Raw genomic sequence first — 60948 nt, 5'->3', positions numbered from 1 at the left:
TTTTTTCTTCTTCTATTATTTTTCCTTTTTGTTGATTCTTTTCTAGCTCTTGTGATTTTTAAGAAGTCTTAATTGAAAGCTTCTGGTTTATTCAGTATGATGCTCACTGCCTGCACAGCCACGATGATCTGAACTACGATTCTGGCCATTTTCCTGCACTCTCCTCACTACCCCAAACCAAGCCAAACCCAAACCAAAAACACACACTGAAGACGACTCTTAGCCCGGCTCTGGTGACATGGCCTCTTTTTCCACCTCTCCATTCCCTGCCTACACTTATCGAAGTGCTTTTTTAGTTGCAGAAAAACAAGCCATTTCACAGTCTATGCATTTTCTCTGGTTTCCTTGGCCTGAAATGCTATCCCCCAGCAGGGTGTGGCACCCAAGAAATGTTTATGCAATTAGAATGAATCCATGTTTGGTCACCAATGACCCAGTGATCTCCACCACATACCTTGGACCCAGAATCTCTAAACTGTACCTCAAAATCGCCATGCTTGTAACTGCCGCCAAGACACACGTCCCGTTTGCAGGGTTCGAAGTGTACTAAGTCACCGTTACTCATTTAACGTGGGTTATGGCTCCAGGCTGGGGCTAACCCTGATCAGCGAGAGAAGAAAGAGAAATCTAATTTTCAGGAAACAAATACTCCGGGTCCGCTCTGGTTTAGAGCTGAACCGTGGGCAGCACGCGAGGCCGTCCAGCCTGGCTAGAGCTCAGGCCCACCTGGACCCCTACCTGCCTCTACTCTCTACGTTTTCAGGTGGACACCATCCAGGTGGGTGTCACATCCGTGCCGCGTGTTCTGGCAAAGCCCTCAGAACCCTGAGCCCAGGTCCAGCCCAGCAGCCGCAGCAGCGCGGCGGGATGGGGTGGGTGTCACCGCAAGGCGGCTACCCTCGGCCCAGCGGCGTGTGGGCGGCGGCACCTGGGAGGGGAAGCCCCGAGTGCCCGAGGCCTGGTACCCCGGAAACCCTGGGGAAGGAGGGGCCCGGAGGAGATCAGTTTCTCCAGAGTTGTGCAACTGCCCGGGCAGGGAGTCGAACATTTCCGCCCACGTCCCCCGCGCAGCCGGCCGGCGCCCACCCGGCGGAGTCCGAACCAAAAGCGAAAGGAGTCGCGTCCCGGCCCGGCGTCCGCAGGGAGGTCGCCGCGCGCTTCCAGTTCGGCGGGGCCTCCACTTTGTGACTTCACTCGTTTCGCAACAAGCCCGGGCCGCTCGCGCCCCACCCACCCCGGCCCGCCGCTTCGCCGCCCGCAGCCTCCTCGCTCTCCACGCTTCCCTCCGTCCCCGCCGGGCCTGCCTCCGCCGTCGCGGAGCCGCCGTCCCGCCGCCCGTGGCTGAGCGCGCGGCGGCCGCCCGGAGCGCTGGCACGTGGGGCCGCCGCCCCCGGAGCAGCCCGCCCCGTCCAGCGGAGCGCGCACTGCCGGCGGCGCGATGCCCTTCTTCCTGAAGGGAATGGCCTTCGTCCCCTTCCTCCTGGTGACCTGGTCGTCCAGCGCCTTCATCATCTCCTACGTGGTCGCTGTGCTCTCCGGGCACGTCAACCCCTTCCTCCCCTACATCAGGTGAGATGGGCAGGGCGGGTGGCGGGCCGGTCGCGCAGGGCGTCACGGAGCGCGCTGCTGATGCCCAGGGCAGGGAGCCGGACCCAGCGGGCTCTTGCCGACCGACCGAGTGCGGCCTGATTACGAGGGGACGCTGCGTCCTGGCAGGTGTGTGTGCAGCGAGTGTGCAGCTGAGCAGTCCCTGAACACTGGACAGAGTGGCATCAGGAGGGGTTTGGGACAGGCAGAACTATACAGAACTTTCGGACTGCGTATGGGACAGAATCGCTGGAAGATGCTTCTTTGGCGATGATGGATGCCATTCACCGAGAATGCAAGTTGGGGATCCAGGTGTGAGCTCAAACGGCACACGTTTCGCTTCTGCTTCCCAGCATCCTGGTGAAGTGGATGTCTGGTTCGGTTTTTTTTCATGAAAAGAAACTAAGTTTCAGCAGATGTTGAAATATCATCAGTGTGACACTGATGTCACAGCTAGGAAATAGTGGAAGCAGAGTTCACACCCAGGTTCGTTCCAAGCCAGAAGCAACACTGTAGGTCTTTCGGATTCAGGCTTAAGCTCTTCTGGATGGAGCTGCCCCCAACCCCTCTGGGTTCTGTTGCCCCCAAAGTCAGAGCTCTCAAGTTGTCAACGGCTTGTGACATCTCTTGTGTTGTCATTATGCCACTTCATTTTTCATGAGTTTTGGTCCCCACCTATTTAGGGTCACTTTATTACCCGGGCACATGTCCTGATTCTCTCCGTGTGGCTCCCAACTCTGTGCCTTGTCCGTGGCAGTGTTTATTAGAACAATTCATTTTTAGCCAAGTGGTGTGACTCCTCTAGGTCTATATTGGCTGGTGGGATAATAAAGTGGGTGACAGCGAAGTTTGTAGAGATAATACCGATTTTAGGGCCTCTCTCTCCTGCAGCCCTTCTGTCTTGTGTGCAATATTCTATAATGTTTTCTTTGTGGGCGAGGAAAGAGAAATGAAGATAAGGCAAGAGGATTCTAGAGTTTAGAGATGCAAGGAAGGGAGCATTCCGGAGACAGGGCAAATCTGCAGTCGTGGTGGTGGTTTTGCCCACACAGAAGGAGGTGTTCCATGCATCAAGCAAACTTCCTCATGTGGCCTTGTGCCCCTGCCGAAACCTGAGGGGCTTGGGGTTTCGTGGCTCATCTTGGTCCCATGTGCCACTGTCTCGCTCCTCTTGATTCCAAAGCAGGGTAGATGATCTCAGACTTGTGTTAAAAGCTTCTCTCATTGCAATGTGTGTTTTTGTTTTTAAATTTTTGGTAATAATTTAATTGAGCCCAATTGAAGACATATGCTAGGGAACAATATCTCAGATGCTCCTCTCCCTGCATTACTTTTCATTGAGAAAAGAGTAAGTGTGTTTATCCCGGATCTGAAGGTCAGGGGAAGATAATATTTGATATGCGTTGGTCAGGCAGCCAGAAGCAGGGTTTGGGTCTTTGTAGAGGTGTCTGATATAGTTGTGATTAATACCACCATAAGGTGAACTTGAAATGGAAGACGTTCAGAAATGGGGAAATGAGCTGACAGATGAACCACTTGTGAGATGCTCCAATCACAGACCTGCCAGGGAAGAGGCTTTAAATTTTAACAAGGAAAAGAAGCCTGTAGGAAAAGCAGAATTATGGGAGAAAAAGGCATGAGGTTGTTCCCTTGTTGCCAGGAGTCATCAGCCTACACACCAACACTAAACAGGTACATTGTTTTCCCACATGTGCCTGGGGCTTTTAAGCTGTTTTTGCTCTCTGCCTGCAACAGCAGCTGGAGCAGGACTTGCTCTGCCCCTCCTAGAAAATCAAGTCATTGAGGGAAGCGCAAGATGTAGAGAAGAGCTAGGCGTCAAGCCCTGATGGTAGTGCCAGATTTATCAGTTTTGCCCAGAAATGTTCAGCTTTGTCTTCTATAACTCATCTCTGCTGTCAGTACCTCTTACTCTTCCTTACCCCCACTCCCTCCACTTCTTCCAACCACGTTAGCTTCCTTCCTGTCTTGAATGTGTCAGAACTCCTCTGTATCCAGTCTTATTGTTCACCATAACACCTATCACCCTCTAACAAACTATGTGATTTACTTACTTATGTTGATTACCTGTCTTCTCTCTGGAGTTTAAGATTCATAAAGGCTCTCGGTATTTGTTGAGTTGATATCTCTCGGGAACTCACAATGGGTGTTGTTATTCTTCCTCCTAGGCCAGGATAGATAGCTTTAGGGAAGGCTTGATCAGGTCTTTGGTGGTTGGGATGTACAGATACTCCTTGACTTTGAGGTTACATCCTGATAAACCCAACTTAAGTTGAAAATACCAACTTATCCCTGGTCCATTTGGCTCAGCAGTTAGAGCATCGACCCGCGGACCAAAGAGTCCTGGGTTCAATTCCAGCAAAGGGCATGTACCTCGGCTGTGGTTCTTCCCCGGCCCCAGTGGGGGTTGTGCAGGTGGCAACCAGTCGATGTGGCTCTATCACATTGATATTTCTCTCTCTCGCTCTTCTTCCTGCTGTATCTGAAGATAAATGTAAAAATATCCTCGGGTGAGGAAAAAAATAAAGAAAATATCGACTTAAAGAACGTTCAAATCTGTAGAGAATTTTTTTCTTTTTAAAATATTTTATTATTGTTTCTCTTGTTTTGTAGAGAATTTTTGAACAAGTTTATTTGAGCCAAACTGATGATGTGTTCTGGGAGCAAGATCACACTGCTCCTGAGAAGAATAGTTTGGCAGGTTTTTTTTTATGCATTTGAAATTAAGGAGAGAACATGAAGGTGGGAGGAAGTAACTCTGGGATTGGATTACAGGACAGTTAGCAAGCTTATGTGCTCTCTGGAGGGTTGATACCCCCTTCATGGAATGTTGCTTCTGGTATTGCAAAGGTGTGTTAATCTAGATGCACAAAAACAATGAACTGGTTTAAAAGAAGTTCTATGCCTGGCGCATGACTGCCCACCATGACATGCCCATTTAGGAATTTATAATCAGGTCACCCTGTGAGGTTATTTGGTTATTTTCCATACCCCCCCCCTTTTTTTATTTAGTACACCTAACCTACTGAACACAATAACTTAGCCTAGCTTACCTTAAACATGCTCAGAACACATACATTAGCCTATAGTTGGGCAAAATCACATAACAAAAAGCCTATTTGATGATAAAGTGTTGAATATCTCATGTAATCTATTGAAGACTATACTGAAAGTGAAAAACAGAATGGTTGTATTGGTACTCACCATTGAGCATTAACACAGCTGAAAGTACACTGGGAAGAATGTTGAAGCATTGGATGTTTGAAGCATTGAACTAAAACAAAGAATGCTGGCAACACAGTGCACTGCAGAGCGTTGGTTGGTAACCCTGGTGACGGCCTGCCTGCCTGGGAGCCGGGGCCCATTGCCGCTGTCCAGCATCACCAGAGCATTGTACCCAATATTGCTCGCCTGGGAAAAGATCAAATTTCAAAATCTGAAATATAGTTTCCTTTGAATGCCTATTGCATTTGCACCATGGTAAAGTAAAAAATCACAAGTAGAACCATCATAAGTCAGGACCATCTATATTTAAGATGAGTCTCTTTTTACGTGATGACATTGTTCAGCCCACTAAATGTTCTGATGTTTGTTTGCTTTTTAAACAATGTTGACTACTTTGAGTAAGAAAGAGCCATTGCATTTTAATTAAAAGCCAGAGCCCTGGGAGGACCACTATCCAGTATGACATCCAGACTAAGTTTCCTTATCAGATACTGTCTTATACATTGTTACTCTTCAGTTGGATAAATGGGCAAATAGCTCTTAGACATATAGAAAGATGCTCAACCTCATGAATCAAATAAAAATTCAAATTAAAACTCACCGGCACAATTTTTTATCTGCTACATTGGCAGAAACCCAAATGTTTGACACACTCTCTTGGTGAGACTTTGGGGAAACAGGTTCTCATATGTTGCTGGTGGGAATGTAAATTGATTTGCTCTCTAGAAAGGGACTTTGGTATTATCTATCAAAATGACAAAAATATATATCTGTGCGGTTACAGCATTGCTTTCAATAACAAAAATTTGGAAACCATATAAATATCCATGAGTAGAGGACTGGCTAAAGAAATATACTTTATCCAAAGAAGATCTCTAACTCTATGCATAGAGTACTCTTTAAATTAATACACTGATATGGAAAAATCTCTGATACATTGTTACGTAGAAAAAGCGAGATGCAGAACAGAATATACTACCAATTAGTGGAGGAAGTGGGGCTTGAGGGGCAAAGGTGAGGGTAGTATACATTTGTATTTGCTTACATAGAGAAACTAGTGAAAGTGGTTTATCTGTGTGTGATGGACAAAGTAGGTCATGGTCAAGGGGACCTTAGCAGATGAGAAATAAGGTGGAAATAAGACCTTTTTTACTTTAAAAAAATTAATCTTTTTACTTTGAGATAATTGTTGATTTACATGCAGTTATAAAAAATAATACAGAAAGATCCCATGTATCATTTATCCAGTTGATCTCAAAGGTAACGTCTTGCAAACGTGGAACACCTTTTTGTATGTAGTTATTTTTTAGCCAAATGGATGGGTTTCCTGTCAGAAAATTAAATTAGAAACATGGGATTCAAACAGCTGTTAAATTTAACAAGTTGGAATAACACAGTGTAATGTTTCTGGATTATGAGAATATTAACACAAGGATATCAAAACCAAGGACATTGCCCGGCCCGTGTGGCTCAGTGGTTGAACATTGACCCATACACCAAGAGGTCCCTGGTTCGATTCCCAGTCAGGGCACATGCCCAGGTTGTGGGCCCGATCCCCAGTAGGGGGCCTGCTCTTTTGTCAATGTTTCTCTCTCTCTCTCTCAAATCAATAAAGAAAAAAAATTATACAAAAAATAAAGGACAAACAAAAGTCAACATGGAAGGATTAGTTTAGATTTTTCAATGTTACAGCCACATTCTTGAGCACCATCATGGTTAATTTGTCATAGTTTCTTATATTTCCTCTGTGATCAAATCCCTCAGGCCATCTGGGATTACTGGTAATTTATGAACTCCTCTTGGGTGATAAGCTCTCTTTAAAGTTTTGTCAATTCTGCATCCTGGTTGCATCCTTTATTAGGCAGTCCCACTTTTTGTCAAGTGTTGTTTGCTGTATCGAGTGTGGTCTTTGTTCACTCCTGTCGTTCTTCCTCGTGACCACAAACCCTGCTCAGTGATTGGTAGCAGAGAACTGGTCACCTAAAATTAAGCCACGTAAAAGAGAGAACCGAAGCATTGGACAGTTTGGCTCAGCGGTTAGAGTGTTGGCCCGAGGACCAAAGGGTCTTGGGTTCAATTCCTGGTCAAGGGCACATACCTGGATTTGATCCGGGTGGTGCAGGGTGTTTCTCTGTCTCCCACTCCCTCCTTCCCTCCCTTCCACTCTATCTAAAAATCAATAGAAAAATATCCTTGGGTGAGGATTAACAAAAAATAAAAATAAAAAAATAAAATAAAAGGGGGACCAAAATGACATAGTAAACAAAGTAAAAGAGGTTGAGTCTTTCATTTAGTTAACAATCACAAAATTTAGGTTATAATCACAATGTGCTAATTCTTATAATGTACAAAATTCAGTATAATGAATACTTCTTAGAGTGGACACAACAAAATGAAAAGACAAAATTCTTAAAATGAACAAAACTCTTAAAATGATTCAGGTACTGATTTTTTAAAGGGAGGAGTACATACTTTTCCAGTACTGCTTTATGATTGCATGATCCAAAGTCCTCAATTTTCCCATTTGTCTTCCGAAGGGGGATAGGAAGAGGGTCACTTTTGCAGAAATGTTTTGACTTCAGTTTTCCCACTGACCATTCTTAATCTGTGTGTAAGGATGTTGATCTTGTTTATTATCTGTCTTTCACACAAAAGTTCCATGAGGGTAGACATTTAGGGTCTGCAGCCCCAGCATTTGTGACAGTGCCAGTCATATAGAAAGTGCTTATTAAATACTGACTGAACACTGACTATGATCACTTACAACATAAGAGCTTGTTTCATTAACCTTGTCAAGTTCTCTTCGACTGCTAACTAATGCTGTGAGCATTCACTGCCTGTTGTTAACTTTGGTTGTGACTCCAGCTCTCCTCCAACCCCATTTCTACCGACTTCATGAATTCTCCCTATGTTACAAGGTTAACAACTTCACTTTGTAATCAACTTGACTGTTTACTTACCAACTCCTCCCAGATGGTAAGCCAGTCTCTTTTATATCCTCTACTTTGGTTGTGTCTCATGTTTCCAGAATGTTCTGAGTCCCTCTACTTTTAACGTTTTGCCAGTTCTGCATCCTGGTTGGTTTCGAGTAGCCTAGTCTCACTTTTTTGTTAAGTGCTGTTAGCTGGATCCAGTGTGTCTTTGGTCACTCCCACTGTTCCTCATGACCACAAGCCCTGCTCAGTGACTGGTGGCAGAAAACTGGTCGCCTAGTAAATATTTACCATGTTGAATATTTACAACATTTGGCAATCATACTGAGAGGGAATACAATGTGTTGGATAAAGGAACAACTTCAGAGCAGACGACTTTGTTTAGAACACAAGTCTACCATGTGCCCCAGCTAAGGGACTTTGGACAAGTTACTTGACTTCTCTCTGCTTCCCTATGGGCTAATAATAGCACTTCCCTTATAAATTAACATGTGAATCTACTTAGAACTCATTAACACCCTGGCCCAAGGGCATAATAAATTCTCTGTAAACAATTGCTATCAGAGCCCTGGCCAGTTTGGCTCAGCGGTTGGAGTGTCGGCCTGCAGACCAGAGAGTCCTGGGTTCGGTCCCGTTCGGGGCACGTACCAAAAGAAAAAAAAATGCTATTAGTATCATCAAAGGGACAAGTCCACGTTGGTTTGGGTAGATGTTAGTGTTAAGTAGGAAAAGACATTTGGTTGAGGGCTTAGTAAATACTAAGTAAGTGATTGGTGTATTTGTGCATATCACAGAAACTTTCTTAACCAACCTCAGCTTAATGAATTTGCTGGTTTAACTGATAACCTCATTCTCTGAAAAATACACGGACTAAAGCCAGCGGACCCTGAAACCCTCCCAGCAATGGGCACTCTGAGCTGCTTGCTCACTTCTGTCACGTTTCTTTGCACCCTTATCAAATGCCGGCTGAAGTGTGATTCCAGTTATATTTTTGTTGTTGTTGTTAATCCTCACTTAAGGATATTTTTCCATTGATTTTTAGAGAAAGTGGAAGGTAGGGAGAGAGAGAGAGAGAGAGAGAGCGAGAGAGAGAGAGACATTGATGTGAGAGAGACAAGTCGACTGGTGGCCTCCCGCATGACCCTGACGGGGGCAGGGGATCAAACCTGCAACCCAGGCACGTGCCCTTGACTGAAATCAAACCTGATACCCTTTGGTCTGTGAGGCCAACGTTTTAATTGCTGAGCCAAATGGCAGGGCTGTATTTTTTTTTTTATCGTAATAGTGTGCTTTAACTCAATATACATAAACTGTTGGTCTGTAAATGCAAAAAGAGAATTGCAGTTTCTAAGAAAACTTGGCTGAGTGTTTTGCAGAAATTCAGGAGACAAGAAAAATTACAGTGTGTTTATAATAAATATAAATATTTACAAAAAACTAAAAAATCTAGAAAGAATCTGCACTCAAATTGCATCAAACATGTATAAGCTTTTCTCCACTTCAGAGAAACCAAAATGAAATGAGATGGTTCAGAGTAGGTGTGGTGTATGTATCAGAAAGACACACATTGGATTCGTACTTATGCAACAGCTTTGGCCCATGTCAACAAGTAGGCAGGGGAACGTATGTTCCTCTGTTTGTGGTGTGTACATGTCCGCATAATTTTTGATGACTTCCTGCTTAAACTACACTCTTGATTACCAACTACATGGAATTTCAGGCAAGGGTGACCTTTGTTTTCCTGTTCAACCATAACAGCGGGGTCTGGAATACGAATTGGAGAATGAGGTCTGTGTGCACAGCTGCACATTCTCACACGATGTAATGACACGCCGGTCCTTGCGGTGCGGCGATTATTACCTTGTGGTGTTTCCAGGCCACAGTGTCGTAAGGACGAAAAGGTAGGCATAGCCTGTCACACACTTAGCTAAGAAAAGCATCATGATTATATTTTATTTATTTATTTATTTATTTATTTATTTATTTATTTATTTATTTTCAAATGAAAGGAAAGTTTATTTGAAAAAATAGACAGACTCCCTGCAGTGGGGAGGGGACCCAAGGGGGTTGCACAAAGTATCATTCTTTTAAATGACAATTTATAGTTATTGTAGTTATTGTTTTTTTTTATTTGAAGAACTTCACAGATTTTTTTTTTTTTTTTTTTTTGCTTTATTGCTCTTAGAGAGGAAGGGAGAGGGAGAGATGGAAACATTGATGAGTAAGAACATTGATTGGACACCTTCTGCATGTCCCCCACTGAGTATCAGGCCCACAACCTGGGCATGTGCCCTGATCAGGAATCGAACCAGCAACCTCCTGGTGCATGGGTCGATGCTCAACCACTAAGCCACACTGGCCGGGCCTATAGTTTAATATTTTCTTGACAAAAACATGACCCAAATTAATTAATTGCAAGAAAAGCATAATGACAAGATTGGCCCTGGCCGGTTTGCCCAGTGGTTAGAGTGTCGGCCCGTGGACCAGAGAGACCTGGGTTCGGTTCCCGCTAAGGGCACGTACCTCGGTTGCAGTTTGTCCCCGGCCCCAGTTGGGGCTGTGTGGGTGGCAACCACTCGTTGTGTCTGTCTCACATGGATGTTTCTTCTCTCTCCCCTCTCTCCCTCCCACTCTATCTGAAGATAAAAATGCAAACATGTCCTCGGGTGAGGATTAAAAAAAAAAAAAGACAATATTGAAGAGCCCAAATTTTTACAGCTTGAAAATTAATTGAAGTGGTGGATACAGTGATTGGCTTCGGAGCCAACAGTAAATATGTAAATAAGTAATTTCTCCTCTGTTCAAGTTTAATTTTCCATTGGCACCTGATTACATTACAATCCTCCCCCCGACTAAATTAAATAAAATTGTGAACATCTGTCTGTCTTTTGTTCTGCCTACTTTCTGTTACGGGAACTATCACTTCCCTGCTCTCAGCCCTCAACAGCTGCCCACCCTGCTTAGAATAATGTTCAGGGTCCTTACCACAACCACGACCACGACCCATGGGGCCGTCTGTGACCCCCGTTTGCTCACATGTCCTTGCTTACTTCCCTCTAATCACAACCACCTCCTCGCAGTTCCTCTAACATGTTGCCACCTGGAGGCCTTTCACTTTGCTGTTCTCTCTGCTGGTAAGTCTCCTGGCCCAATATTCTCCTTCATTCAGATTCTGTTCAAGTACCCTTCCCAGAACACCCCGTCTCAGTAGGCAACTCACCTGTCACCCTCTGTCTTCTTCCCCAGCTTTGCTGTTCTTCGCAGCATTCCGCACTGACACTATTTTCATTGCCACCCCCCCCCCCCAATATAAGTTCCATAAACAGCAGCCTTTCTGTTTTATTTACTACTTAATTCTTCATGCCTACAAAATTGCCTGTTAGGTAGAAAGCAATCAGCAACTATGTGTTGGATCAATGAATCCTTGAATTTTTTGTTAGATGTTAAGCTTCTTGAAGACAGTACATTATCTTTTCATCTTTGTAGCCCCATCAACTGGCACCGTTCCCAACACTTAGGCAGCGCTTAACAGTTTTTAGAAAATGTAAGAGTGAGCCAAGGGGAACTCAGGTGGACGGAGGGAAAAGTCTGTGTGGGCGGTGTGAGGGAAGAGCTAATTGTTTGCATTTATGAGGAGGAAATCCTTTTTACAGTTAAAAATAGCTGATATCACACTGATTCCTTTATACAATAGATTTAATTATGGTGAAGATACAGGAAATAATGGTCTCCTTTTCTCGTGGTGGATTGAGTGTTTTTAGGTTCTAAGTCCTGATTAATTTTCTAAGCAGTGGGCCTAGGATTTTAGGTCAACCAAAAACAACCTCAGTCTGGGCGTGCAGATGATTTTGCATCTTGTCATTTCAGTCCTCACTAATAAACCATGACTCCAGGCTTTGGAGTAATGGAATCACACATGCCCAGTGATTAAAAGAACAGCATTTGACCAAGCGTATATTGTCATACATGTCTTCTTTGTTTTGTTTTCATTTCTTTGAGCATCAAGTGATTATGCACTGGCTTAACATCATAAATTACTTTGGAGAAGGACGTGAGACAAATAACTCGAAATTTTTCATGATGAACTTAACTTGTAGACATGTAAATAAAGGAAAGATAGAAGAAAACTGATTTCCTAGGCACAATCTACCCTAGAAACTACCGTGTACACTTGATACCCTCAACAGCTGCTAAACCACATGCAATGAACCATTAATTCCTACCCCCGTTGTAATTTTCAGGAAGTGCCTCATTTGCAAGGTGACAAGCGAGGAGGTTGACTAGACTGGGGCAGGGCTGGAACCACATTGTCTAAGCCGTGTGGCACAGAGTCAGTGGTGGGAGTCGGGAGGGGTGAGAGACGACTTCTGCTGGGTCGGGAGGCAGCTGATTTTGTCTCTCATTCATTCTCCATTTTCTTTCTTCTTCTTCTTTTTTTAAATCTTCACCCAAGGATATCTTTTCATTGACTTTAGAGAGAGAAAAAGGGAGAGGGAGAGAGAGAGAAACATTGATGTGAGAGAGAAACATTCATCAGTTGCCTCCCGCATGTGCCCCGACCAGGCATCAAACCTTGCAACCTGTGCATGTACCCTAAGCAGGAATCAAACATGAGATCCTTCCATGCACAGAACGACACTCCAACTGAGTCACACTAGCTAGGGCACTCATTTTCCAGTTTCTTGAATCAGGTACCAAAGTACAGCTATGCCAACTACAGATTGCTATCTCTGCCTTTGCACAATGAAGTCATTTAATTTGAGCTTAAAAAGATAAAGCAAAGAGAGGCTGCCCACAAGGTCTCTTGGTGCCTTCTTGGCGTTATATTCATCTGGATTCTGACATCAGGCAGAAGATTGATGCATTATTTATTTATCATGTAACATATTAGCACCGTTTTATTTGTTGTTTGGAAGGTGTTTTTTGTTTGTTTGTTTGTTTTTTTAAATATTCTCCAGCAAAATTTCACCAAATGTTAGGAGGTACCATTTTATCACTTTAATGGAAATAAATCACAGACTAACCATGCTTACCTGGCAGCATGGGTATTTGTGTCACAGATGGTGTCTAACACATAGTGTGTATCCCATTATTATTTTGATGAATGGATGCATTTTTCAGTTATATGTGGAGTCAGAAAAAATGTTTTAAAAAGATGGTTGCATTTAATCAAACAAATGATCATGCATGCATTCATATTTTCCCCAATTTTTGTAGTAGTAACACTGCCCATGTTGTAGTGTCCAGTGTAAAAGTGTAGGCCCATTGGTACTCATGCATTGGTGGTGGGTTTTGTAGACTCAGGAATTCTGAAAGAAAATCCGATTGACTCTGGCGGTGAAGATTTATTCAGGACATTTACAATTACATGGTGACATTTGAGAAGCTGTGAGGTCTTGCCTACCTTGCCTACTTGGCACCTCCCGGATACCACAAAGACATGATGATCCCTGTTATTAGACTGGGGCCCAGCCCAGAGCAGGCCTGCCTCAGGCCCGCTGGTAGTGTGTGGGTTCTTGACTTTGTGCAGGAGAGATTTCACAACGTGAGTGCTGGTGATTGTGAGAGTATGTCTATTAACGCCGAGGACAGTGAAACCAAGGAAGGGCTTAAGGTAGAAGAAGCAACAGTGGAGGCTAGGCAGGACTGCGTTGGCTCACTGGCAAGTTAGGGAAAAAGGGGCCTTGAAGACAGGTTCAGGGGGTCAGCCCAGGATGAGCCCCCACTGCCCACTGCTTTTCTGCTTGCAAGTCTTACGGGGACCCTTACAGATTAGAAAGAAAGTAGAGATACAAGGCGTGGGGGGAGTACTATAGCAAGAGCATCAGACCGTGCTGTGAGTCTTTTGTCTTGAGGCTTTTTATCTCTTTGTCCAGCCAGAACCTTAGGGGAGATCTTAGGGGAGGGTCTTAACAGAATGTTCATTAGCTTTTCTTTTCTTTTTTTTCTTTTTTTGGTATGCGCCCCTAGTGGGAATCGAACCCAGGACTCTCTGGTCCGCAGGCCGACGCTCCAACCGCTGAGCCAAACTGGTCAGGGCTCATTAGCTTTTCAAGTGTGTCCTTCAGTATGTTGATTCATCGAATTGTGCATATAGAGGGGTCAGGGGTTATTTTCAAAGAACGTCATCAAGAACATCACTGAAGAGGGACTGAGATCCAGGCCATTCTGTCCCGGGACAGTCGGGAATGTGTAAACCATTGGCTCCTAAGTGTCCTTGGCTAAGGAAGATAAAACTTTGTGATTCATTCGCTGACTGTAAATTGCTCAAATCATTTGGCCTTGTTTAATTATTTTGCCTTGGTTTTCCTTATTCCACTTGTCAAGGAATTTCCCAGCTTCTCACGATCCTGCTTCCCCTTCTTGTTATCATCATGGTTCATTCGCCGACCCCAGCTGGTGTGTGCTCCTAAGAGCAACTGTGGGCATGTCTTCCCAGCTCTGTGTTCAGCGACCTATGCTTTGGTAGCTTGAATTTCGAAGTGTTGGGAGCGTTTATCCCATGGAGATGGGCCTGTGCCACAAGTCAGGCTCCCTCTGGAGATGGTTGTCAAGCATTTACCAACCCATCAGTGTTTGCTCTTCACCCCACTGGCAGTGGTTCTTATTGCTTGGAGCACAACGAAGGCAGGAAAGTCGGGGAGTCAGACATCTGGACAGGAATGTAGACTTTGCTATGTGATAGCTCTGTGACCTCGGACAAGGTATGCAAGTTCTCTACCCAGTTTTCTCCTTAGTAAATGGGGTTGACGTAGGACCCACCTCAGGGTTGTGAGGATGACGTGAAATGATGTACGGTAAGCACCTAGCGGTGTCTGTACATAGTAAATGTTCGAGAAGTGCTATCTATTAGGTCGTTTTTTTTTTTTGCAAGTTCAAATAGTCATTTATTCAAAAAATACATATGGAATGATTATTTGCAAAGTGCTTTTGATTCCGTATGGTTTCATATATACAAATAAACAAGAATAAAATACCACCCTGAAATTCGGAGCTTCCAGATTTCATGTTTGATGTCATATGGACATAGGTCTTGCCTTGGTTTGCTGTGAATGGGCAGGTAGTTCCTGAGCCCAGTCCTCTCATTTCCTGTTGGAGCACTTTGTCCCCCAGCTCCCTGTCCCCCTAACTGTCTTCCTCACTCTGCCATTTCCCCCTTTCTCCACAAACCAGCGAACAGTCTTTCTGGCACGTGGCAGATTATTCTAGACCTGTGGTAATAAGTCCTCACGTGTGGCTCATCTGGTAGCTGCTTTTTTATACCCCGAGGCCAAGAACAGAAGGCTTGATTTCCCTGTGCAGATGAATTCTCTAGCAAAAATTCTGCCCAAAGATAGGAGCTGTCGCTGGTTCCCGTCCCCCCCCCCCCCCCCCCCCCCCCCCCGCCCACTAAGCACCCTGTGGTGCTCAGAACAGTGTCTGCCTCGGGCAGCCTTCTCCACCTCAACATTCCTTTAGTGAGAAACATGGTTATGATGTAGGAAAAATGGTAATGTTACATTCTAAATGCCTCAGATTCTTACAGGTATAAGTGAAATTAAAATAATTGGGAATGGAGGCATCTGGTGTAAAGGGGAATGTGTGTGTGTGTGTGTGTGTGTGTGTACACACATCCAGCATTGTACAACAGTTTATTTGATTATTCCTGTTTCCCTCCCAGAACAGAGGCCTGGAGAGGGCGAGGAAGGGTCAAGGGCTGCTCTGGGGCTGTCTGCCCTGTACCCAGAGCTTCCTGAAGCTTCCTGGCTCTCCCAGCCTGGATGGGGATTGGGAGTGACCATGTCAGTGACTTGGGACAGGCCTGTCCCTTCTATGTCTCCATCCGTTCCTCTGTGTAATGGTACCAGGCCCAGGCAGAGGCACTGACCCCAGCAGCCTCCTGGGCCAGCAAGGTTCCCGGCAGGGCTGGATGCAGGGTGACAGGAAACCATCCTCCCCAAGGTGCCCAGAGGGGCCAAGCGGCCAAGGCTGAGGGTGGGGAGTCCAGAGCAGTCTCCGCCTCCTGTGTGCCCCACGGTCTGGCCAGTGAGGAGGGGTGGGGCGGCGCTGCGCCTGCGCAGCTCATTGATGCAGCCGCAAAGGCCGGCATGTAGGGGCCTGAGTGGGTCCTCGGTCTGGAGGCTTGGGGCGGGGTGCAGTTCAACCCCGGGTTGGGGGGGGGGCATCCAGCGATGGGGTGGGGGCCCAGGAGGAGTCAGGGCCCTGGGGCTGGGGTGGGGTGGTCAGGGCAGACGGTCCTCAGCAGCAGAAGCAGCCCCTGGCCAGCAGAGTCAGCGACAGGCCTGCGGATGACGCGGGGTACAAGGCGTCGGTGCGGCCGTCAGGGGGCGTCAGGCTGCACGTGGAGGGCGTAGGGCTCCAGGCCGGCGGCCAAGGCTGCGCCGTGAGCCGCGAAGTTCTGCTCCTGTAACACCGCTGCGTCCTCGCCGCCTGGGTCTCAGACAAGAGGGTGGGGCCGCCTGTTGTTGGTACCTGGGACCCCTGCTCTGGGTGTCGCTAACACTGGACCAGGGACCCCGCTGATTGCAACATCGGGGCCCTTGCCGTAAAGGAGGGAGGCGTAGGCCTTGCTGTCTGCCGCCTTGCCAGGGGCCACTCGAAAACGAAGCTGCCACGCAGTGGGTAGCCACCAAAAGTGAAGACGTGAGAGTGGTCATTGGTGACAAAGGTCAGTGTGTCCTCCTCACTTGTGACCTGGCAGGCCCTGTCAATGGTCATCGAAACTGACAGTCTCGGTCAGCGCCAGGTCAGCCCTGCTCTTGTGATGGCCGTGGTCGGTGCGGCCCCCATCCGTGAACAGGGAGAAGCCACACGGGTCTTGCCCAGCAGGTGCAAGGCCGCCTGTGTCATCTCCGTCAGCATCGGGTCCTGCTCGGGGTCTCGGTGGGCCTCATACTTCATGCCTGGCTCAAAGAGGCCCATGAGTTGTGTTAAGGGGTGGGGTGGGGGTCCTGCGACACCTGAACGAGTGCCCTCGGTTCCACACATACCGGGCACTCGGGCGCTTGGCCTGCACTCCTGACCCAAGTTCCACCTGTCCATCCTGACTCAGCTCTGTCTGGCATCACCAGGGTACTCGGTCTGGGGTCCCCTTGGGAAACTTGCCGCCTCCACCCAGGATCACGTGAGTGTCCACGTGGGAGATGAGCCACATGGCGATGTCCTGCAGCGCGCTCAGCGCCTGGACAAGCGTGTCAGCATCCCTGTACCTTTCGCACGTGTGTGTGGGTGCCGGTGGCGGGCATGCTGCACCCTCGTTGTGGTCACCACCCCCACTGACTTCCCTGCTTCCTTGGCTCCGTTCATACAGAGGTGACCTCTTTGCCGTGTGTAGCGTTGCACCGGTTAAACCGGCCGTCACACTCACACCAGTGGTCTGGTGGTTGGTCTTGACCCCACACAGGTAGGCTGCGGTGTCCTGTGCTGACTGGCACATGTTTGTCCATGTTGTATGTCTTGGCTATAGCCAAGTATGGGAATTGGTCCATGGTAGGGGTAGGTGGGGGGGTGGGATCAGGTCCCAGCTTGCCATTCATTGGTCCCTTTAGGATCTGAGCTGCTGTCACCGTGGACACCCCCATCTCGCCCTCTAAGAAGATAATGAGGATCTTGGCAGTCATTTGGGTGGGCTGCAGCTTTTGGCGATGCCCAGGGCCTGGGCTGTCTGGTGGTGCCGAAGGCTGGGTCTTCCTCGTCAGCTGGGAGGATGCCCGGAGAAAGCTAGAACCTCAGCCCAGCAGCAGCATGCGGGCTCCCCCCACGCCTGTAGGACGGTGGAAGGTGGTGGAGCCGGGGCTCCAGAGGGGCTGGGACCCCGGAGGCTGGGAGCTGGGCGAGGCTGCGACACAGAGTCGCAGCTGCAGCTCGAGCTGCACTCTTCAAACACTGAGTGTTTGCGAAGGCTTCTGCTTTCCGCGCACACGGCTCCTTGTGGAATTCTTCAAACACTTTGAAGTGCGCCTTTCCAGTGTGATCGCTCTTTCGATACTTAAATTTCAGAGCTGTTTTAAAACGTGGGTGCACTCAAGATGGGGACGGGTTGTTTCACAGTGGCAGCTCTTTTGCCGTCAGTTTTCACCTGTTGCTTTATGTGGGCAGCTCGAACATGTAAAGATTTAAACCTTGGCCTTGATCGACAGAAAACGGAACCTGTCACCCACGTTTTTCTTCCTTCTCAGGAGTGCATCTCTTAAACTCTAAGGGTCCCCAGAAGGACTTGCTACGAGGGGAGCAATAGGTGGCAGCAGCTGGTGCTGGGCTAACCCCCTGAACCTGTCCCCAAGGCTCCCTTTTCTCTAACTTCTCAGTGAGCGGGCAAACAAAACTGTTGAACACCAATTTCCAGCTCAATTAATTACTGAATTGGTAGACAGCACCTGAAAAATGTTTATAGAAATAAATTTTTTTGTTAAAATAATTTATCACAATTAATATATACCCTCAATACGCAATTGTTTCTATAAAAATGTTCTGATAGGTATCAATAATATTGCTCAGCTTTTCATCATTATATTTTCAGCACTGTAAACTTGTGCATCAAATTGTTAAACAAATTTAATGTGTTTATGTGTATTTAATATCTCAATGGTAGGTTTTTCAAATGTGATTTTACACTATCCCTCTCCCTCCCCAAACAGTTACATTAAATTTTTTACCAAGAATGGACACATATCTATCAAGTTCACGGAACTCAATTATTTCGGAAATACCATCAACATTCACTTTAAGCATTTCCTACCTTTATTAGAATTTAAAAAAAGGTAGAAAAAAATGAATTTTAGATTTCTTGCACAGCCAAAGCTAAAACAAAATCAGGCCAAATCTTTGCAATTCAAAGTGACTAAACACCCACAAGAAACACATTGTAAAACCTGCCAATGACATGCCTGCCCAGAGGTCTGAGCTGAATTCCGTTTCAATAATTTGGATTTTTCTTCTCTTTGTCAGTGATACGGGAACCACACCTCCAGAGAGTGGTATTTTTGGATTTATGATAAACTTCTCTGCATTTCTTGGTAAGTACACAGAATTTATTATAAATAAATGAAAAATTCACAATTTCATGTGAAGGGAAATATTTGTGTTATTTACAGAGTGTGTATAATTTTTTATTATTTTTAAACAAGCCATATATATATATATATATATATATATATATAAATATATATTTTACAACAGTTTTAGGCTCACAGCAAAATTAACCACAGGTGGAGATAGCCACACAGCCCCTGCCCCCGGCCCCCAGTCACCCTCAGTATCAGCACCCCCACCAGAGTGGTACATTTGTTGATGAACCTCCATTGACACATCATTATCACCCACAGTCCGTAGTTTACATCAGGTTCATCCTTGATATGTGTCCTTTTTTTAAAGTACAACCTATGCAACTAGAATTTTGCTCTACTTTGAGAAACTAATATGACTTGAAATCCAGTTATTTATTCGTAGAACTCTTCTTCAATTTACCTGGCAATTTCCCACAAGATTATGAAATGGATTGTAAATATAATTTAATTTTTGAAATTGTGATTCATATATAATACCTTGTGTAAGCCAAGGACACCTAATGTATAAGCTAATGTTTCTCAGAGTATGTTCTAAAGGCAACTTATATGGAAATCATCTGGGGTGCTGGTTAAGATCGGGTTCCAGGGCCACACCCCAGATCTTCTCAGTCAGAACCTCTGTAGTGGGCTCAAGGACATGTGCTGCGAACCAGCAGCCCGGGGGACTTGACACTCACTAAAGCTTGAGAACCACTGACTACGGTGTTGTCTCACCTGTTAGAGACGGGGGAGGGGAAGCAGGGAAGTTTGTCTCCAACTCGGGCATGCCTTTTCAATTCCTCACGTACCCCCGAGATGCAATTGACGGGTATAACCCTCTCATGAGCCAAGTGATGTAATAACGGAAAAGCTGCACCTGCTATGGAGTGAGCGGGTCTATAGATGTAACATAGAAGGCTCTTTCTCTGTCCTTTCATAAACCCCTACCCCATGGAACAATCATGTTTGCGAGGGGCCTGTCATGCACCCAGCATTCTGTCTTTCTCTACTGCTGCAGGTGGGAGGGGACAGAGGTGCTGGAAACTCTCTTAGTGACTTGGCACCTTTAGAACTGATTCATCCTTGGTAGACAGGAAGTTTTACCCCGTCACCCATGTGTGGTCTCCTCCTACCAAGGTTTTGAAGGCGAGCAAGGGGAGGTAGACACAGTCCATTCAATTCAACTGCTCTCTTACACTGTCCCTGCCCAGAGTCCACGTTAAACATATCTGTGTGTGTGTGTGTGTGTGCATGAGTTTCTCTATAAGATAAATTCGCTGAGTTAAATGGAATAAAGATCTAAAATTTTAATAGCTATCTATTTTTTTTTCCAAACTACAAAAGAAAGTTTATTTAGAAAGTCACAGAGGTAGAAGTGAGTGGTAGAAGACATAGGCTTAGGAAACAAGTCACAGAGGCAAAAGATGGGGCCCTTGGCGCTTAGTAGAAAGAAGGGTGAGGTAATGCCCGTGGGGAGGAGGAAGGGCTGGGGAAGGCGCAGGCGTGCTCCAGTAATACTGCTTCTAGGAATTGCCTTTCAGAAACACTAAAAGTGTGCCAAAGACTTACGGACACAAGGGTGTTTATTGAGCATTGCTTGGAATAGGAAATACATAGAAATAATGTAGAAATCTATTATTAAGAGAATGATGAGCCCTGGTTGGTTTGGCTCAGTAGTTAGAGCATCGGCCCATGGACCACTGAGTCACGGGTTTGATTCCAGTCAAGGGCACGTACCTTGGTTGTGGTCCGTCCCCGGCCCTGGTCAGGTTGTGTGGGAGGCAGCCAGGCGATGTGGCTCTATCACATCGATGCTTCTCTATGTCTCTCTCTCTCCCTCCCTCCCACTCTCTCCCACTCTGTCTGATGATAAATAGAAAAGTATCCTCGGGTGAGGAATTAAAAAGAAAAAGAGAATAATGAAGTAAATGTGGCATCTCACTATATACCATGATGGGACTCCTAAAAAGGATGAGATAGACCTATGTGTACAGACATGGCAAGATCTCCATGGTACATATTCAAGTGAAAAAAAGCAAGTCCCAGAACAGGTGTATGATAGCATTTATGTGAAGAGGATAACAACCAAGAAGGGGTGTGTGTGTGTGTGTGTGTCTGTCCATCACACTGGGGAGAGAGCAAGATGGAGTGAGGAAGGACGGGTGGGTGAATGGGGACACTACTGCAGTTAGGAAAGTGAAAATACGAACTTTAAAAAAAGCTGTTTCTGTGTTTTTTATTCTAAATGGTCAAATAATACAAATTCACCCTGTACCTTTCGTTTTCAGGTGCAGCCACAATGTACACAAGATACAAAATAGTGGAAAAGCAGAACCAAACCAGCTATTTCGGCACTCCTGTTTTAAACTTGGTGTCCCTGGTTCTGGGGTTGGTGGGGTGTATCGGAATGGGCATCGTCGCCAATTTTCAGGTATGACCCGAAGTTTGCTGGTGAGGGGGTGATGGAGTATGCGTGACTGCACGGGAGAAGCAGGAACTCGAGAGCGACACTTGTGCCCGTATAGCTGTCACATAGTTGATGAGTTTCTACAAATTGGGATAATTTGCTTTTTAGAAACGAAAACCATTTGCAAGTCAGTCCTGTCTGCACTTGGGAGTGGTGGGTGCCTGACGCTGAGAAAGGGTGCGCTTTGAACAACGTCGTGGGCTTGGGTTGCCACGTCCTTACTGATGTGGTTATGTCGGAAGGACTCCTTCAGCCATTGCCATGATTTCACTAGGACAGTGAAAATATCTGTGTGTGTGTGTGCGCTGATCTTATGGTTCGAACATCTGGTGTTCAATTCAAACAACGGTGTTTGATGTCTTCCTATTTCACGGAATAGGATATAAGTACAGGGAAGTGGAGTAATTTGCTTAGGGTTCCTTAGCTAATCAGTTGCCAAGCCAAAACGGGGCCCTGCTGGAGCCAACTGCCTTTCATGACGACTGCTGTGGAGTCTGCTCGGTACAGTCTTTTTTTTTTTGGTGGTACATGCCCCTAGCGGGAACCGAACCCAGGACTCTCTGGTCCACAGGCCAACGCTCAACCGCTGAGCCAAACTGGCCAGGGCGGTAGAGTCTTACTGTGTCACGTGTTTGAACAAAACCCTGCTTGTTTTATTCTAATTTGTGGATTCCTGTTTATTCCCGAGTTCTCTTTCAAAGAAGCATGGGACCTACTTGTGTATGACATTTAATATTTTAAAAACATTTGTTGTGTTTAAATTAGAACTAACTGTTATAGTACTCCCCTCCTCGGGTGAGTGCAAGGACAGTGCCCAGAAACCAGCGGTCTGTGCGTGGTCACCATGGTCGTCGTGGGTTCATGACGTAGGCCAATGCTAGGGCGGTCATGCTTTCTCCATCCCTGTCTTCTTCTGTGACAGCAGAAAGGAATTACTCCAAGACGACTCTTTGTTTGACCCTTTAACTTTTCTCCCACCAGAGCAGGTTGATCTTGTGTGACGCTTGTTTTCCAAAAAGGTGGCAGCCTTCGCTGCTAGCAGGAGGCTGGCGTACACGTCCACACAGCGAAGCAGCAGCCTAGCATTGGTCTGCAAGGATAAGAAATAACCTCAGGCCTCCACCCACACCATCTGCTCTCCACCCATTCGATCATGCCCGCTCCTTCACGAAGGTGGACCTTTGTCACAGAGTCTTCTGTCTGACCTCTGGCCTGCCCCACCTGGGCTTCATGGAGTCACCTTTCCTGCACTGCACACGGGGATGCCATCTGCCAGTGGAGGGGGAGGGGACGGTCTATAGAGTGCTCTGGGAAAGTCAGTGCTGTGTCGGGGTGATGGGAAGGCACCTTCCTTGGGTCACACGGTATCCTCAGGACAGCCCACAGGGCCGGGATTCTCAGGTCTCAGGGCCAGCGAGGTTCCGTGTTGGGATGCTATAAATCCACAACTGTTAGTGTCCTTGTTTACGTGGGAAGCTAGGAGAGTGAGAGCCCAATAGGTAGCCTCCCTGGAGCAGGTGCACAGGGCTTCATGGAAGGCATTCTGTGAACTGGCTATGCTTCTCCGTTTCATTTTCCTATCCAACCCCCCCTTTTCTTAAAGACAAAGATAGTTTAATGTTGAATTGGCCAATATGGAGACAAGGAGCTTGTGCTCTAACCAGCTGACTCCCCGATGCTGTATCGGTTACAGATCATATAGGGCAAAATCACGAGACACCATGGGTTAGGGGTTCGGGTGGTGCTGGGAGCTGATTGGTCGGAGGTGAGGAAAGGGTAGTGAATCATTTCTTCAGGTCTTGAGGACAATTCTGAAGTCTGTTTGGGGTCCCTCTGTCTGGTGTCATGGGAAAGTAGCCAGGGGGTCATTCCACCTTAGGGCTCAGGAGCTGATACCTAACCTAAATCAAGGTGGTATCTTTAGCCTGCCAGAGGTTTGGACCCTGTGACCACTAGCCAGGTCTGGGCCACTGCCTTCTGCTGTCTTGGGGGTTGCTGATTACTGGGGAAAGGCTAGGTCTCTGTGGTACAGAGCAGCGATTTTCAACCTTTTCCATCCCATGGCACACATAGACTAATTACCAAAATTCTGCGGCACACCAAAAAATACATTTTTTATTGATCTAACAACAAAAATAGGCAGTGTTTTGATTCATTCCCACCAGATGGCTATCATTGTATTTAGCTGTTGTCATTTTTTTATTTGACAATCCAAGGGAAAGAAGGTCAGTTCCCCTGAAAATAGTCAGGTACTGCATGTTTTAAAAATTCTTATGACACACTAGTTGAAAACAACTGAAGGAGAGAGAGAGAGAGAGAGAGAGAGAGAAAGAGAGAGAGAGAGAGAGAGAGAGAGAGAGGAGAGAGAGAGGAGGGGAGAGGGAGAGCTCACTTTCCTACTCCATTGTCCCTGTATAGCGAAATCGGACACACCGTGTTGCAATGCAGGGTTGCACATGACATTTGCCACATGGTAGAGACTTGTGACCGTTCCTTATGTCTTTTTTGTTTGTTTCTTTTCTTTATTGACTTTAGAGAGAGAGGCACAGAGAAGGTGAGAGAGATAGAAACATCGACTGGCCGCCTCCTGCACGCCCCCCGCTGGGGATCGGGCCCACAACCTGGGCATGTGCCCTGACCGGGAATCGAACTGGTGACCTCCTGGTGCATGGGTCAGTGCTCAACCACTGAGCCACCCCGGCTGGGCTTTCCTTATGCTTTATGACTGGACTCATTTTGTTTTTCATGACATGTACTGAAACTCTATGTAATATCTTTATGAAAACATCCAGTGTTTTAATTCCCATAACTCCAACAACAGCCCCAGCAGATAGGTAGCAGACTTTTCCTCATTCTCAGTGAAGCAGCGGAGGCCCAGAGGGCTTAACACTTACCCAAGATCGTCTGAGCAGTAAAGGCATCGAAGTTTGGAACTGCGGGAGAGAGTAACCGCGGTGCCACAATGAGGAAATCTCTGGGAGAAAAAACGCGTGTCACCATTCAGAGGGTTCTGGCATCAGGAAGCACAGTGGGAAAAATAAGGGAGGAACTGGAATGACATCATTTGTCTAGTCAAGTGTGGATAGGAATTGTTTAGTATGCACTGATATTCTAATCACTTTCTTCTCCAAATCACTCAACGTGGTAAGTGATACACCTGTCAGTGTCTGAGCCACCAAGGGAGACTTTCGGAAGAACCCTTGCGTGGCTGGATCGCTGAGCTCCTGGGTCTCCTGAAGCCTTCCATGACGTGAGTGCATTTTCACAAGCACCAGCGACGGAATCGGTATCTCTCCCGAGAGCAGTGTTTGCCTTGTCCTTGTTCCGACGAACACATCTTCACAGCTTCCTGTAATTCATTTCAGAGCGAACTGACTCGAGCTGTTACCTCGAGAAGAATGAGAGATGCAAGGGGGAGAGAGAGCGTTGGGTCGGTGGTTTTTCCTGAGCAGGAAGTAAATTGTGTTAACAGAGGCTCACGGATATAGCTCCCTTTCCTGAGCTGGTGGGTGGGAGCGCTACTTTGGGGTTTGTCCTCAACCAGTTTCTGCCTCTGCTGTGCTTTTCCTCGAGAAGTTTCCTTTGGAAAAGTCAAGTTAGCCAAGGTTTAACAATCTCAATATTCTAGTGTTCTCTCTTTTTACTGTCTTTTCAGTTAACAAGAGAGTTTTGAAAAAGAGATCTAAAAAAGGTGCCAGTTTTGCTTCTGTTTGTTTTGATCCTCACCAGAGGATCCCTTTACATTAATCTTCAGATAGAGCTGGAGGGAGAGAGGGAGGAAGAGAGAGAGAGAGAGAGAGAGAGAGAGAGAGAGAGAGAGAGAGAGAGAGAGAAGAGAAGAGAAACATCGATGTGAGAGAGACACATCAATTGGTTGCCACCTGCACAACCCCAACCGGAGCCGGGGACAAACTGCAACCGAGGTACGTGCCCTGTGATTCTTTGGTCCACAGGCGACGCTCTTACCACTGAGCCAAACCAGCCAGGGCAAGATGCCAGGTTTTCATCCTATCCTCTGTCCAAGATTCATGTCTGATCTAAGAATCTTTTTTTTTCTTCAAAAAGGCATCTTCGCTGAGAGTACACATTCCCAGGACATATACAGTTCCCACTCCAGGGTTAATGTGGGGTTTATGCAGTTTGCAGATTCAGTTCCTAAAAGATATGTTGATTTGGGCAGGGTGGAGGAATCAAATCCCTTGACAGTGCTGGTGGGAAGGAAAAAGTATGTAAATTCAGAATGTTGACTTAGCATGAAAAAAAAAAAGTGGAGGTTGGAAAAAACCAGGATTCTCAGAAGATTATTCCTGGAAATGACTCAGTAGTAGATGCCTTGCTTTTTGTTTATTTTTCTTTGACCACATGTGCCTAATGTTCTAGTGCAGTGGTTCTCAACCTTCCTAATGCCGTGACCCTTCAATATAGTTCCTCGTGTTGTGCTGACTCCCAACCATAAAATTATTTTCGTTGCTACTTCATAACTGTAATTTTGCTACTGTTATGAATCGCCATCAGAAATATGTGTTTTCTGATGGTCTTACGTGACCCATAGGTTGAGAACCACTGTTCTAGGGTGAAAAGGTTTTGTTTTTCTTAATTGTTTTAAAAGGATTTGTTTTCCTTAAATTTTTTAAAACTTTTTTTTGGTTTAATAAAAGTTTTATTAAGGTATCATTGATATATAACATTGTATTAGTCCAAGGTGTATAACATAATGATTTGATATATGTATATATTGTGAAATGATCAACACAATAAGTTTAGTTAACATTCATCACCTCTCATAGTTACTTTTTTCTTGAAATGAACACTTTTAAGATTTAGTCTCTCTCTCAAAAAAAAATGTTACTTAGCAACTTTTGAAAATACACTTTTATTCAATATAGTCGCCATGCTGCATACTGTATATTACTGAATAGTTTTTATCTTTCAGCAGGAACTTCTTACCTTTAGACACCTTCACCCATTTCTTCCCTCCTCCACTCCCCACCCCTGTGACCACCAGTCTGTTTTCTGTATATGTGAGTTTAGTTTGTTGTTTGTTTTTAAAGATTTTTATATAAGCGAGGTCGTCCAGTATTTGTCTTTCTTTTTCTGGCTTATTTCAATTACCATAATGCCTTCAGAACCATCCATGTTGTCATAAATGGCGAGATTTCTTTTATTTATTTTTTTTTCTTTTTCTTTTTTTAATTTTATTTTTGTTACAGATGTTTCTCCTTTTTTACCCCATTGACACCCTCCTCCCGAGATTTCTTTTAAATGTTTCTTTAAAAAAAATTTTTTTTCTTTATTGATATTAGAGAGAGAGAGAAAGGGAGAGGGAGAGAGAGATAGAAACATCGATGAGAGAGAACATCAATTGGCCACCTCCTGCATGCCCGCCACTGGGGATCAGGCCCACAACCTGGGCATGTGCCCTGACTGGGAATCAAACTGGCAACCTCTTAGTGAATAGGTTGAAGCTCAACCACTAAGCCACATCAGCCAGGTGGCAAGATTTAAAAAAAAAAAAACCCACAAAACTTATCTTTATTGTTGAAAGTATTATAGATGCCCTTCCTCCCTACTTTCCCCTCCATTGACCCCCTCCTCCCTGCTCCAACCCTTCTCCTGCCTTCCCCACACTAAGATTTTTTCTTTTTTATGGCTGAATAATATTCCATTGTGTGTGTGTGTGTGTGTGTGTGTGTGTGTGTCTGTATAATGGACACTTAGGTTATTTCCACGTCTTGTCTATTATAAATAATGCTGCAATGAACATGAGGGTATAGATATCTTTTTGAGATGATGATTTCATTTCCTTTGGATTATAATTATTTTTTAAATTATGGTAAAATACCAGTAACATCTAATTTACCATCTTAACCATTTTTAAAAATTGATTTTAGAGAGAGTAAGAGAAAGGTAGAGAAAGAACATCGATGTGAGAAAGATCAGTTGCCTCTCATACACACCCTGACTGGGGATGGAACCCACAACCTAGGTATGTGCCCTGACTGGGAATCAAACCCACCACCTTTCGGTGTATGGGACAATGCTCCAACCAACTGAGCCACGCCAGCCAAAATATAGCATCTTAACCATTTTTAAGTGTACAGTTCAATGGTTATTTTTTTTAAATTCTTTAAGTACTTAAAGGTATATATACATTTTTTTTTATTAATTCTCACCCGAGGATATTATTCTATTTATCTTCAGACAGAGAGGGAGGGAGGGAGGGAGAGAGAGAGAGAAAGAGAGAGAGAAACATGGATGTGAGAAGTACACATTGATTGGTTGTCTCCCACACGACCACGACCCCAGCCAGGGCCAGGAACAAACCACAACCAAGGTACATGCCCTTGACTAGAATCAAACTCATGACTCTTTAGTCCTCAAGCCGATACTCTAAGTGCCAAGCCAAATAGGCCAGGGCTATTTGTACATTTTAAAAGGAGTAGAATGTATTTTATTTTTCACATATAACTTTCCTAAATCTATATGCCCATTCTCAATATCCTAACTATACAGAATCTGTACCTACTAAATGGAAAATTGATATGTCATGTTATGATTGTTAACACAGTTTTATTTGAATATAACACAAATCAAGTGGTTATATTCCTAGGTTTGCTACCTGGCAATAAAAATTTTTAAAGATCCCCCTTTCCCATTTGGAGAATAAAGATTTTTTAAAAAAGAGTTTGAATGAAAATTGATTCAAATTACCCTGTGCCCAACTGGAAGTAATGTAAAGAATAAAGATTTAATATGTTTTTTGGTGAGCAGTCTGGATGGAGAACACAGTGGGTGTACGGAAACCTGGGTGGTCAAAAAAAACAAACAATCTGGAGAACAGGTGTGGACAGTGAGTTAAGCCAAAATCAGGCTTTCTCGGACAATACTTGAACTTGTTCTTTTGTAAAATTAAAAATTTTAAGTTCACGTGGAGACTCACTCATTCAATCATTGTTATACCAGAAGGTAGGTGCCCATTGAACATTTGAAAGGAGCCTAAAGTGAGCTCCCTGATGGGTCTGTTAGGACCACATCTGGGGCTTTCTGCCTAGACTGGCTTCTTGTTGAGCTGGCTAGGGGCCAGGGACTTGATTTGAAGTTGTCTTCGCATTGCAAGAGTAGTGTTTTACTTAGATTTGTGTGTTCATTTGGGGTAGTTTGGGAGGGACAAATAGAGATTATTGGGGTGCAGGGAGCCTAAAAACCCCAAGCCACCCTTGGCACCTTCGTGTACTTTTGAATGCAATTGATCCACAAAGCTTCAATGCAGACCTGCAAGGCAGAAATTATTATGCCCATTTTACGGATCAGAAATTGAGGTTTTAAACGAAGGTCGCAAAGCTCAGTGGTGGAGTCAAGATTTTTTTATCCAGGTCAGCCAGACTCCACATCCCACTCGCCACCTCTAAGGTGGACATCACTCTGTCCTTATCCCCGGTGCCCCAGTTTGAGGTGAACATTTACTTCCTTGTGGGGAAAGACTTGACTCTTGGTGATCTTGTGCAAGCCGCCGCATTGCCCACAGGCCAGGGCGTGCACATCTGTGATGGCTTCGCACAGCCCAGAGGGAGCGAGTGCGGGGGTGTGTGGGGTGAGCAGGCTCACGTGGGGTAATGCATACCTGTGACTTTCTCTCTAGGAGCTGGCTGTCCCCGTGGTCCACGATGGCGGCGCGCTTCTGGCTTTTGTCTGCGGGGTGGCATACACGTTCCTGCAGTCCATCATCTCTTACAAATCGTGCCCCCAGTGGAACAGCCTCCCCACGTGCCGCACGCGGATAACCATCTCTCTCATTTCCTGCGCCGCTGTCGTGCCCAGTATCCTTTTTACATTTGTCGGTGTCCTTGCAAGCTGAACACCTTCCCCTACCCGCCCCCCAGCAAAAAAAAGAAAAAAAAGAAAAAGAAACAAAGGTTAACAGCCAGGTTTCCATAACTTCAGAAGAACCTTTGGGAGAAAAGTGTAAATCATTAAGAATGTCTCAACATGGCCAGGTTACATCAAAAGAATGTTCAGGGGGATAGAAGGTATAAAAGGAAGGATGGAAAAATGTCAGAAAACTTCAGTCTCTATTTACTTTCTTTCCACCAGGGGCGGTTTGACCAGCCACGTGAAAGTATTTATTTTTCTTTGGAGTGCTTGGCTAAAGACACCAAATATTGATATTGTACTTAAAGTAATAGCCCTGTGAAGTCCTAAAAGGTCAGAATGTCCTTCCTGCCTGTCGTGAATAGATGGTTTGATTTTCTCATTCATATTAGGAGTTTTTTAAAAGCTCTGTATTATTTATTTCCAAGTCAGGTAAAATATATGTAGCCTTTTCTTTTTATTTCTGATTTTATTTTCAAAATTGTATTTCATTTTTTAATTTAACAACGGGAAAGAAAAATATGAATTTATCAGGCTTGTATGTCCTGATTTAGAGGAAATAAAAATTTCTCTCTCTCTCAGCATTAAACAAAGAACATAAAAAAAAGCTATGGTCTTCAAGGGGTGGAAAATTCCCCATCTTTCCAAACACCATCTGCACTCCTATCAGAGAAAACTGCAGAGTCATTAAAAATGGTGATTACAACCTGGCTAGTTTGGCTCAGCAGTTAGAGCATCGGCCTGCAGACCAAAGAGTCCCAGGTTCAATTCCAGCCAAGGGCACGTACCTCCACGTCCCTCGGTTGCAGTTCATCACCGGCCCTGGTTGGGGTTGTGGGGGAGGCAACCAATCTATGTGTCTCTATCACACAGATGTTTCTCTCTCTTCCTATCTCTAAAAAAAAAAAGAAAGAAAGAATATCCTCAGGTGAAGATGAACAAAAAAGTAATAAAGTTCACTAATCTTTAAAAAAAAGTAGTGATTACTATTATGTTATAAGAAAATAGGAACTATTCTATTAGGCATTTTGTTAGTCTGGGTTGGACTGCGGTATCAAGCGGGCAAGCCTGAGTGATAACATACCACGTGCTTCTAATATTAAGCTTTGTGTTGCTCTTTTCAAACAAGCTGTACACAATGCAAACTTTGCGCATGTTCTTGGGTTTTGTTTTTATCCTAGGCAAGGAAATTTTTAATTACAAAATTTGTAAGCACAGAGGAAACCAATGCTAGTGTTAAGAAATTCAGTGACAAAGTATATACCCTAAGATAGTTCCTTCTCAGTTCTCTTGTGTTCCTGGACTGAAGACATTCATCCTTTCTCTTCAGATGTGTTTCCTTCAGACCTTTAGCTTGTCTAGTTGTGAAATGCAGAGCAGAAGTGTTTGTAGCCTTAAATGCAGAGTTTCTTGGTGTAGAAACCCTTCTCTTCCAACTCTGGAGACAGATCTCTAAATACTAAAATCAGACAGAGTTTTGACACAATAAGCACTTTAGACCTCAGAATTTCGCATACTGTGAGTTCCCATTTCTTGACGGTTCACTGCCCCATGCACACAGAAAACAGGGTATGTCCCTGTATCACATTAACTCGAACAAATTCATCCATGTGCAAAGTCTTGGGCCTTAAACATTAGTGTGGTATTTATATTTACTTACACGTAGTTCAAAACATAGTTGAAATGCCTTTGTTTCTCCTTACTGTCATATTTCTGTGAAACGGCCTCATTTATTTATTTAATTATTTTTAAAATATGTTTTTATCGATTTTTTCAGAGAAAGAGATAGAAACATTGATGAGAGAGAGAAACATCGATCGGCGGCCTCCTGCACGCCCCCCACTGGGGATCAAGCCTGAAACCCCAGCATGCGCCCTGACCTGGAATTGAATGGGGACCTCTCAGTCCATGGGATGACGCTCAGTCCACTGAGCCACACCAGATGGGCAAAATGGCCTCATTTAACTAGTGAAGAAATGGAGGCACTTTAGGATTAGGCTTCTAAGCCCTTCCTGGTGAACTGTCTTGCAGCAGCTTCTACAGTGTTGCCTTCACAAAATAACTGGCAGCACAAAGTCCAGGTTCCTTTGCGTGAGACACGTGCTCTGAGATTCCCCAGACGTGGCTGTTTCCTGTCCTCTGCTTTTGCCCGCTGTCCTTCTCCTGACTGAACACCACCCCCTCCACCTTGTCTTTCCAGCCAATATGGTAGTCACGGGCCACATGTGGCTGTTATGCACTTGAAACGTGGTTAGTCTGCACTGAGATGGGCCGTGGTGTAAAATACACACCAGATTTCAAAGACCTAAAAAAAAATGTAAATTATCTCATTAATAATTCTTTATATTATTACATGTAGAAATAATAATATTTTTTATCTATTGTGTTAAAGGAACTATATTATTATTATTATTTTTTCTTTATTGATTATACAGAGAGGAAGGGAGAGGGGGAGAGAGAGAAACATTGATGAGAGAGAACATCAATTGGCTGCCTCCTGCATGCCCCCCACTGGGGATAGGGCCCACAACCTGGGCATGCGCCCTGACCAGGAATCGAACTGGCAACCTCTTGGTGCATGGGTTGAGCCACACTGGCAGGACAAGGAGCTATATTATTAAACTTGATTTCATTTGTTCTTTTTCAGTTTTCTTAAAATGTGGCTGTTTGCAGCAAAACAGCACTAGTTGTTACTGGTGATTGGACCTTGATTCAGCCACCTCAGTACTTGAGTTGTGGCTAATAATGAATTCAGAGCCAAGACTCAAATACAAGAAAAATTTATTTAGAAAGTCACAGAGGTAGAAGTGAGCCATGAAAGAAGTGAGCCAGCTGGTCTGCATGGGCTCAGGGAACAAATTACAGAGGCAAGGGGAGGACCCTTGGAGCTTAGGAGGAAGAAAGGCAAGGAGAACGCACCTGGGGAAGGAGCGGGGAAAGGTCGGGATGGTCCCCAGAGAGTGCACACGGGGGAAAGAAGGGAGTGGGGAAAGGAGCTGGCGTGCTCATGAGAGAGGGCGGCGGAGAGAGAGAGCCAGGTCCTCCATCCTAAGAGTTTTTATCCCCTTTTTAAAAGCAGGGGTCTTAGGGGAGGTTGTGGGGAGGATCTCCGTAGCATAGTCACCAGCTTTTTCAGGTGTGTCCTTTCAGGGTTGTGTGTGGTCGGTGTCAGGGCAGGGGTCCTTTGCCATCGGAGCAGGTCCTGATGTCAGCCATGGCGTTGCCCCTCCTGGCCTGGCTTTTCTGGGCTTGGAGCTGAAACACTACCGAGGCCTAGATGTTATCTCCAGTTTAACCAAAACTCTGTCTCTCTGGTCAACAGACCTGAGGCTGTGCTTCCAAAATAATTGGGTGTGGGTCAGAACCTCATTGTCCTGAGGGCTTAATGCTTAATGAGTGATAGTTGAGGGAGTCATACGAGGCTTGTTCCTCCCCTAAGAGGGGCCTAGACCGCATGACTAGTGATAAGCTCGGGGAGGACAGGTCGCCCTAGGGCGAGGTCCTTGTTTTCCGGGTTTTGCCCGTAGCTAGATACCTGGGGCTTTCCACCCTGGTGACATTGCACACCTGGCCTGTCCCTCCTGCTCCACTCATGCCTGTCTAACTGCCTACTACGCAGCTGCTACAGTGGAAAATTTAACATTCCACAGGTGGCTGGCATCATGTTCCCGGGGGGCAGCTCTGCCCCAGAGGCTCCTGAAACCTTGTCGCTTAGAGTAAGTTCACGTCATTCCACTCTGAGTCATGACTTTTCCCTCTTCCTCAGCACTGTGCTGCACGTTCCTCTCACCCAGCAAAGTCCTGCTCTTCCTTTGGCAAGACAGCACTGCATCTGAGAGCTGGGACCCAGCTGAGACCCGGTCCACTTGGCCAGTGTTTCTCCCGCCTCTTCCTCTCCCCCTGCAGCGTGGTACCTGGCGCCCAGAGAGTGGAACTGAAAAACTAATAAGGGAGCCCGGCAGTGTGGCTCAGTGTGTTGACCCAGGCACCAAGAGGTCGCCAGTTTGATTCCCAGTCAGGGCACATGCCCAGGTTGTGGGCCCGATTCCCAGTGGGGGGCATGCAGGAGGCGGCCAGTCGATGTTCCCTCTCATCGATGTTTCTATCTCTCTCTCCCTTCCTCTCTCTCTCAAAACAGTAAAGAAAAAAAAATTAAAAACAAACAAATAAATGAAAGAATTAAGAGGCTTTAAAACTATTTGAAACAGAAGTATGATGATAAAAGGGTCCGAGAATCTATGCTTTTTTGTTAGTTTTGAAAAACTGAGAAGTGCTAAGATTGCAACATATGGGGGTAGGTGCGGAAGAGGAGACTGTAAACTTGGCATCGAGGCAACACTTCGAATTTCTGACATTTTGTAAAACCTTTGTTAGAGCATCTCATGTCTCTCTAACTTTCTCTTTTGCCTTCAAATTTCAGTCGAAATGGATGTCACCACCTTTGTGCCAACAGCACTGTCCTTGGAGGGCAGTAGACTCAGTCCCTGGCAGTGTGAGGCTGGCCCAAGGTCAGATGCAGGATGTAGCTCTTGGATTTGTAAAATCCTTTGGGCTTGGGAGGAAGGGCTCAGCTTATAGCCAAATACTCAACAGAGGTCTGTTTTTAAAAGATAATAGTTTGAATTTCTGTAGCTTGTTTTTGTATGTGAGCCTTGGTACTTTGAAATGTTAATTTTTCCATAAAGATGTTGCCTTGAAAATAGTATTTTAGGGAAAAAGCATTTTTGTTGTTATTAATCCTCACCCAACGATATTTTCCATTGATTTTTAGATAACGTGGAAGGGGGGGAGGGGGGGATAGAGAGAGAGAAACATTGATGTGAGATTGTTTGCCTCTAGAATGACCCCGACCTGGGCTGAGGATCGAACCTAAAACCCAAGTATGTGCCCTTGACTTGACTTGAACCCACGACCCTTTGGTCCTGGGGCTGATGCTCCAACCACTGAGCCAAACCGGCCAGGGCAGGAAAAAGCATTTTTTTTTTTTAATCCTCATCCGAGGACATTTTTCCATTTTTTTGTATACAGACAGAGTGGGAGGGAGAGAGAGGAAGAGAGAGAGAGGGAAACATCGATGTGAAAGGGACACATCGAGTGGCTGCCACCCGCACAACCAACCAGGGTCGGGGACAAATTGCAACCGAGGTACATGCCCTTAGCGGGAACCGAACCCGGGTCTCTCCGGACCGCAGGCGGACGCTCTAACCGCTGAGCCAAACCGGCCAGGGCAGGAAAAAGCATTTTTATTCAATATTTTTATTTAGGCAAAGTAGTATTTGGGGGAAAGGTACTCAGAAAATACCCACCTTGGATGGTTGTATCAGTCACTTTGACCACATTTATTTGTTTGTTAATCCTCGATTTTTTCCACTGATTTTTAGATAGAGTGGAAAGGGGGGAGGGGAAGAGAGAGAAAAAAAACACACCAATTGGTCACCTCCTGAACGTGGTCGGGAATTGAACCTATAACCCAGGGGTCATGTAACCCAGGAACCCATGACGCTTCAGTCTGTAGGCTGACACACTGACCGCTGAGCCAAACTGGCCAGGGCTACTTTGACTACATTTAAACGTCTAGTGTCACTGGGAACAATACCGAGAAAAAAGCAGGGGTTGAGTGAAACGTAGCCACAAACTAAAATTTCGCTATGCACAACTGAAAGAGTATTTGCTAAGGAATAACTGTATTTCCACATTGTCATTTAACTGTTGTCAGAATTGAATGGAAGGTTTGCTTATAAGAAGCTGATATAGACTATTTTGATTGCAGAGATGTTGGTATTAATAGTTTTTATTCTGTTAAAGTACACACAACAAAATTTACCATCTTGACCATTTTTCAGAGTATAGTTCAGTGGTGTTAAGTACACATTGTTCAGTTGTCACCATCATCCGCTCCATAAAGTTTTCTCTCGTAAAGCAAAACCTATACCCATGAAACAACTCCCTCTTGTCCTCTCCTCCTGTCAGAAACTATTATTCTACTGACTTCAGGATTCTGACCACTTTAAGTACTTCAAACAAGTGGAATCACATAGTCCTTGTGTTTTAGTAACCGGCTTGCTACCCTTAGCTTAATGTCCTCAAGGTTCATCTGTGTTGTAGCATATTGCAGAATTTTCTTCCTTTTTTAAGGCTGAATAATACTCCACTGTTTGCATGTACCATACTTATCCATTCATCTGTCAACAGACCCTTGGGTGGCTCCCAAATTTTAGCTGTTGTGAACATTGCTGCTATGAACATGGATGTACAAATATCTCTTTGAAACCCTGCTCTCAATTCTTTTGGGTTTGTCCCCCAAAGTGGAATCGCTAGATCATACGGTAATTCTAGTTTAATTTTTTGAGGAACCTCTGTACTGGTCTCCATAGTGGCTGCCCCAGTTTATATTCCCACCAAGAGCACAAGGGTTCCAGTCTCCGCATCCTCACCAACACTTGGTGTTTCCTGCTTTTTCAATAGTCGCCATCCTAATGGGGGTGAGCTGAAACATATAAACGCTGTGTAATTCTATTATTAGAAGAAGAATCTAGTTTTAACATTAAAGGACCCATTTTCTTCAGTACTTTCCCTAACCATTTCCTTTTTTTAGTGATTGCCTGTGCTTCACTAATTTCCATAACCAAGCTGGAGTGGAATCCACAAGAAAAGGTAAAACTCAAGTCATGTTCAATATGATTGTCAAACCTTGGTCACAAGAGGCCGTGGCTGGGTGCGGCCTTAGAAAGAATCACGACCGTTTCTTGGAACAAGTCGTAAAATATGAAGTCAATAATTAAGTTACTGTCCAATTATTTGGCAGTTCATGGGTCGTAATTAGCTATTGGGGTAATTCCAGTTGGCTCCTGAGATTAGTTTAAAAAATTTGATTTCCTAGTTCTCTCTGAAACGCTTCATCTGGGGTTGGTAAAGAGGTCGAACGTATAAAGGTAGGGCAACGTGGATGGCGCTGTGTAAGCCCGACGAAGCATGGACGAGCCCGCTCCCGTGAGGGTGGATAGTGCAGCCCAGGATAGAGTGAGACATGAACAGTCAGGGATAAATCTTCAGGGACAAGTTTGTTCAAGGCTTTAGGCGGTGGAAAGAGGTGCTCATGCCTGAGTTAGGTGACCAGAGTAAGCCTTTGAAGGCATTTGGACAGGAAAGTAAGGTGAGAGAATATTACTGGGTGAATATTAGCCTGGGATGGGTTGAAGAGGAGGGAGCTCAGGGTTAGGATGGCAGAGAAGGCAGTTGAGATTCCAAATCAAGATCAGCCTAGACTGATTAGGAGTAATAGGGGGGAAATATTTAAAAAATTTTTTTTCTTTTTTTTTTTAATCCTCACCTGAGGACTTTTTTTTTTTCTTCCATTTTTTGTTTGGATAGAGTGGGAGGGAGAGAAAGAGAGAGAAATATCGACATGAAAGGTACATGTCAAGTGGTTGCCACCCTCACGACCCAACCAGGGCCAGGGACAAACTGCAACCAAGATACATGCCCTTAGCAGGAACCGAACCCAGGTCTCTCTGGACCGCAGGCCGGCGCTCTAACCACTGAGCCAAACCGGCCAGGGCAAAAAAAGTTTTTTTCTTTATGTTTTAGAGAGAGAGGAAGGGAGAGGGAGAGAGGAACATCGATGAGAGAGAATCGATTGGCCGCCTCCTGCATGCCCCTCACTGGGGATTAGGCCCACAACACACAACATGGGCATGTGCCTGACCAGGAATCGAACCGGCGACCTCTTGGTGCATGGGTCGATGCTTAACCACTGGGCCACACCGGCTGAGCTAGGGGGGAAATACTTGACGAGCGCTGGCACGTGACTTATATGAGAATGAAAGGGCATGATGAATCAAAGGTGACTTCTTGGGTGAATCAAAGAATTTGTTCTCATGAACAGAGAGATGGAGTCCTTAACAGGATACATTATTTCGTGGGAGGACATTTGTGGATTTGGTTTTAGAATTGTTGAGTCTGGGGCTATAGTAAAACATCAAGGAGACATGTCCAATTAGACACATGGGACTAGACCTCTGGTGGGCTCGAGAGCCATCAGAGCACAGGGTGGAGTGACCGGTCACTTTCAGACCAAACATCACAGCACCTGGGACTGAAGGTTTGGATTTGAGATGGACTCATGCCCTTAGATACTTGCAAGTGATGGTTAATCCAGATGCCATACAGAGAATGAATGACGCCCCAGGAGAGGAGTGTTTTTTTGTAGGAACCTTTTTTTTAGGGGAAGGTGGCATTACTGATGTTATTCAAAATGCAGTTTCAATTAAAAATGTTGGCTTTGAAAGTCAGTTGCAGGAGGTTAAAGAAGTGTTGAGTGGAGTCTTCATTTATTCAGCTGTCAATGAATGCTTGGAGGTTAGAGGAAGAGGAGAAATAAGATGAAGGTACTGGGGACAGGGTGGTCAGAGGATTCGGCATGCGATGGGAGCCTGCAGGAGACAAGGGAGAGGCTGAAGATGCTGAGGGGGAGAATGATTCAGACAAATTCGAACAACGTGCTTCCTGCAAGCAAGACCTCACTCAGAGCAGCCTCGGGTGTGCTTTACTTTTCAACCGCTGGGGGGAGATCTTCCCTCACAAATCAAACAAAATTCAGCTGCTGGGAACGATTCGTCAAAGCATATCCCCAGGCGATAAAAAATCTTTTCTTTTTCATTTCGCTTTTAATCTTAAAAATGTGAAAAGTACCTGGTTTTCTAGTCACTCCATAAATTACCATGCCACTCTTGGATTGCCTTCTGATCCCAATACCAACAAATGAAAAGAAAGTCCTTTGCGTTAATTCGCTGAATGGAATAAATAAGGTCCAGGTGCTGCCTCCTCACTGTGTACTGCCTCAGAGCAGTCCTGTGACTGGCTGACTTGCGGGGAGGGAGAATTAGGATGTCACTGGCTCACCTCGTGTAGCACGTACAGGGCTCTGCCTGCACCCCGGCTTGGGTAGTGGAGGGCTCTGGACTTCTGGTTCAGCTACTTTCATTAATATCACGCCGAAGAAATTTCTGCCGTAATTTTATAAGCTATCGTTATTGTCCCGGGATGATAAGGGGATGGGACAGATCCCCTGGTGCTGTCACCGAAAGGGGCCACCTCTGTTCTCTACCCTAGTGTACGTTGGTCAGGTTCTCCCCAAGGTGGCCCAGAGCAGAAGAGTGGACGGATGGTAACGTCCATGGGGGGAGTGAGGAGAGGTGTCTGAGAGCGTATGTGCCTCCGTTAATCTTTGCGGATGAAAAGTGGATCGAAGGAAACGACTGTCACCATAGAACTGACTTGCAATCCAACACATTTGTTCATTCACACCTGTGGTCTGTAGGCCAGGTCACCTTTTGAAATCAGAACTGGCAGTCCACCGGCCTAAATAGGCAAGTGCATAACGTCAAAATGCAGACGTTAGTTTTTTACTTGGATGGTATTTAAAAATGTATAAAAAGTTTCCAGCATTTAAAAATCAGGAGGTCACACACACACACACACACACACACACACACACTTTTTCTTTTTTTAAAAGCAACGCTGGTGTCACCTTTTCCGCAGTTGAGTTGATAAGCATGGGCTCCCACTTTTTTCTCCTTTTGCAACTATCAGTTTTATTTATTTTTATTAATTTCCTGGCCTTCGTAGGCAGCTGATTTTGGAACCCCAATTAAAGCTAGTCTCCTTTTTTAAATTTTTTTGTTCCTCGCCTCATGATATTTTTCTATTTATCTTCTGATAGAGTGGGAGGGAGGGTGAGAGAAAGAGAGAGAGAAATGTCGATGTGATAGAGCAACATCGAGTGGCTGCCTCCCACACGACCCGACCAGGGCCGGAGACGAACAGCAACCGAGGTACGTGCCCTTGACCGTAATCTAACCCGCGACTCATTGTGGGCCGATGCTCTAACCACTGAGCAAACCGTTAAGGGTGCTATTCTCGTTCTTGCTGTCCGTTCTCCTTTCTGTCCCTAAGAAGACAGGGAGTGGGTACAGACGTCCCATTAGCATTTGCTTTGTAGCTATGTTTACATAGCTTTTAAGCAGAACTGTGTTCTGAACTGACATTTTCTGTAGGAGCAGAGAACACAAAACCCGGTTGACAACAGTTAGCCAGTTTCCTCTAGATACACACACCCAGTCTCTGGAACAGCCGCAGGAACGCTGAATGCTCTTCAGCCTGGGGACTCCCAGCCTCTGGAGAGCAAGTCCTGCTCTGCCTGCGAAGTTCTGTCTCTGCGGGGTCCACGTTTGCTTCTCATTCCCAGCCATTCTGTGGCCCTTCTTCTGCGGTTTGAAACTGTGTCGGCAAGTCCTAATGCCAGAGCGTGTGAGAGCCAGGGGGTACTTCTGGAATAATTGCACTCACGTTCTCACGGGGCAGGTGCTCTGCTCTTCACCAGCGAGGCTCGCTGGCGGTATTTCCTCAAGGGGTGGATGGATGCTCCCCAGACAGCTTTGTCCTCCGGCCTGACCTTCTCATTATTATTTCAGTGCATCCACCAAAGTGAATCGGTTTAGGCTAACTTCTCTTTTTTTTGGATTGTCATTAGGATTATGCATATCACGTGGTGAGTGCGACCTGTGAGTGGACAGTGGCGTTTGGTTTTATTTTCTACTTCCTAACATTCATCCATGAGTTCCAGGTAGGTATTTACCGGTTTAAATGTTATAAATTGCTGACAATTGGGATTGGAAGAAAGCCAGAGTGAATTTCTTGCATAAGAAAATAAGAGCATGCTTTTTCTTTCTTTTTACTATTATGTGTTTGGGAAAAATATGTATTGTGCAACTTAGTTTATTCCCAAAGGCAAGCGGCTTTGACAGCTCTCCCAGCCAAGGAGGTTTCCGCGTGTCCTCTGCGGTGTGATGTTTGTGGTTGTACATTCTGGTGCTTTTCTTTTTGAGGAGGTCTCATGAACTGGCTCCAAATAATAGAAAATATGTCTTTTTGTTTTATTTTATTTACTTTTTATTGTTGACAGTATTACAGATCTCCCCCATTTCCCCCCTCTTCGCCCACCTCTGTAAATGTTTTTTAAATACATTTTTATTTATTCATTTATTTATTTATTTTGGTACATGCCCCTAGCAGGAACTGAACCCGGGACTCTCTGATCCACAGGCCGACGCTCCAACCGCTGAGCCAAACCGGCCAGGGCTATTTATTTTTATTTTATTTATTTTATTTTATTTTTTAGAGAGAGAGAGAGAGGAAGGGAGAGGGAGAAAGAGAAACATTGATCGGCTGCCCCCTGCACGCCCCCTGCTGGGGGTGAACCAGAAAATCGGGCATGTGCCCTGACCGGGAATTGAACTGGTGACCTCTTGGTGCATGGGACAATGCGCAATCCACTGAGCCACACCGGCCGGGCCATAAATATGTCTTTTTGAAAAATTAAAGTATGTTGTTGAAAAATGTCACCAAGGCAGAGAGAAGGTGGGGCCTTATCAGATTTGGCCACAGGTAAAATCTCACATTCTGAAACGAGTAAATGGGGATTCGCTGAAAAGATACAGAACGCCAAGAAAATTCTTGAGGACCCAACTCAAACTCAGCCCCAACCGTAGTGAGGTCACGTCTCGGGGGGAGTGTCACAGCTGGCCCTGGGATGGCTCGCCTTCTTTCAACCCTTTTTCTTTTCTTTTCTACTAGAGCGTCACCCTGCGGATATCCACAGAACTCAATAATGACATTTGAAGGAAGAAGAATGGTAGCTTACTCACTGACAGTCACAGTTTGCAGAAGTGGCGCGGACAGGGTGTGAACGCCACCCGACGGCAGGCGCCCGTGGCGCGCCCGGGACTTGAATGTCACTAAGCATTCCCAATAGTTGTACTGTTTCCAAAGGTATGTTTTCCTAGAGAATGCAGAGCGTTAATGACATAGCAATGTTTTAATACTTTTCTAAACTGACACTTTTTTATATTCACAAATTCATTACCCGAAAGACAAGGTGTTACGGGAAATGGAGAGCTCTTATTTTTGTACAGATTCTGTTTCGTAGTGTCTTTGTGTGTGAGTGATTTCTGGAAATACACTAAATGAGGAATTCATTAACAAGTAAAATCAGGATATTTTGAGAATGAACTGTATAATTTTGTATCGTGAGGGCATTTGTACAATTCAGCGTTTGGTGATCATGGAGATTTAGCTAATAAATGAACACTAAGGATGACGCTCTGGTTTTTAGACGCACTAAGCGAAATGCTTCTGTTGAAAAGCCCGAAAGCCACCATTCACGCAAACTCTCGGTGAGCACGGCGCTGCTCAGCCGCCTTTGCTGCTGAGGGGTAGTCTGTGCGCACACGTGTAGTGGGATGGATTCAGGAAGCTGATTGGAAATAATACACCTCACAGCAGCAAGTGAACTAGAGGCCGGCAGCTGGCGGGAAACCTGCCTGGGTTCCTGGTTGAGCGAGGAGGGAAGGTGAGCCTCAGGGCGCCTTGGGTGAAGGCAGGGTGACGGGAAGGATGCTTCACTAAGTACTAACCCTCTGCCAAGCCAACCTGTGAAAAGCATAAGAATGGCATTTACAAAAGCACCCTGGCCTGTTACGGGCACAACTTGATAGACGGCCAGGCTCTCGGGCTGAAACTCACCTCCTGAGTCCAGTGCATGCCCTCGAGCGTGCTGGAGAGACCCCGGGTCCCAGAGGGGGAGAGAACAGAGAGGCCGCCGCGGGCAGTTTATCTGCTGCTCCGTGGATGCCTGTGGCTGGACGCTTGCCCACCAACAGATGTGAGTCAGGCCCTGGGTGAAGCACCGCCTGCACACGCCACCTTTGTGCCCAGGCCTGGCAGGACCCAGGAAAAGCAGGTCATCCCAGGGGAAGTGAGCTGGCATCTGAAAGTGAGAGGACGGGGTGCTCCCTCATGGGCCCTCCAGACCCAAACCAACAGCGTCTGGCCAAGTGGGTCCAAACCCGGAGGGCACACGCCAAGGGCAGACAGCCCACTTGGACAGCCGTGGGGGGAACCTGGGTGTGGTGGGTGAGCCTCCGCAGCGTTTAGCCACCTCTGGAAGGACAAGCTGGGTGTCCCCTGCGTGCTCAGCAGTGGGAACCAGACAGCCATTTCTGGGTCTGTTGTAACTCGCCACGATGCTGCGGGTCGCACTGTCACACTGGAACGGAAAGACGGCTTAGAGCTATGTCAAGCCGTTGTCATTCTGGGGAGGAGGAACGCCACATACCTTTCCCCGTGGGGACTGTAGTAGAATGAATTTGTGGTTGGTCTCACTCTGAGCAGACTTCTTTTTTTAAAAAATTTTTTGTTTGTTTATTGATTTTTAGAGAGAGGGGAATGGAGAGGGAGAGAGAAATAGAAACATCAATGAGAGGGCACATTGACTGGCCACCTGCTGCATGTCCAGCACTGGGGATTTGGCCCACAACCTGGGCATGTGCCCTGACTGGGAATCGAACTGGTGACCTCTTGGTGCATGGGTCGACGCTCAACCAGTGAGCCACTCTGGCCGGGTGGGCTGAACAGACTTCTTATCAGCACTTCTCATTATGCGCTGCCGTTCTGATTCCCGCCTCTCTCTGCGAGGGCGGAGTCTGTGCCTTCATCTTTATCCTTAGAACTCCAGCATTTAACCCGTCCCCCCTGGTACACAGCAGGTTCTTACCGAATACACGAGTGAGTGAGTGAACAATAAAGGAATGACTAGGGATACTTGTAGTGCTGCCTACACTAGTTAAGTGACGAACCGTTAGCTGTTGACTGCAGACGTGAGCACTATACACATGTCAGTTGTTGGGGCTTCACCATTCTCTGGCAACTCTCTTCAAGCTGGATAGTCACCACAGAAATTGCCACACGGGCCAGACAAAATGGTACACCTGGCCTGGCCACCCGAGAAGCCCCGGACTCACTCCAGACAGTGACGTCCTGCCGATTCCATTTGATCTCTAAAGCTGGTCCAGTCCACGTGTGGGTGTCAGTTCTCATTTCCAAGAACGCGCATTTCCTTGGACCTCATGGCTGAAAGAGTAAAATAAAATGATGTATTTATTTTAGTAATTTGTGTCTGTTAAATTATAATGTGCTGCCTGGGTACAATGATGACGTGTGTTTATCAGGGAAACAATTCTAGCTCTGTTGGATTTTATAAAGGTATAGTTTAAACCTTATGTTTTCTTTTTTATTGACTGATTGATTGATTTTAGAGAGAGAGGAAGGGAGACAGAGAGAGAGATAGAAACATCGATGAGAGAGAACATCGATTGGCCACCTCCTGCATGCCCCCCACTGGGGATAGGGCCCACAACCTGGGCATGTGTCCTGACTAGGAATTGAACTGGCGACCTCTTGGTGCATGGTCGGCGCTCAGCCACTGAGTCACACCAGCCGGGCTAAACCTAATGTTTTCTTAATTCATGTAGCATTGCAGGTGGGCACAGTGGTTCATCTTTGTAGAGATTCACTTTATTATTTTGTTGTTTTCTAAGTTTTTAAATTAAAGTTTGCATTCAATATTGTTTTATATTTGTTTTGGGTGTACAGCATAAGGGTTAGACAGTTATATAATTTACAAAGTGATCCCCCCAATCATTCTGATACCCACCTGGCACCTTTGTAGAGATTCTTAAACATGAGTATCAGGAATTTGCATTTATCAAGACACTCAGGTGAAATACAACTCGGGCCCTGGCCGGTTTGGCTCAGCAGTTAGAGCGTCGGCCCATAGGTCCCGGGTTCGGTTCCCACTAAGGGCACGTACCTCGGTTGCAGGTTGTTTCTGGCCCCGGTTGGGGTCGTGCGGGTGGCAGCCAGTCGATGTGTCTCTCTCACATCAATGCTTCTCTCTCTCTTCCCCCCTCTCTCCCTCCCACTCTATCTGAAGATAAATGCAAAAATGCCCTCGGGTGAGGATAAAAAAAGAAATACAACTCAGACTTGTTCAAGGAAAAAGGGCATCTGTTCACTCAAGTAACAGGTGCAGGGACGGAGCTGGCCGTCGGGATGGGTGGGTTCCACAGAGGCACCAGGATTCCCTTCATTCTCTCCCATCAGCTGCTTCTCTCTGCAGGCATCATCCTCCGGCAGGCTTCCCCGAAACCCAGGCCTCCAACCTGTCCAGGGGGCAAGGGGGCTTCTCAGTGGTTCCAACAGCAGCCAGTGCGTTGAGAACCATTGTCTGATTGGCTGGCTTGGGTCACATGCCCACCTGTGGCGCAGGGAGGGGTCGACCACCTGCCCAAACTACGAGGCTGATGCTGGACGAAAGTTGTTTTTCTGAAGAAAGGTTTGGGAAATCGATCTTGAACCAACACAGAGCCGGCCTCTCCTGCGGAGTGAGTGCCCCCTCCGCCCCTGTACACCAGGAAAGCCAACCAAATGTACTGACAACCTCTTCAGGGTAAAAGGGAAGAAAACGTAAGCCCCGTACGTAATAAACATTCCTCCAGCCCACTTCAAAGTCATGCTTGTACTTTTTCAAGCCTCTCGTGTTCTTATTTAACCTCGGTGAGCTTGGTCAGGCAGTTAATGGTCACATGTTTCGGATGAGGAAGGCAAAGAGAAGTTCAATGACCTGCGAGCGACCCGCTGCCAGATGGCAAGGGATTCCGGTCGGGGACTCGTTTTCCTGATTCCTAATCAAGTGGGTCTTTTTTTGGTTGTTGTTTTTAAACACTCACAGAGAGGATTCCACAGAAATTGCATTTTATAAACCAAATTAAGTACATCAGTGCTGTGCTGTGTTCGGGTTTCCTAACATCCCTCACATGTGGCCTGGTCCCATGTTCCCAGATTTTACTCAGTTGGAGACGTACTGGTCTGGTGTTTGGGCCTGGAAGGAGGAAGGGGGGGCAGGGAGATAAGTGGTATCCTGTTCTCCCCCACCCCTCGATGCTGGCGATCGGCGAGCCCAGCCGTCTCCCCACACGCATACTTGGTCTGACTCTGAGTGCCCCGCGTGCTCGGGGCCAGAAAGTCATGCATCTGTATCCCGTCTGTTGTGCAAGAGCAGCCACAGCCTCAGCCCTGGGAGAGAGGCTTCTGGCTCTCCTGGGTCACCCCTAGCAGATTCTTCTTCTACAATGAAGGGCAGCAGGATGCCGAGCTCATATTAGGGCTGGGGTGGCAGTGACCTCCAAAATCTGACATTGGAAAGTGCTGAAGGAGAGACCAACAGCATGCACACACAGTGAACGCCTGCTATCTGGATTCACCCTGTTGGAGTAGCAAGCCAGTTTCTAGGTAAGTGGGGACTCTGAGTACCCCTCATCCCTGAGGCCAGGGGTCATGCATCTGTGTCCTGTCTGTTGCACAAGAGGGCAGTTCTCCCGCTCACCCCACTCGGAACCATCCGTCCTTCTATAAAATTTCAGAGCAGTAATATTCACGATTCAAAAAATCGAAACAATATAAAAAGGGAACTTGTGAAAAAGCCTCTGTATTTTTCTCTGCCCACATTTACCCAGCTCACCCCTCTGCTTGCAGATACCCACATTTTACGAAAATACAAGCGAAACACACATTTTGAAATGTTTCCCTTTGAACTTCTACCTCAAAAGGAGCACACTGTAGTTTTGAGCCTCCCTTTAAAAAAAGAATAGTTGCCCTAGCTGATTTGGTTCAGCAGTTGGAGTGTCGGCCTGCGGTCCGGAGAGACCCGGGTTCGGTTCCCGCTAAGGTAATGTACCTCGGTTGCAGTTTGTCCCCAGCCCTGGTTGGGTTGTGTGGGTGGCAGCCACTCGATGTGTCCCTTTCACGTTGATGTTTCTCTCTCTCTCTCTCTTCCTCTCACTCTATCTGAAGAGAAAATGGAAAAATGTCCTCGGGTGAGGATTAAAAAAAAAAAAAAAGAATAGTTGATTGATTTTTAGAGATAAAGAGAAACATCAATGAGAAAGTGAAACACGGATTGCCTGCCTCCTATATGCCAGGGGATCGAGCCTGCAACCCCGTGGTGCACAGGACAATGCTCAGCCGACGGAGCCACACGACCCGGGCCTGAGCCTGCCTTTTTTGACCAAGCAATGTATCTTAGCAATGTTCCTTGTCAGCACACAATGCTGTCTCGTATCTTAGTTCTGTTTTATAGCTGCACACATTCCATCATGTGCTCATTTATCGAACAAGTTGTCTATTTGATGAACAAGCTGTGGCTTCCAAACGTTTGCAGTTACAAGTGGATGGCCTTGTACGTACACTGTTGCACACACGTGCGAGGAGATCTGTGGGCCAGACTCCCATGCTTGGGAATGCTGGGACAGACGGGAACTGTACCTCTACCCTGACCACTACTGTCTGTCATCTTGCCGTTAGAATCTTTTTACTTGAGTTTTTTTTTTTTGTTTTTTTGTTTGAAGATCTTTCCAACTATTTCACACTTTCTTCTAAACTGAGGATGCCAACTATACGTTCACTTTGCCTTGGTGACTCATGGCTTCATCCACAGGCACAGATGTGGATTCTGCAGCAGACGGTGTGGGACAGAGGCCAGCTGACTCTGTCCTTGTTCTACAGATACTCTCCCTCCTCTTCCCTTTATTTAAGCACCTGGGGCAGGGAGGCTGAGGTTCTCCACTCCCCTTTCTGCAGATAACAGAACCCCGCTGTCTCCCACCTCCGCCCTCTGGCTCGTCCTCTCCACGGTGGAGAGTGTCTCCAGCTGTCCTGGGCTCCGCACTGTGATCTCACGCTCTTCGCGTTTTCTAATCTCCCTTTTCCATCCACTCTCTCCTCTGGGTTTCTCTTTGAAGGGCTGCCACGTCACTTACACCGCTTTATCTCCTTGAGAACATTGTGCTTTTACAGACAGCAGTCATCAACCACGATGTCCCCTCTCCCTTTCTCACAAAGGGACCCCTCCATGAGCGAGCACCTGGGGGAATGCACAGACCCCTTGGCCTTCCCGACCTGGTAGGTTGGTGGTCCGTGCAGAACGATCCAGCGAGTGGGGGGCGCTGGCAATACAGGGTACACACAAAGAGGGAGAGAGGAAACTCCAGCTTTGAGAAAGCCTTAAAAAATTTAGAAATCATAGGCTTTAATTTTGCTTAAATGTACCTTTTATGTAATTTTTAAAAATTAATAAACTTGACTTTTTACAGCAGTTTTAGGGTCACGGCAAAACTGAGTGACAAGTACAGAATTCTCTCACATCCCCTGGCCCCTACACATTCACACCTCCCCAAATACCCCCATCTCCCACCAGAGTGGTATATCTGCTATAATTGTGACCCTGCATTAACACATGATCATCCCCCACAGTCCATACTTACATTAGGGTCCCCTCTGGGTGTTCTACATGCTATGGACTTGGACAAATATATAGTGGCTTATATCCACTATTGTAGTATCATACAGAGTAGTTTCACTGTCCTAAAAATCTTTTTGTTATTTTGAAAAAGAAAATAATATTTGAGATTACCTATGGGGGGGCATCTTATTTTTTTTCAGCACCAGATATTCATGGCCTCTAGCTTAACCACCGAGGACCTTTGTCTGCCTCCTTGCATTATCACTCAGGTTCCATTAACACTGAGCATCTACCATATTGACGATGCATTATTACAGTTAGCCCAGTTGACTGAAAATAAAGGAAATTAGGGTGCAGTGAGGTTGTCACCAGCTACCAAGTGGTGGGGCTAGGACGGAACCCAGAGCCATGACTCCTACAATGGCCCTTTTCCAACAGGAAAATGGAATTAGCAACTATCATCATGTGATTATGAATTAATTGGCAAGCTTTTGGGGGGAGCATATAATACAAGGCACTGCCTAGTGAAATTCCTAAGCTGGTAAATTGAGAAAAATGTATGAAATGTTTGGGTTGTTGCTTCAAAAGGGCAGGTTCCTGTTGAACTCAGTGCCTTTAAGACTTGGGGGAGAGTAGAAACCCATCTTTGGGGGGTGTTGAGAGGAGCTCTCTAGCACCCACACACCACCCCTGAGGAGGAACACTGAATGTCCAAGACTTCCACTGGGCAGCTGCGGGGCAGGGGTCTTTCAGTACAATTAAGGTTCTGGTTTCTTGGGACTTAACTCTTGGGGTCTTTTGCTTCTGGTCTCTGCAGTGAGACAGACTCCAGGCTGTCTTCTGTTTGGAAAGAAGGATCTGCTCTCTGTTCCCCAAGGGGGACGTCATAGTGGGACTCAGAGGAAAGACCATTTGGGGAAGGTTCATGCATGTAGACGTCTGGGTCTGGTGTGAGACCTCCAGCCACAGCAGGGAGCAGAGAAAAACCTCAGGACTCAGAGTCCTGGGTTCCAGCTCTCCTGCTCAGCGGGCTGATAGCAGCACGAGTCAGAGGAATGCCCGGAAGACAGATTTCACCTTCTTGAACAATCCTTTTGCTCTGGGTCAGCCCCAGGAGCGAATTCCGGGTACCACCCAGGACATCTGATTTCAGGTGAAGAGTGATGTATTTCGAGCTGGCCAGTGGTTTGACAGCCGCTAACACAACCTTTAACACGGGTATTAAAATGAAGACGGTGCTCATTCAGTCTGTCATTTCCTCTTAATACTTGAAAAGCCACAGTTGTGTTTGAAAGTTCCCTCAAAAAGGCTCTAGTGGGTGAATTTATTCTTCCGCTCGACCGCACTTGGAAACCTTAAGAGCCACCTTGTAACTGAAACTGGGAAAATCCCAGCTCTCTCTGGCCAAGAGAAGAAGCAAAGGTATGTTCTGAGGCTTATTAAATAATTACCTAGCTGTTGACATGTGGCGGGGGGGAGGAAAAAAGCTGAGGTGTTGGCAAGTATGGAGAGAGATTAGTAAGAATTTGGGGTCATGTGGCTTAGAAGTGAGGTAGAACATTTGGATGTTCCCTGACCTTCAGCCCGAGTCGAACCAGGGGATATTCTGACTCAGTCAAGCAGGCTGTACGTGGAAGGTTGTGGTTTCGGCGGTCTAAATGGCCACTGTCAACTGTGATCCAGTTAATCTGAAGATACCCCAAAAGTCCTGTAGTCCATGGAAGCAGACACACCAGTGACTTGGTGGGGATTCATCGGGAGGTGAGAAAGCCCAGAATTGACTGGTCACGTTGACTTCCTGTCTGAGGTTGGTCTGATGGCAGACTAGGGCAGGGCTCCCAATGTAATAAGTTGCTCAGACAATTCTGAGCTTCAGGGAGAGAGGATGGTTTCAATTTGGTGATATCATCCACCAACATTCCCCAAACGTCAGCCATGCGTGCGTCTCCCTTGGAATTCTTGTCATGCTATGGGCTGCCGGATACTTGACACTTTTCAGTGACTCCGTTTTAAACTTAAACAGTTTTAAGAAAAACCTTGTCCCCCGCTGCTCTCCTGGAGTGTTTGGCTCGGGAAATGGTGTTACCGTGCACTGGATCACCCAGGGCAGAAACTTGAGAGTCTTATCCTAGGCTCCCCACCCCCACTGCATGCTTTATAAACTTTGTGTGCACAGGATGAACAGATAACTGTCATCCAATCCAGGGCACTTGGGGGAATGAACGGGCATATTCATCAGCGTACCTGGAGTAAGCTGAGTTTGTCCGAAGGAAATGGAGAAATGTGATCAGCCCTAGATGGGGTCATGAATCCTTTTCCTCCTTTCCATTCCCACCATCGCTACCTCAGGCCTTCATAATTTGCTTGGACTAGTGCAGTAGCTCACTATTGTTTCCTTGATTTCAGTCCAGGTCCTTTCCAATACATCTTACACAGTTCACATGCATATCTGATCCATCACCCCCTTACTCAAAACCCTTCAGTGACTCCATGACTTTGGGATAAATTTTAGAATCCTTAGCGTAGCTGACGACGCCTTCCACAGAGCTGGTTCCTTTCCATATAGCCTGTGAGCTCATTCATTCGTTCATTCAGCATTTATTGGGCATTGCCCTGGGTTGACACAGTGCTGGGCCCTGGACTATAACAGTAAGTGGGACACGTTCCTGCCCTCAAGTATTTACAGTGGAGTGGAGACACAGCCCAGGACACGCGACAGCGAACACACTGTGGGGAAGCACTGCCCTCTGATCTCGCTGCTCTTCAAGTGTGGTCCAGGGACCGGCGGCATGAGCATCACCTGGGAGCTTGACAGAATGCAGAATCTGAGGGCCCCGCCCCAGACTCCCTAAATCAGAATCTGCACTTAACAAGATGCCCAGGTGACTGGAGGGCACGTTAGTTTGCAAAGCGCTGGTCTCTGGGATCATGCCAGAGGAAGCACTCAGCTCAGATCCTCAGAGATGCTCATGCCTGGAGGGAGACTTGGAGGAGGAGATGGGGTTTTCTAAATGGAAGGGAGTTGGGAAAAGGCACATATAGTGAAGGGAGTTACATGCACGGTGGCACGGAGGCAAGAGAGAATATGCTGTTTGGTGGGAATTACAAGTTGTTTAGTATTTGGGGAGCACAGGATGTAGGTGGGGACCCCACCTATCTCAGAGATACCCGTATTCAAGGAAATTAATTTCGGCACCTCCATTTCTTCTATGAGCCCAATCTGGAAGCACAGTGATTCAGAACAAATACTTTTATTCATAGGACAGACAGCAGAATGGTGGTTACTAGGGGCTGAAGGGAGAGGAGAATGGGAAATACTTGTTTAATGGGTACAGACTTTCTGTTTGGAGTGATGAGAAAGTCCTGCAAACAGATAGCGGTGACAGTTGCACACATTGCAATTGTACTTAATGCACCTGAATTATACACTTTAAAATGATAAAAGTGATCATTGTGTTATGTCTATTTTACCACAATTAAAACAAGAAAAAAGAAGGAGTACTTTGGAGTCGAAGAAGACTTGATTTCAAGCCCAGCTCTCTCACATCCTTGCAGACCAGGACTTTTATGCTGTAGACACCCAGGCAAGTCAGGAAACTTCTTGGAAGCTCAGTGTCTTTATCTGCAAAACGGGAATAAGGATGGTATCTGCCTTGCAGGATTGTCATGAGGGTTCGCTGGAGCAATGCCCACAAAGTACCTGGAAGCTGACTGGGTTCTTTTTATGCCCATGGGAGCTTGAACAACTCGACCTTAACACCATGCCTGGCACAACCAGAGCTCAGCATTGCGGCTCTGATTACCCCTTACACCTCCTCTTTGACTGTAGCAGTGGTTTTCAACTCTGGAGAGCTTGGAAAACCCCACTCGAGAGCAGTTAAATCAATTTCAGAAAATGGGGCAGAAGTATCATGAGTCTAGGTGGTTCCAATGTGCAGCCAAGGCTGAGGAACTCTGTGCTGTAATAGTTAGTGGTTCACGAATCTCAATGTGCATCAAACTCTCCTGAGGGGCATGTTCAAACATGCCCGGGCCCCGCCCGGAGTCTCAGGTTCAGTAGGTACAGAACAGCCCCCACTTTATTACTTCATTCCATCTTCTATCTAGTGGCTCTTTCGTTTTCTTTGCAATCTGCATTGGTCTACCCACGGCCCGACCTCTTCCAGATGCATTACTCTACTGCAGCATTTCTTGAAAACATCTGCCAACAGCCTTCTTCATTCCAATGGTCTCAATGTTCTCTAACCTAGTCTGGCTTCAGACAGTTCATCATGTCTCAAAATTCTTCTCCTTTGAATTCAGAGCCTTTGTTCTTTGGGTTTTCCTCATTTATCTTTCCTTCTCCCTCCTCCACTTGGAAATAGAAGGGTTCTCAGGTACGACTCCCGTGATCATTTCCTTGGGTCCCTATGTTTATCCCTTAAAAAGAACACAGTTTTAGGAGTGAGACAGACATGGGTTCATGGCTTGTACTTGAGCAATTCAGTCAAGTTCTGAATCTCATTTTTCTCATTGGTGAGTCATGGGTGATGATAAGGCCCCTATGAATAATACATCCCTGACATATAAAGCTCAAATGTTAGTTATTATAGTGTTTTACCTTTAAGAACAAGGTGAAATCTTGACCTTGAAGAGAACTCCAGGAGTGGTGGGAATAACCCATCGGATAACTAGGGCAGAACCAGGGATGTAAAAAACACAGCACAAAGGAATAAAGCCAGGATTTACCAAGAGGCAAGAAAATGGTCTCAACCAAGGATTTTCTGGAGGCATGGGTAGACAGGGAAGTGACAGATGGGGGTCTCACAAGGAGAACTGACCAAGAGATTCCTGTGACTGCATTAAAATGTGAGCCTACAGGCTGGTCCGTGCGCAAGGAGGGTATTATTAACAGATGGGCTATGAAATGGTCCCAGAGGAAACTCACAAGGGGATGCAATCCCATCAGTGTGAAATTCAGTCCCTTTGGCAAGAAACAAAGTGCTAAAGAATCAACTACAATGTGCACCATTTATTATAGTGGTGTGCAAAACATGACCACGAGCGTTACACAGAGCTCTTGTTACAAGATAAGGTCTCTGCGTGCTGTTTCCCGTCGATGATGTTATTCAACAGGATGGCTCACATGCTGAAATTTGAAACTCCTTGGGTGAAGAATCCCTCTGCAGGCTATACCAGATGTTGCTTGTGTAGTTCCCCAAGCCCAGAAAGATGAGTTAATCCTTGAAGAAAATTACTCTCAACTTGCATCAAGCTCAGAGGCTTTGATCCAACAGGCCATGGCAATAAAAAAACAAGGCTATCAGAAGAGCTGTGGGTGGTAGTCCTGTCTCTGAGAAAGGACAGGGCTACTGGCCAGCGGCTGCATTCCAGAAGGCCTCCAGATGCACAGAGCCTTGAGCAGAGGGCCTCACTTGGAGCAATGTTGTGAAAACCCTGCACTTGAAACACATGCAGTCATAAACAAGAGCGTCCTCGCCCTTTAAAGACCCACAGAAGTATCTTCCCCTGAATGTTCCACGCTGCTTCCCCTGAGTGTTCCAGGTCTCACTGACCCACTACCTTCTACCTTCTTGAACTTTTATCATCCATGGTACAACGTTTGCTACCTGTTACCTATGTGTATTTCTCTGGTGATATAGTAAGTTCCTAGACTCCTAAACCAAATATATTTGATAGTTTTTGTATCTCTGAATGTATATCACTTTAAGAAGCATCATGTGAGTTATGTTTTCATCCCTGAAATCTAGCACAGAACCTGGCATGTAGCTGACAATATGTGAATAGGGCCCTGGCCGGTTTGGCTCAGCGGTTAGAGCGTCCGCCTGCGGTCCGGAGAGACCTGGGTTTGGTTCCCGCTAAGGGCATGTACCTCGGTTGCAGTTTGTCCCCGGCCCTGGTTGGTCGTGCGGGTGGCAGCCACTCGATGTGTCCCTTTCACATCGATGTTTCCCTCTCTCTCTCTTCCTCTCTCTCCCTCCCACACTGTCTGTACAAAAAATGGAAAAATGTCCTCGGATGAGGATTAAAAAAAAAAAGAATGTGAATAGGTGCTTGTTAAATGAATGAAATTATTGGCTGATGGCTGAACTGAGTTGGCATGAAAAAAATAAGGGAAGATGTCACAGACACCTCTTGTTTTGTATGTCCAGCACCTCACCCACCTACTTCCAGAAGCCCCCCCCCCTTTTTTATTCCCACAGGGGCTACCATGGTGTTTCATGACAGCCAGAGTTGACCCGTCTTGAACTGCTTCAGTGAGTCCATTGGGATTCGTTTTACCTGGAACTAGAGAGAATGTTAAGGATAGTCTCTTTCTAGTGGCCAAAGCTATATAGATACACTGGTAAATTTGGGAGCTCTTGGATCTGTATGTTTCACTTTGTGGAGAAAGCCGATCACTAGGTAGAATGAAGAGTGAAACTAATGAAGAGAGTGACTGGAGACATGGAGAATCAGAGAATCCTGGATGGTCCTCGAGTCCCTGGTTTCAGATGTTCCCAAGTCCCAGCCTTTGGGTTTCGAGGACATTGCATCAACTCCTCCTTTGCTTAAATTTGTTTAAATTGGGTCTCTGTCCCTTGTAACTTCACAAGTCCTAACTAATATAGAAATGCCTGCTTTGTGATAGACAATAAAAAAGAATGGATGAGAAAATCTCATTATGCCAAGTTATGGAGCTTGGCAAACTAATTTTTCAAAACATCCCATCCTTATTTGTGGTTTTAATAAATACCTCTTCCAGATCCCTCCAAGAGCTAGCACAGTACGGACTCTTATAGAGAAGGCACAAGGTTTACATGACATTTCTGGTTGGTTGGTTGGTGGGTTCCTCATTTTTCATTTTCAACCACTTTCTATCCATGTGTGCATTTCTTGAGAGTCTCGGATGCTTTGGGCTGCAGTGCCATCTGTGCAGGATGGAAACCATGTACAAGGACTTTCTAAAGTGCACAGAGAGTGAGTGATAGACTCCGGACAACAGCCACAGATGGAACACCAAAGGATGTTCTCCATGAGCAGGGGTGATGAGAAAAAGCCTTTGAGTAGTTGCATGGTACAGAAGGTGGTAGTCGAGACTTACTGGTGTCCACATTTTCTGAACTTCAAATCCAGGCACACGGCCCAGTGCATATGAGGAAATTTATAGGACCAGTGGGATAGCTTAATGGATGCTGCATGACTAGCTCAGCATTTCTGTTTACCATGTTTGTAGAGCTAATCTTTAGCATCGAACATTTCTCCAGTAATGTTTACTTACTGCCACCCAAATAGACCATGTGGGTCTTATCCTTGACACATTTGCTCACAAAATTCCTGGTGCCAGATACCTCTCTCTCGCTTACCTCATCTCCTTCCTTTCACACCAAACCCATTTGCCAGGTCCAGCTATTCCGCCTCCTCCAGAAAGGCCTGCTCGGTCTAATCTGCCACACTTGGAATTTCATTGTTCACTGGAAGAAGGGCGAGTGCATGCCATATAACCTCATGGCCACACTACCCATCCCCACGAAAACTATTACTTCGCCCTGGTCGGATTGGCTCAGGGGTTGGAGCGTCGGCCCGCAGACCAATGAGTTGTGGGTTTGATTCTGGTCAAGGGCACGTCCCTCCGTTGCGGTTCCTCTCCAGCCCTGGTCCGGTCGTGCGAGAGGCAACGAGTCAATGTGTCCTCTCATGTCAATGCTTCTCTCTCTCTCTCTTTCTCACTGTCTCTCTCCCTCCCTCCCACCCTATCTGACGATAAATGGAAAAATATCCTCGGGTGAGGATTAAATGAAAAAACAACTGTCACCCATAGATCCTGGGGCTCTTTCCCGCCAAGGCTGACCAGAAGCTCAGAGTTCTCAGCACAGCTCGTGAGGCAGCACTGAATGCTCCCTGGAGCTGGCAGGGGACACGAACCTCGCTGCGATCTCTGATCCATTGCTTTACCGTTATGTGAAGTTTCTGGGTGTGATTACGTTCTTTCTCCAGCAGGGCTATGAAGTCCTGAGGGCAGGGACCATCATCATAATAACAACAGTTATAACAACAATAATATCAAGAATCATAACAACAGCAGCAGCAGCAGCAAATATTTATTGAATATATGGATGTGCCGGCACTGTGCTCACCATCTTACGTGTACTCTCTAATTTAATCCTCAACACAATTCTTTGAAGAAGGTACTCATGTTGCTCCTATGGAATAGATAGTGCATCTGAGTCTATTTATTAAATTGATTTTTTAAATTAAAACTGTATATAATGTGTAAACACAATACACACATGCATAGTGAAATGATTTCTACATTCAAACTAATTAACATATCTTCTCTCATAGTTACTTTTTTTTTTATCCTCACCTGAGGATATTTTTCCATTTTTTGTACAGATAGAGTGGGAGGGAGAGAGAGGAAGGGAGAGAGAGAGAGAGAGAAACATCGATGTGAAAGGGACACATAGAGTGGCTGCCACCCGCACGACCAACCAGGGCCGGGGACAAACTGCAACCGAAGTACGTGCCCTTAGCGGGAACCGAACCCGGGTCTCTCCGGACCGCAGGCCGACGCTCTAACCGCTGAGCCAAACTGGCCAGGGCTCACAGATACTTTTTTTTGTTGTGATGAGAGCACCTAGAATTTACTCTCTTAGCAAATGTTCAGTATTCGATACAGTATTATTAACTATGGTCATGATGTTGTACATTAGATCTCTAGGCTTATTCATCCTACATAATTGCAACTTTGTACTTTTTATCAACATCTCCTCACCTCCCCACCCCCTGGTAATCACCATTCTAGCATCTGTTTTGATGTATTCAACTCTTTAAGATTCCATATAAAAGTGAGATCTTGCCATTTTTCCTTCTTTCTGTGTCTGGCTTATTTCACTTGGTACAATGTCTTCTGGGTTCATCCAGTTACAAATGTTAGGATCTCTCTCTTTCTTTTTAGAGGCTGAATAATATTTTCTATATATGTAATTTGTTGATCCACTGATCTGTCAGTGGCTAGGTAGGTTGTTTCCTTATCTTGAGTTTTAAATATGACAAATAACTGGTCTAAATATACCCAGCCAGACGTAGCAGAAGCAGACCTTGACCCCAAACCTTCGCTCTTACCCAGTGTGGTATATCATCTTCCTCTTCTGTGTCACTCAACTCGCACAGAGCTATGTGCATAACAAGTATTTGTCAAATTAAGGCTTTTTAGAAAACAATCAAGTTATTCAGAAGAGACAGAGAAAAATTGATTTGAAAATACCAGAAGCAAATTCTTCTCCCCAAAGAGTTGGAATATACTTGACAGAGGTCTACCTCATTTTTCTAATATCCTTGGCTGAAGACAAGGCCATTTCCCGTTCCCCAAGGAAACCCGCTCTGTGGAGAAGTAAACACTAAAGGTCAACTCTAAGGGGAGGCACCCTGGTGAAGGAGCAGCTCTGGGAGCATGGGAGCCCCTGACGGGTTCTCACGTGACTCTCCTACCATCTAGTCACTGGCTCCTCCCTGGGACTCAGTTCCCAAATTTGTAGAATGATTCATCGTGACTCTATGAGCTCTTCCCCAGTGTGTCCTCTGGAACACTGGCTCTGCAAGCAGTTAGCATAAAAGGTGGTTATGTAGTCAAGTACTGGTGGGATATTACATTTCACCTTGGGAGACACCTAACCCATAGCAAAGGCCCTGAGAAGGCCTGCAAGAAAGAGCCTGATTACTTAGCATTTATGTAACACTTGCTTAACTCAGAATTTCCTAACCCCCTTTGGTCTCACATAATAATTGCTAATCTCTCTCAGAACCAGTACCTACACTTAGGTTTAATAAAAAAGATGCAATTGGCTAAGTATTTTCTTTTTTTTTTTTTTTTTATCCTCACCCGAGGACATTTTTCGATATTTTGTTCAGATAGAGTGAGAGGGAGAGAGAGAGAGAGAAACATCGATGTGAAAGCGACACATCGAGTGGTTGCCACCCACACGACCCAACCAGGGCTGGGGACAAACTGCAACCAAGGTACGTGCCCTTAGCGGGAACCGAACCCGGGTCTCTCCAGACCACAGGCCGATGCTCTAACCGCTGAGCCAAACCAGCCAGGGCTGGCTAAGTATTTTCTAATGATTCTTTCTAACATTCTGTATGAAATAATAATAATTATTATTATTATAATTCTATGAGACAATACTGTAATTTGACTATAAACTACCCCTATTGAATGAATGGCGGAATCACTATTTTACATTTCGGAGACTTCCTTATCAGAAGAATTGAGAGAGTTTAAGATGTCTTAGGGTTTAGCAGTCCATGCAGGCCTGTGAGTTTCCCGAAATGGACAACAGGGGGCACACGTGGACTGCAGTAGGGCTGTCTCTCCCCAAACTGGGCAAGAAAGGGCAAGCCGAAGTTGTAGCAACCAAAGCAATTCCTTTTCCAGCTAATGGAAAGCTACTGAGAGCCAACTCCTCTCCCTTTCGGATCTCTCTTCCTCTTTCTCCTTTGGAGAAAAAATGGGAGAGAATCAGCATAGATCACATGGCTCTTTTGCCCTTTACCTATCATTTATAGATAGAAAAGCAGCTAAAGCAACTCTTTTCAACTGCTTGTCATTGATTGCATTCACTTGGGGGCAGCTACATTTGATAGAAATTCTTACTGGACTCGCCTCACAGCCTAGGAGTTGAAAAGGAAATTATTTTTTCCTTCATCCATTCTCTCATTTGGAAGGAAAAAAAAGTACAGGTGAAGAAAAGAACAAAATGCACTAGGATATAAGTTCTTTTTAATTCATATTTTTCTCTGAACCTTGTGTGTGAGATGTATAGAATAATGGGCAGGCTATAAAAGGCTTGGGGGCAAAAGGCCTATACATAACTTTTTCTCACGTGTCACCTGACATTTTCCTGTGAAGAAGCAGGCAGACCACCCCATTCAAGTCAACTCAATACAATGGAGTGAGGACTTCTAAGGTGATATGGTCATTTTCTCCTACATCCTCCCTCACCAACCTCTCCCTGCCCCTACTGCCCCTACACAGAACCTCCCACTTAGGAAAGAAATGTTATATAGACTTTACAATTTTTTTTCTTTAAGAGAAAGTGTAAATAGGATTCAGGAGTATAATCCACAGAAACTAACAGGGGACAGAGAAATCACGTTCCTCCAACAGAAATTCTCTACACTGTAGGCTCAGAGGCACTCTGAGCTTGGAGAGTCTTCAGCTTTCAACTAATCTCATCTTTTCATTGTCTACACGAGGCCGCGGGGCCCCAGGCCACGCCGGGAGGTACCAGCCTGGCTCACACCTGGTCTTCCAGCTGCTCTCCTGTTCCACAGACTCTCTGGAGCCCACTCCGTGGGTATGTTAGGCGCTCATCTCCACAGACAGCAAGAAACTCCAGCAACAGTCACATCCCAAACCGACTGCACCCCGCGTGGAGCATCTGCCTTTTGACAATCCCATGCTTGTCCCATTGAGAACAGTGGAGAGAGTGGAATGCGAGAGGGGCTGCTGAGCCAGCAAGCAAAGCCCAAATCGCCTGCCTGATTTCTTATTCATCTCTGCCACTCACCTCTCTCAGGAGGTGCTGCTGGGAAAAGCTTGCAAGCTAGAAACCAAGCAGTTTAAACTCTTTGGAAAGTTTCTAGTGCCTTTGGGTTCCAGGAAGTGCTGAACCACAGAGTCACAGAAGAGGAAAATGTTCCTGAGAAAGAATGACATGGATTTAAAGGGGTGGGCAAACGTAGGTTTACAGTTGTGAGTACATGGCGGTTTATTCTTGTATTATTATTTATTAATCATTGTATTGTTTATTGTATTATGTAAATACCTTTCCCATCCGTGTATAGTGAGCACTTCCCATGTTATTCAACCTTTTTTTAAAATCTCCTAGTCACTCTTGGAGGTAAGTCTACTGCGATCTCCTTTCTGTAGAGGGGAAAAGGCGGGAAATGGACCCAAATTGCTGACCTAGTAAGCTAGGATTTGAACTCAGGTCTGTTTTCTCTGTTCATAACCATATACCATTACTTTTTGTTCTTACTTTCTGTTGTCTGAGATGGCAATACTCAGTCCATATCCTTTATGCGTGGAAGATTTTTCCCTATACTTTCTTCAAATTTGCACTGATAACAATGTTCTACAGCCACAGTTGTGTCTGCCTTTCACAATCATTAGAGTGAGCAAGTTCTTCCTGGCATCTAACTTACATCCCCCCAATGGAATGAGAGCCACAGACCGGCCCTAGGGGAGCGTAGGAAATGACCACACCACTGCAGTTAGCAGCAGCTTCCCGGCCCTGGCCGCACACTGCTTCTGTTGAAAGAGTTGCCTCCTCAATACACATGCGTTGTCATGGAACCTCACCCACCCAGACACGCTCTCTGGGCCCCCTCTCGGCTGAGCCTGGAATATCACTCAGAGTCAAGCCCCATTATCCAGATTGTAATCATGATGAGTCAAGGCTTTTCTTTCACCCCCATTCCTGAGGTGAGCTCTGATGAGATCCCTTCATCAAACTATATTTGAGGGCCAATATTTTATAGCATCAGATACAGGGCCTATCTACATCTGAGCTGTCAGGAACCAGAAAACAAATTACATGAGGAATTTGGGCGTCCTTTCTGATTCTTTACAAACACACACACACACACACACACACACACACACACACACACACCAAAAAAACCACACATGCAGAATGTAGCCGAGGAATCTCTTTGCAAAAACATATGGGTGTAGGGCATGATAGAAAAATAGAACACAGTAATGTAACAACTTGCATTTAAGAGCAAGTGAAGGTTTTCAGAAAATGTAAGGAATTTGGAGCTAAAAGACCTGGGTGTGAGTATCATCACAGCCCCTTACTAGCTATGTGGTCTTTGGCACATAATCTAGCCTATTTTTCTTAAATTCCATTTTCTTCTCTGTGGAATGCAAATAATAATCCATAACTCATAGGGCTGTTGAAAAGATGCCTGCAAAGTGCTCCATAAAAATTCTCAAGATACGACTACTAGGACTATTGCTATTGCTGCAGCACAAAAAATATCTACCTCTGAGTTGCGAGAATAACCTTCAATCTTGTTCCTTTGTCACATACTATTACTTTTTTATTCTGGGTGTTTACTTTGTGCCAGGCTTTACATGTTTTAAGCTTCATATGTATTTGCTCATTCCTAATTGTAGAAGGGTGATGCTGTCTTTATTACCCTCGTTTTTCAGCTGAGTCGGAGAAGTGAAGTAAATTACCATTAGCTATGAGCTAATAAGTGATCGAACCTATGCATTCTAATTCCAGAGTCTGTGCTGCTAAGCACTAGATCAGTTAGGACTCATTTAGAAGGTGAGTAACAGAAATACAAAAATAACAGTGGTTCAAACTAAACAGAAGTTTATTTCTCTCTTGTGTAAAAGTCCAGAAGTATGATAGTTCATGAGGCTTGGCTCCACACAGTGCTCAGGGCTCCAGGCTCCTTCTCTACTAATAGTGTTACTAATATGTAGTTTCAGTCCCAACATCCAAAATAGATGCTAGAGCTTTAGCCATTACATCTGTGTACCACACAGCAGGATGGAGGAAGAGACAGGATAGAAAAGTAATAAAACACATGCCAGGTGTTTATTGT

The 60948-nt window shown here is 45.7% G+C and overlaps 1 protein-coding gene across 1 annotated transcript; it reads left to right on the top strand.

The window, feature by feature from the left end:
- The first annotated feature begins 1438 nt into the window (after positions 1-1438).
- On the top strand, positions 1439-41266 carry DRAM1 (DNA damage regulated autophagy modulator 1). The gene is made up of 7 exons (XM_036252058.1): positions 1439-1569; positions 18711-18778; positions 21097-21239; positions 28915-29092; positions 35740-35798; positions 39676-39768; positions 40779-41266. The coding sequence occupies exons 1-7, from the start codon at positions 1439-1441 to the stop codon at positions 40821-40823; spliced, it is 717 nt and encodes a 238-aa protein (XP_036107951.1). The 3' UTR covers positions 40824-41266.
- Positions 41267-60948: the final 19682 nt, after the last annotated feature.

This window comes from Molossus molossus, unplaced genomic scaffold, assembly GCF_014108415.1.
Source record: "Molossus molossus isolate mMolMol1 unplaced genomic scaffold, mMolMol1.p scaffold_m16_p_10, whole genome shotgun sequence".
Lineage (NCBI taxonomy): Eukaryota > Metazoa > Chordata > Mammalia > Chiroptera > Molossidae > Molossus > Molossus molossus.
Note: the sequence above shows the minus strand (reverse complement) of the source record. Positions and strands in the feature narration are given on the sequence as shown.

Bases quoted from the DNA above. Each gene is read 5' to 3' on its own strand.
- DRAM1 (XM_036252058.1), top strand. From the start codon at position 1,439: ATGCCCTTCTTCCTGAAGGGAATGGCCTTCGTCCCCTTCCTCCTGGTG. The intron at 18,779-21,096 runs GTAAGTACACAG...TTTCGTTTTCAG, and splicing joins AAACTTCTCTGCATTTCTTG to GTGCAGCCACAATGTACACA. The intron at 35,799-39,675 runs GTAAAACTCAAG...GATTGTCATTAG, and splicing joins AGTGGAATCCACAAGAAAAG to GATTATGCATATCACGTGGT.